The sequence below is a fragment of the Rhinolophus ferrumequinum genome, chromosome 23, assembly GCF_004115265.2.
Source record: "Rhinolophus ferrumequinum isolate MPI-CBG mRhiFer1 chromosome 23, mRhiFer1_v1.p, whole genome shotgun sequence".
Taxonomy (NCBI): Eukaryota; Metazoa; Chordata; class Mammalia; order Chiroptera; family Rhinolophidae; genus Rhinolophus; species Rhinolophus ferrumequinum.
Genome location: NC_046306.1, coordinates 15,948,022 through 16,019,910, shown reverse-complemented (window position 1 = coordinate 16,019,910; position 71,889 = coordinate 15,948,022). Strand labels below are relative to the sequence as shown.

The 71,889-nt window shown below is 47.7% G+C and overlaps 1 protein-coding gene and 1 pseudogene across 1 annotated transcript; one reads left to right on the top strand and one right to left on the bottom strand.

Annotated features, from left to right (window-relative positions):
* Positions 1 to 2,185: 2,185 nt before the first annotated feature.
* On the bottom strand, positions 2,186 to 5,686 carry MAFB (MAF bZIP transcription factor B). The gene has a single exon (XM_033095028.1). The coding sequence runs from the start codon at positions 5,038 to 5,040 to the stop codon at positions 4,069 to 4,071; it is 972 nt and encodes a 323-aa protein (XP_032950919.1). The 5' UTR covers positions 5,041 to 5,686; the 3' UTR covers positions 2,186 to 4,068.
* Positions 5,687 to 37,257: 31,571 nt separating this feature from the next.
* On the top strand, positions 37,258 to 37,771 carry LOC117016271 (60S ribosomal protein L23a-like; annotated as a pseudogene).
* The last annotated feature ends 34,118 nt before the right edge of the window (positions 37,772 to 71,889 follow it).

The following is a 71,889-nucleotide window of genomic DNA, read 5'->3' as shown; positions in this document are numbered from 1 at the left end:
ACTTGCCTCCTGTTGGAGCCCGGTCTGGAAGGTCCGGAGGGCTCGGCCTCCTGTCGAACGCTGCCACTTATACTTTTGCCTGCGCGAATCCGGGCCGGTTGGTGCTCAAATGGTGGGTCGGTGCAGAGACTCACAGTGCCTATGAGGGCATCAGTGTGGGTGCAGTGTATGGGTGTCTGTGTATCTGTGTGTCAGTGTGTCACTAGGACTGTTTTGTGGCATTGTCAGCTTCTCAAGACGCAATTGGTCTCTCCGAACCCGCCTCAGCCACCCTGTCGTGGATGCAGCCTGAGACTGTCCGTCACTGGGCCAGTGTGTGAGCCTTTCTGCTCCCAGGATGGAAAACCAACCTTTGGAGTTTGCAACCCTCCCTGGCACAGAAGACTTCTTGGCACAGAGTCCAAGTTAATCTAGAGGTAGAGACTGCCAGTCCCCTTGAGACGATTCCAAAGGCAGCCAAGTCCCCACTCCATGGAGTGTGGTCCTCAACCTTACTCTCCTGACCAGTGCAGCAGCCAGGTTTCTCCCCGTGCCCCCACCCCGCCGAAACCTCTTTCGCCCCAAAGGGGAGACACTTATACATGTGGATATATTCTTATCAAGTTCTGTGCACAATGACCCAACTAATCACACACCCTTGCTCCTTCATCAGTGCACGCAGGCAGTTACTCCACAGCCAGACTCAGTCTCCATCCATCTCCCAGATCACAGGCAAAGCCTTCCCTGCCAGATACCTATTTGGGTTGGTGAAATGAACTTGGAATTTAATTCAAGCTGGCATCTCTGACTTCTCTCCTACTAAACAACACCAAATCACCATATAAATGTAAACCACTGGTATTATTTGCATCATTTCTTTTTGGATTGTTCCCCTTGTCTTTGCAAAACCGGACCACCACCCCAGGTCTCCAGGGACCCAGGCCAAAATCTGTTCTCTGCTAGTTTTGCCTCGCCCTCCCCTTCCTTCTCCCTGGCTCTGGCTCCTGGCTGGGGTGCTGCTGCTTGGGTCTCCTGCACCTCCCCCTTTGTGTCTTGAAACTCTACGTTAAGAACTCCAGGCCAGAGAACCACAGGGCTGGAAGTCTGAGACTCCCAGAATGCAGATATTGTAGGTCCTAAGAGACTAGAAGCCCCTCAGACCCAGCCATCATAAAAGGAACAGAGAACTATTCTGGGATTTGGGGGAGGGGAGTCCTCCTCCGACTCTCAGAGGTGTCTGAGGCCCATCCTGAGTTATAGACAGGATTCTGAGAAGGAAAAGAGGGGTTTGGGGCCACCTGGAAAGGCACCGCTCTTTTCAGATTCTGGAAAAGGAAAGGTTCTCAGGCCACCAGGCTACCGTTCAAGCTGCTACACCAGAACTATGATACCCCCGAGTTGGGGAGTCACTGACATCCTGGTTGAGCCATGCAGAGCTCTTCTGGGAGGCTGAGGGCTCCAGGACGGACTGGCAGGTGCACCCTGGGCACAGAGGGGCTTCCTGTCTGAAGGGTCTTACACCCCAAGACCTGACTGGATTCCACCTGCTTCCACATGCCCTGGGTATAGGCCACATGCCCATGGATATAGGCCTCCCCTGGGAGTGGGCACTCTAGCTCTGGGCAGCTCAGGTTGCTCCCACGGAAAGGCACTGGGCAGGGAAAAACTGAGAACCTTCAGCCCACGTAGGATAGCCCAAATGGCAGAGTCAGCTGAGCATGATGTCCAGAAAGATCCTGCTTCCCTATCAGGGTGGCAGCTCTCAGAGTCCTGGGCTCTACCAGTCTCTACCTCAGAGGCGGCAGGCTAACAGGAGGCCAGCCCTGAGGCCCAAGACTGAAAGCCTCACAAAAGTGGCCTGTGTCCTCTTTCCACTCACAAACAGACTCCTGACTGGGATCAAGGTCTACCTAGGGTGAGAAGCAGAAAACACGTTTGAAGCTCATGTACACACACACACACACACACACACACACACATACACACTCACACATTCAAAGGAGAGATTTGCTGGGGACTTGGTCTGTTTCTCCATTGGCCGGGGGGTTGAGAGTACCCCTCAAATTGGTGTGACTCTTGAAGAGGCAAGAGAAGAAAGTCAAAGTCGGGCGAACGCGGAGTCCCTCTAAATAAACACCATTTTCGTGGTTTTAATAAGCAAAATAGGAAACCATTTTAATAACCAAAAAACAGAAACCAGTCTGAATAAAACTACAATAGACTAGGTTTTAATATTTTCATATCATAAGCAGGGTTTGAAATTGATCCCTTATTTTACATGAAATAAAAACAATTTCTGTTGCAGCAAATTTGATTTCAACACAGTTGAATCCGTAAAAACCAAAGCTCGTTTCTGATGCATGACGAATATCCACAATATTTAAAACTGCAAGCACCATGCGGTTCATACAATCTTGTTATTACTGTTAATTTATCAACTAATACAAACTCAAAAATGCATCCGGCCAGCAGCGCCAGCAATTTCAAACGGGAACTAAAAAATACGCTTTCATTTTGGTATTTTTGTCAGTGCAACTTAAATCCTTTTACTGACCTGCAGGAAAAAAAAAATGTAATGATAAAGAAAAACACCCAGCTCTTCCCTATAACTACTATACAACTGAAGGGGAGGGGGTCAAAACACCACCAATAACTGGCCTGATATCTCAAAATCAAGGAAAGAAACACACGGAACGTGTTGGTCTAAAGAACGCACTTGAAAGTTGCAAAATTACTTGCCAATGTTTGGGTTTCCAGTACTTTCTGAGTGTGGCGGTTGGTTCAACCCAAGTTCAGGTCACCACTGGGCAGTATCCGAGCTGGCCAAGCTGCGCACCGCACCGTAAGAGGCACCGGGACCCCGGCAATTAGTGCGAACTTGAAAGGTTGCCAAGGGATCCTGGGGTGATTCTGATTGCAATAAAAAGCAAACTAGATCTGTTTTCCTTTCCTTTCTTGTTAGGGGCATCAATTTAGCCATAAGACAAGGTGGGAGCAAGGACTTTCTGGCCCTTCCAGGTTTGGAAATCCACAGCTGCCCTGGCACTTGGGAGCTGGGACCCAGTCCCCTTTCTCTCAAAACCAACAAGATGGAAAACTAAAGCGGGAGGGGAGAAAACATGCAACTTCCAAAGGTACCCCAAGACTAAGTTGTTTTCTGATGCAAAATGCCCAGAACGGCTTTTTTTTAGTTACAAAAAAGAAAAATGCCATAATAATAAACCCAAACAAAGACACTCAGCTTGCTTCCACGTTCTCTAGGCGGTTTGGCGGGCGGGTATTTACAAGCCGGCAGCCGGGACTGAAACCGGCAAGCAGCCCCCATAGTTTACTAACTGCGTTCCCTTCCCACTCAAAGAAACAGGGGTTATGATCCATGATCAACAACATGCTAAAGTTAAACAAGAAAATGGTACAAAATAGAAATTATTACCATACATGTCCAGCATGCAGGATTAATATTTTTAATGCAGATTTTCGTATTTTTTTCTATATAATCGAGCAGGCAATAAAATTGATGAGATTTGCGCAGAACGTCCTAACTGAGGCCCGCGTCTCTGGGCTGAGAGCCAGTGTTTTCCGGACCCTGGACAGACAGGTCCCTCTGTCCTTCCTTCCTTCGCTCAGCCTCGCCTCACGCCTGCCAGGACGCCAGGGTCCCTCTCCTCTCCTCGCTGCTCTCTTCCTGGGCTGGACTGCGCTCCAGGCAGCGGCCCCGGCTTAACGCACAAAGTTCAGAAAGCCAGGAGTCTCTAGGCGGCCTTGGCGATTCCTCGGGACTATGCCTCGCCGCCCTCCAGCCTGGAGAAAAGTTGCTCCGGGACTTCCCACCCCCTCGTCTCTCTTTGGCTCTGCTCGAGTCTAGGAGGCGGCGCTGGCGCGCGCCGCTCTTGCCTTAGCCAAGGTCCCCTGCCTGCCCGCGCGCCCTCCCGTCGCCCGCGTCCCGCGCGCCCTTTCTCCCTCTCTCTCAAGTCAAACAGGTCAAGGCTGGGGCTGTGGCAGGGACAGGGTCCAGGGGAGTCCGGGGCTGGGAACATGGGACGGGGAGTCCGGGCCCGGGCAAGGGCGGGGGGCCGGACCCGCCACGACTCACAGAAAGAACTCAGGAGAGGAGGGGCTGTCGCTGGTGGAGCCCGCCTCCCTGAAGCCGGAGTTGGCGAGTTTCTCGCACTTGACCTTGTAGGCGTCTCTTTCGCGGGCCAGCCGGGACACCTCCTGCTTAAGCTGCTCCACCTGCTGAATGAGCTGTGTCTTCTCATTCTCCAGGTGGTGTTTCTGCTGGACGCGTTTATACCTGCACGACTGGGCGTAGCCCCGGTTCTTCAGGGTCCGCCGCTTCTGCTTCAGGCGGATCACCTCATCCTTGGTGAAGCCCCGCAGGTGGCGGTTCAGCTCGCGCACGGACATGGACACAAGCTGGTCGTCGGAGAAGCGGTCCTCCACGCTGCCGCTACCGCCAGCCGCTGTCGCCGCGGCCGCTGCGTGCGGCCCAGGCCCGGGGTGGCTGGTGGGCAGCTGCTGCGCGGGGCTGGCCGCGCTGGAGGGCGGCGGAGACGCTTGGTGATGGTGGTGATGGTGCGGGTGAGCGTGCGGACCCAGCTCGTCATGGGCCACGCCGGCGCCCGGGTACGCGTGGTGTGGGTGTGGGTGGTGGTGGTGATGGTGATGGTGCGCGCCTCGGAAGCCGTCGAAGCCCTGCAACGGCTGTGGCACTGGGTGCGAGCCGATGAGTGCCTCCACCGCGTCCTCGGGAGTCAGGTTGAGCGCCTCTGGGTTCATCTGCTGGTAGTTGCTCGCCATCCAGTACAGGTCCTCCAGGTGGGTCTTCTGTTCAGTCGGGCTGAAACTGGGCGACGAGGGTACCGAGCTACACGGCGTGCTGAGCGGTGTGGACGACACCGAGCCGGCGGGCTGCAGGCGCGTGCAGGGCCGGCCCGGGCGCTCCGCGCGCCCCAGCGGCTCCTTCTTTACGTCGAACTTGAGCAGGTCGAAGTCGTTGACATACTCCATGGCCAGCGGGCTGGTGGGCAGCTCAGGCCCCATGCTCAGCTCCGCGGCCATCGCTGACGCGAGGCGCAGCCGCCGCCGCCGCCGGGAAACTTTGCGGCCGGCCGGGGCGCGCCGAGCCGGGAGCGGGGACGAAGAGCGGCGAGCCCGGGAGGCGGGGAGCCGAGGACGCAGCGGGCCGGGGCCGCTGGCCAAGCCTTTGTCTGGGGACGCGGCGGCGCGCCGGAGAGTCCCGAGGCTGCCTGCGTCGCCCCAGAGCTCGGGGCTGTGGCTGCGCCGGGGCCGGGACGAGCCGGAGGGGTGAAGAGGCGAGCGGGGCGCGCGGCTGTGCGGAGGGGAGGCGCCGGGCAAGCGCCCGCCGCTCGCTCTCGAGCTCTCTTGCTCTTGGGCTCTCGATCGCAGCCGCTCGCAACCCGGCGGTGCAGCTGTGCTGGATCCGGCGCCGCTGCTCCCTTTTATCGCCTTCCTGATGTCACTAGAGCACGGGGGCCCAGGCGGCCCAGTGCGCTGGCCAATGGCTGCTCGGCCCCCGCGGCCCCGCGGCGCAGGGCGGGGCGCGCCTGACAGCTCCTCCGCCCCCCGCGTCAGCTGACTGGAGGCCTGAGCAGCCCTGGAGCCGCGGAGGCCTGGCGAAGGGCTGGAGCCCAGTGGGACGGCCGGCCGGGGCCCAGCCCCCCACACCCTCCAGGTCCGGGCCTCTGTCTGCTCGCTTTCGGTGCCAGTCCCCCCTCTAGGCCAGGCCGCCGCTTCCTTTCTTTCGCGGGCGCTCTTCTCCATCTTTCCCCTTTGCTCCCCCACCCCTAGGCCGTGTCATCCCCCAAAGAGGCTCAGAATGTACGCCGGGACGACACCTCTCGGGCCTTTTGTTCCTAAGCCTCCCCCGCCCAGTGGGGGACGCTCCGTGCGCCTCGCGGCTGCGGGCCTTGTGTGTGCAGTGCATGCCTGGGTTTCTGCAGGGTTGCGTATATTTGTGTTAGGGAGTGAGATGGGTTGGGGCTCCAAGAGTTGTGTTCAAATCCAACTCCCAGCCTCAAGGACCCTCCTCGGACCAAGCAGCGGCGGTTCCCCTTCTGGTGGGTGCGAAGGCTCGGCCCTTGAGATAGGACTCCGCTGGCCCTGCCGCTCCCCGCGCTCACCCCACCCACAATGCACGAAAGAAGGGAGCGGGTTAAGATTCTGCCAAAAGGCGCTGAATCCCTTTCCCCAGTCAGGCTCATGGAACCCTGAGTTCCCTGAGGCTTGGGGCTGAAGCCAGCCCAGGACGGTGCTCCGGGAGGCTCTCGGCTGCTGGGGAACCGGCCCTGTTATTGTTTGAACGTTTTGTAACGATTAAACAGATCCCGGCCTCAGCCCGCCGCTGAGAGGCTCAAACAGGCATAAAGTGCGACCCCAAGTGGCCACTGTGAGCAAAGGCGCGCGGAACAGCGGGGTCCGCAGCGAGAAGACTTGGACGTCGCCTCGGACCCAGCTGGGTCCTCCTAACTGGGCCAACCCAAGTCAGCCCACGACGTAGGCTGAATGCGCAACGGAGCCCAGGTTCGGTTTCCCAGTACCATGCACAGGTTCTCTGTTCCAGTCCTCGGACTTCCGCGTTGAGTCCCCTCCATGAAACTACGCACCCCAGCTCTTGGGACGAGGCGGGTCCCCCTTGGCAGCTCTCAGCGAGGGAAGGTCATAGGTCGAGTTAGGCCGGTGGCCAAAAGCGGGAACTCGCCTGCAAGGGGCCCAGGGCTGTCCGGTGAGAAACCTCCCCAAGCGCAGACGGGGAGCGGGGCCGGAGGGCACCGCACTAAGCATCCAGACAGGTCTCAGGCACAGCGCACCCTCCCTACTTGGGTTCAGGTTGGCCTAAAATCAGAGGTTCTTCTCGCGACCCCGGCGGGGGCGCAGAAACCGGATAGATCGCAAATTCGCTGTACGCGGAGACCCGACCCGCCTGCCGCGTCGCCTTCTGCGCTTCAGCCCTGGGCGCGCGCAGCGAAAGGCAGGAGAAGCGCGCGCTGGGTGAGTGTGTCCCGGCCGCTGCTTGTGCAGGACCAGCAAGACTCCACCGCGCGCAGGGTTCAGGTGGACCTCACCAATGCGGGCGCAGCCAGACTTTTTTTTTTTTTTTTAAGGAAGGTATAATATTTGCCTGCAATTAATCTGAAAACTATTCTCTTGCGCCCTCGGTGATGCTGGGGGGAATGTGGTCTTAGGTCGCCTATTTTAAATAAAATGAAAATATTTTAACTAAAACTTGGACTAAAAGGTTTGGATCGTCAAATGTAATACTGAGAGAGCCCGTCTTCAACCCTCTGCAAGAAGCGTGCTCTCCGCAGAAACGATTAAGCTGACTCCAGGGAGAGAGTCTGGCCCAAGCCGCTGCCTGCCCCTGCCCGAAGCTGGGCGCTGGGGAAACGCAGCCTCCCTCTCCCCGTCGCCTTGGCACGCAGGGAGAGCACATTCCGACCGCGGCTCAGTGGGGGCACGTTTCGAGGGCGTGCTGGGTCGGCCATCTCCGTCTGTGCAGACGATGGCTCTGGTTTGAGGGGGCCCGGGCTGGATAAACGCGCTGTGCTCTCTCCGTGCCACTGAACGCCCTCCTTACGGGCCATAAGAGACCCGCGGCTCCGAGAGCACGCCTGGCTCTGTGGACTTCTGCGAACGCACCCAGGCAGCCGGACGGATTTGTGCTTTCCCTGTGTCCCCTTAGGTCGTCCTGACCCCCACTATCGAGGACCGGGACCCAAGCCTCAGGAGTGAGGCCCATCGAGGCTCTATGGTTTCCTTCTGCCCCAGCTCTGCGGTGCCAAACCACCCGCTCTCCTGCAGGCGTCCTGCGCCGTTTCAGGGTCTCTAGAACTCGGGCTTTGTCTGGGCAGGCGCGCTCTCCTTTGTCCCCGTACCTCTCTCTCCGTTGCGGTCAGTTCCATCCCCCGGGCTCTGACTGAGGTATCTCTGTCCATCCCTAAGGCCACCTTCCCCCGCAAAACCCGTTCCTTTGCCGCTGTCGCAGCCTAGGCAGTCCCTCCTCTCCCCAACCCCACCAACAACCTCGACCAAAAAATGTTGGAAACTAGTGACAGAGACACCAGTTTGATCCGGAGTGAAGGCCGCTGCAGGGTAGCAGACCTCATTTGGAGGCCCGGCCTCCCCCACGCGGCTCTACCACAGGGTCGAGGTATCCCAAACCTTACGGACCCCACTCGTGACAGCCACCGCCAGCCACCGCCTCTCAGCGCCTGGGAACTGGGGATCAGAGGGCCTGGCTCCCCATCAATGGGTATACAGCAGCATCCAGAGGCTGCACCCCATCCCTAAAAGACAAGCGGGGTGGGTGGGGGAAGAAGGAAAAAAAAGAGAAGGAATGGTGGGAGAAATGGAGAATCGAAGAGAAGCAAAGGGTAGGAGACCAGGAGACACCGAAGCAGTGCGTGCAGTTTCAAGCCTCTTTTGAAGGGAACCCGAACTAGACTGGCGGCGGCCAGAGCCCTCTACGGAAGTTTGTTGTCTCCAGCACCCAAAACTCCAATTTTAAGTTTTCTTCCTAAAGCAACCACCTCTCCCTACCCACCCCAGGTTGGGCCAGAGGCGAGGCTCCTGGGCGCATCACCTTGGCATTCTTCAGCTACAGATGGGGAGCGAGAAGGCTCTGCGCGGTTCGAGCCACCGCGGACGCTCGGGGCACTCGGGGTAGGAGTGGACCAAGAAGTTATTCCTTTGGGCTGCACCGGGTCCCCGCCAAACGCCGGATTTGAGGTTCGCCGCGCCGCTTCCGCCCGCCGCAGCTCCCCAGCCAACTAACCCGAGAGGGGCCCCGCCGCGCGCTCTCCCGAGCGCCTCCAGCCTAACGCTGTGCTCGGGGCAGGCGCGCTCAGCCCCAAGGAGCCGGTACACCCGTTGTTTCCCGAGGGCTGCAGGTGTTTGGTGTGCGAGTGGGCATCTGTGTGTGTGTGTGTGTAGGGGTGCGGTGGGAGGTGTGCGGGAGGGTGTGTGTGTGTGTGTGTGTGTGTGTGTGTGTGTGTGTGTGTGTGTGTGTTGGGTGGGAATGCAGGGCACACGGAACTCTTAGAATCGCAGAACCCACAACTCCTGGCCTCGGCGCTTGATGTGTTCCAAAGTTGGATTAACCCGGGTGGCCCAAACGGAGGCCGGGGGTCCCATGGGCCCCGGTGAGTCCTGCCAGAGAGGAGCTTGAGTCTGGGGATCCCCAGGAGCTTGCCTTCTGCATCTGTATCACCAGATGTCAGATCACTTGTCACCTCCACAGAGTGCTGGGGTCTCTGCCCGCTTTGGGGGGCGGGGAGTGAGGTATGGGAAGTGGGGAGGGGGCCGGGAGCATTCTGTTGCTCCCACTCCCTCTGAGCTTCCCAAGGTCTGTGGCCTCCAAAAAGAGGCACGAGACTTCTCCCTTCCTATCCTTCTTTCCCAAAGGCAGCTGTCACTTCCACTGTCCCTTGCCACACACAATGGCCATCAGATTCCAACCCAGTGCTTCCAAAAAGGTTTCCTTGGGCTTTTGGGTCCCGGTGGCCTTCAGCACCCACAGGACTCAGGGGGTCTTAGAAGGGAGCCAGAGTTACCCAAATCTGCAGAGCCTTTTCCCAGTTCCCTCCCCTGAGGAATCAAGGACCACCCCCTGCCACACACACACACACACACACACACACACACACACACACACATACACACGGGAATTTATTATTGAAACTATTTCACCTGCTTTTTAACTTTGTTTTAATGTGAATATTAGAAAATATTTGTTTATATATTGGTTTACATCCTATTGGAACCACTGGACAGTGTTGCCGCCAATAAAGACAGGATATTTTATAATAATCTTCACTCCTGTATGTATGGAGATTTGCAAAGCCTTTGTCTTTCACTTTTCCCTCCAATTCTCACAACTCTAACAGGTAGCAACTATTATTATCCTTATTTTACAGAGAGGTAGGCAGGCAGGCAGACGGGTAGGTAGGTAAATACAGACAGATAGCAATATCCTTAGAGTTTTATCAACTCAGTCATCACCAGTGCCCTTTGAGTGGGTAGAATTATCCTCATTTTACACAAAGGAGGACGATCTGAGAGGTTAAAAGATTTCTTTAGTTACACACTGGTGATGAGCTGGAGCTGCTGCCCCCAAGTCCAGTACTGTGAATGCTGTGAAGCCTGTGGTCTCTATCTTGACTGGGGGGTATCTGGGGACCCAGGTGTCAGCACAGTTCTCCAGCTGGTCTCCGGGTCAGGATTTCCAGCTCTCCACAGACGTAGTGGTTCCGGTCAGGTCACTGGCTGAGCCTCCACCAAGTGCCAAGTGTCTGATGAGGGCTCAATTATAATGGCAGTGATTAATGGGCCTCCTTGTTGATGGCAGGCAAACGTCCTGGGCTCCTCCTTCTCTTCCTCTTCCCTGACTGTGGGGCGGGAGCGGGAGAGAGAAACCAAGGCAGGATACAAGCCAAAGGAGAGAAAGTTTGCAGTCCTCTCATCCTGTCCTTTACCCTTGGCCTCAGCCTGATGTCTCATCTTGGCCTTGATCTTTGGTCCTGCCCCTGGCCTGAGTTTGACCTTCAGCCCCCATTCATCCAGCTCTTAAAAACCAGGGGAGAGGAGGGCAGGGGCAGGCGAGATGGCGAGATGGCGAGATGGCTCGATGCTGAAGAGAAGTTCACTGCCACTCAAAGCCAGTGAGGGATGACTAGCAGGGCTCCCTTCCCACCATCACCGCCCGTGACTCTAAAATCTGATGGGTGCTCCCCAGGGCTGAGGCCCTCAGCTTCGTCACCTGTCTACTCCTCAACCTCAGGATCTCAGCTTCTCCATCCATTGCCTTCACCCTCATCCACGCCACCCTCATCTTTTGCTTGGATGACTACAGAGGCCTTCGCTCGGCCCCTCTTCTCCTCCACAGGGCAGTGAAGCCAGTGTCTATGTCATATGACCCTCCTCATTCTACCTTCATCCCCTGCTCCCCGGCTTAACTACAGATTCCTTGGACCCTTGGACAAAGAACCAAAGTCCTGAGCAGGGCCTTTCCGTCCCTCTCACTGCATCCGCCTCGTGAAGCTCTCAGATACTGCCCTCTGTGAGTTTTCCCGCAGCCAAGCTGTGTTCTTCCGACACGCTTTGCACATGGCACTCCACCCCCCGCCTAGAATGCGTCAGTCTCTTGGTTCTGGAGGACTGACACAAAGGAGGTGGTCCGTGGCTCTTCCCAGGCCCAGAGGGACTTGGGGTGTATCTGGGGAGAAGAGCCCAGGAGCCAGTCACTCTAGGGACACCACATACACTGCAGTCGCATGGCACGGCTCACACCACTATCCCTTCCCTCTCCAAGTTGCATCAGAGTTGGGGGAAGCTTAGGAGATAATACAGGGAAGGTCAAGGACGGGCTTTGGTCAGCTAGTCCAACTGTTTTCTATTTACGAAAATGTGTTACAAATACAGCTTCTTGAGCTACAGTCTGACTTGGTAAGTCTAAGCAGAGCCCAATAACTTATATTTTAGTAAGCTCCCCCAGGTTAACTTGATGTCTGGGGTCCAAAAAACATACTTTGTGAAACTAGATGGAACTTGACCATGAGCTCCCGGAGGAAGACACTGTGATGGAGTTGTCCCTGTGTCCCTAGCGGCCAGGAGGAACTCCGTTACAGTTGTGGAAGAATGAATGAATGAATGAACAAATGAATGAAGTCAGCAACTAGGCAAACACTGGTGCTTCCTTGCAAGATGATGTCTTGGAACCCTCAAGCCTTTCCTGCATGCCCTCCAGCCCTCTCCTCTCTCTCAGTTGTCATACCTGAACCAATCTCTATTCCTTCCTCCTCAGACCAAGGACCAGCTCAGAGGAAATCAAGATGATTTATCTGAGTGATCCTGTCACACTGGCCTCCCCTCTTTCCTCCTTCTTTATCTGGATGCTCTTCAGGGGCCTAGGGATCCAGTTTCCCACCATATGCTCATCACAGCTTTGGGAGTAAGCCTCTGGGTACAGGGTAAGTGGGTGGCACCGTCCCACTGCTGGGACCTATTGCCTGGACTGATGGAGAGGATAATGTTGTTTTGCCGCTGTGCCCAAGCCTAAGCTCATTTCAGCCAGGAGCTGCTATGGTCACTCTGTCTCTTTCTTCCCTTTCTTCTTTTAAAAATGAATTATACAGGCCTACTTTCTCATTGTAAAAAATGCAACAACATAGTTTTAACATCTATGTCTAGAGCTACAGCTTGCTTTTTATTTTTACTCAGCAACTTCTGTGTCAATATGTCCCGATCTTTTTTTTTTCTTTTTTTTTTTAACGAATGCATGGCAATTCATCCAATGGATGCGCTGTAGTTTTTTATCCAGTCTTGTATTTATGGACATTTAAGCTACTTCCAATCTTTCACTATTGCAAACAATGCTGCAACAAATAGCTTTTTACATGCTCTTTTATTTTTTGGCACGTGTGCAAGTATTTCTCTAGACTAGATAGCAAGAAATGAAATCGCTCAATTGAAAGATGAACACATTTGTAATGTTAATACTGTCAAATTAGCCTCTAAGAAGATTGTCCCTATTTAATTTCCCATCAGAAATATATGAAAGTAACCTGTTTCGCCACAGCCACACAATGGATTTTATCACGGTTTCTCAGTTTTGTATCCATGCTATTTATGTCCATTCTACGACCCATCCAGGGAGAGGAGGGCACAGAGATAGGCACAGCTTTGGTCCTCCCATCCAGGGAACTGCAGACCTTCCCACTGCAGATGGAGAAGTGGTGTGATGATGATGCACCCCCAGCAAACGAGCCCTTGAGCCCTTGGTTCTACTGAGGTGGGAGGAGGTGGGGGGGAGTTGGCCACTAAGGTTTCCGAGTGGAGGTGACATTTAACTAGGCCTCTGAACGCTGAGCAGAAATTTATCAAACAGAGAAGTACATGAAAACCTGGCAGTCGGCCCAGCCCTAACAAAAGCACAGAGCAGAGACACCATCTCTAGCTCCCAGGGAGTGTTTTAAAGAGGCTAGAGACAGAGCTTCAAGCTCCTGAAGGAGCCAACACCTGAAGGGCCTGGGATGTCATGCTAAAGAATCAGACCCCTGTCTTGAGAGCGGGAAGATCGTCTCCACGTGGGCAGGCATCTTGTTTGGTTCACTGTCCAGCACATAGCAGGGGCTTAGTAAATATGTGCAGAAATGAAAGGGAGCATCCGGAAGGTATTGAAGCAACATGCTTAATTCTCTTTCACCTCTCACAGACACAAGGTATATTCAGTGCTCGGAACTGTGATGGCTGGAGATTCTGGACGCTGGAGATCCAGTGTGGACAAGCTGGGCTCAGGAATCTGTTCCTGGGTCCCAGCCCCGCATCCGGCCTCGTGCCAGGTCCCTTTCACCTCTGCCCGTTAGAGATTGCTTTTGGTTTCTGTTGACAACCCCTGTTTCTGTGTTTGGAGCGGCTGTTCAGTGCCATTTCCTGATTTAATATCAGAGCAGCACAGAGCAAGGATGCACAGTTAGCAATTTTTGCTCCAAGTATTTTTCAAGTTCCTTTTTGATGTAAGGGTTGGGTTTGCAGCTTCCCTGATCCTGCCGAGCAGGGAGGGAGCGATTGAGGGAGAAGCTGGAGGTGGGAGGAAGGGAGGGGACCCAGAGATTCATCCAGTCCAGCTGAGCTGAGAGACTCCAAGCTCCTTTCTAGAAAGGGAATGGCGGAGGGCTCAGCAGAAATGGGAGCACGCTAAAAAGTCTGCTGGCAGGTGTGGCCTCTAGGAAGCAAAACTGCTGTCACCCTTCTGTGTGGGTGTAGATTTACACATCTGTCTATGTGCGTATGTCTGTCATAAAAACAAAGGACTAGAAAGCTTAAGTAAGCTAACGTGATGCAATTCACAATACCAGAAAATGAAAACAAAATTGGTTCAAAGAAAAACTGAAGATAGATGCAGGCCCCAGGGGCACTCAGGTATTTTGACTGAGCGTCTACTAAGCACGAGGCCTTCTGCAGGGCCAAGTTCTGGGAACAGACTGAGCAGCTCAACTTCTTGTGATGGAAACAGATTTGTTTCATTGCCCTAAGGACAACGCAGGGATGGAGACATGCATGGGGGCTGTGGGCATACACAGACACACATGCGCACACACACACGCACCGTGTACACACCTACTTGAAGACAGGACATGCAGAGTCTTTGAAGGCCGATACCCCATCTATAGGCACCTGTGTGACCTGCTGCTGGATCTCATTTCTATCTCCACTGCCACCACCTCTGGGACTCTTCCTCTTAGCCTCTGTCATTTTGGGTCTTCTGAGAAGCAAATGCCACAACGAGATTAGACATGCAAGGGGCTTACTGGGGAAACACCTGTGAAGGATAAAGGAGGAGGGAGCAAGAGGGAGCAGGGACAGCCTTCAAGACCAGGACGCAGGCTTGGCATCTATGAGAGGAGAGGGGGAAAGAAGGAGGGTGGGAGGGAAGACTCTCAGACTACAGCGCTGTCCTAGGAACGTTTCGGGGCACCTGGGCCAGTCACCTGTTGGGAGCCCCACATCTTGTAGGGAGGGGCCAGCACTGGCAGCACCCTCCCACCCCCTGCTCAGTCACTATCTGAGAGCAACTGCAAGGAAATGGAGCCTCCGATCGAGCACACTGAGAGTGAGAGGGGTGGCAGCTGCAGCTGTCCGTCCATTCTGCTCCCCGCAGCAATTTCTCTTGAAGGAGACTTAAGTCGTGCATTTCCACGGCCACCACCCTTCTTCCACCCCATCGTGGCAGACTTCCCGAGGTAGTGAAATTAACAGCAGCAGACATCTTACTGAGCGTTTTCTACATGCGAGGGACTGTGCCTCCTTTCGCTTGCAGCATCTCACTGAGTCCTCCAATATATCTTATGAGGTAGGAACCCTTATCATCACCCCCATTTTATAGACAACGAGGCTGAGGCTCAAATAATTAAGCCACTTGCCAGAGGCCCCAGTTAGCGAGTGGCAGATGGAGGATTTAAAGCCTGTTTGGCTCAAACGATTGCACTAGACTGTTTGGGCGAGAAGGAGGCTTGGAAAGGGTAATGTCTCTCTTTGCACCCATCTCTCCTGCTGCTGATCCCTGCAATTCACAGCACAGCCCCCAAGAAGACCCCTCAGGTCTCATCAGGGCCGACGCCAGCCCATTCCAGGCTGGCCTTGGGGTACCCAGAGCCTGACAGTCAGAGCCAAACAAAGGGTTCACCTGAAGTAGACAGTATCCGGCAGCCTCACATCTGTCTTTTTCTCAGGCATCACCTCTTTCAGGAAACCCCCCTGGCTGGTCCAGTTTCCATAGCACCTTATACTGACCTCCACCAGTGTATTTATTACACTGCTCACTAAACCGGGTCCCTCCAAGACCAAAACCAGTTCTGAGTCATGTTGGGGTCCCTAGCACCCAGCACATGGAGCCTAGCACTGAGAGGGTGGTAATAAGTAGAAGGGGTACTCGAACAAATGAAGGCTGGTCCAGGGTATCAGGAAGATACCCTTGGACGGCTTGGAATCCGGTGTGGAAACTGTAGCTGTAGCCTTCTGAAGTGCAGCCTGCACTCCCCAGCCTGGCCACCAGGGGCCTCATCAACCCCCAGGCAGTGCTAACACCCAGCTTCTCGCTTCTCTGAGCCAATCAAAGCCTCTCACCTCCACCCCAGCATCTGTGAGGGGGCCAGGCCCTGGCTTTCCAAGGCCTCAGCACTGCTCAGCTGCCACTGGCCCAGGGGGTAGCCCCAGCCAAGGAGAAGAGTTATTTTTATTTATTTCTTCTTAATCATGAACTTAATTTAGCTGCTAATCAGGTTACCATGGTGATTTACACTGGATTTATAGCAGTTTCCTAAAGTGCCTTTTTCACATTCTTTGGGTAAATGAATAAAATTTGGGTGATGAGCAAAGTGCATACATATTGGGTGTCCCAGAAAAAGGTCAGATGTTTCCGTTGTGTCTTTGCCTTTGACTCTGCCGAATGTGTTTTAGAAAGATCCGTGACTCTGGACAGACAGTGGATTCCTCTCTTCTGCCCTCCCTTTGAAGCCTTCGGTGGCTCCCTACTGCCATCTATGCCAAGTCGGAGATTTCTGCGCTGCTTTCAAGGCCTGCCCCTCCAGCCTCACCTTCCTCGTGCTCTCCCTTTCGGTTCCCCCGTGCTGTCCCTGCCTGCTGGTACGCGCCATGCCTTTGCCGGCACTGTGCCTGGGACTGGAAAGTAAGGGTCCCCTCAGAGGTCTCCTGAAGGGTTCATTTCTCCCTCCTCTATCTTGGGAGTGATGGTGGCTGACAAGTCAGTGTCGGGATCCTACCCCAGCCCAATGTGGTATTTGAGGAGATCTTGGAGCACTCTTATCGGTCCCACCACCACTGTGATGGGGTGGAGAGTATCGTGCCAGCCATCCCAGGAGAGCGGGGCAGGGAGGCGGCAGGGAGGACGTGGGCAGTCGGGATGTTGACAGATGTCTGTGTTTTACAGTCTGGAAGGCTCATCTAGTGTTCTGTCTCGGCTGTTGTAGGGGACACAGTTCAGCGGCCCTCACTCCATGGCTCAGAGGCATTCCTGCCTTCGGCCAACTAGAAGCCCCCCACACCCCACCCCCGTGCCTCCCAGAAGGGACAGTGTCTCCAGGCTGGAGGCCACAATTTGCAGGTTTCCCCTGAGGACCTTGGGGCTGGCTGCCAATCGGTCCCAGGATCAGCCACAGTCCATTAGCGAGTGCCCAGGGCTGAAGGCGCCAACAGACCCACCAGCGCTGGCGCCGGATCCTGCCCAGGGAACCCAAAGCCACCTTCAATTATTGTCTTGGCCTTCGTAATCAGATGAACTGGGCCCACAGACTGTGGGCTGGCTCACTCGGCTCAGGAGCCCTCTCAGCCAGCAGCCCTGACCCCCTGAGGTTCACCCTGTGAACCTCCCCAGTCACAGGAAGCACAGCCCATCCCACACTGCAGCCCACGAGGCTGTGTGAGCTCGCCGAGTGGCTGCCTTTCTCTGACCCTCACTTCCCTTATCTGGAAGCAGGGCTATAGTCACGGCAGATAGGCTGGCATTACTTCTAGCCCTTTTGAACTGGAAGTCAGAAGAACTGGGTTCGCATCCTGGCTCTGCACCTCTATTTGCTTTTGCTTTAAGACTGAGGCCAAGGGAAGGAAAGTCCTGTTCCCAGGACGCCTTTGGGAGGGTGAGGTTAGCGGGCCTGGACCACAACAGTAGTGACAAGGGAGGGAATACCTATGATAGCCCAGGTAATCCCTAAATGGCCACAGTGACTTTGGAAGGCATGTTTGCCCATTTTCACCCCTGTTGGTGTTCTTTCCCAAATGAACATGACTCATGGGGCCTGGGGGTGGGGAGTAGAGGGACAGTCCCTTCAACCTGAGCATGGAAAGACCCAGGGCTATAGACACAACAGCCCAAGGCTTGAGAGAATCTAGAATTCTAATCCTAGCTTAGTGGTATATTTTCTGTGTGACCTTATTCAAGTCACACAACCTCTCTGGTGTTCAAAAATGTTTTTCTAGGAAGGTCAAATCCCACCCAAATGAGAGTGTGGCTTTCTATCTCCAAACCCCTCTCCCGTAGGTGAGTTTGTCGAGCTGGTTCTGGCCCATCTCACAGCATTATGACTTTATAAAGCTCAAAGAACAAACCCTCTCTGGCCACTGGGGGCTGCCTTACTCCACTCCACCCTCACGCTTACCTTAGTGCTAGAGCTAACAGGTGCCAGTTCCCTGCAGTGACTCACAAGCATCTTCAGGGAGGAAAGGAGGGAATTTCCCACTGACTTGTGTGTTACACAACATTGTGTTGAACAGCACAGGCTCTGGAGCCCAACTGCCTGGGTTCACATCCCAGCTCTGTCACTTACTAGCTGTGCAGTCCTTGGGCCAGTTCCCTAACCACTCTGTGTCTCTTCTCCGCCACTCGTCTAACGGGGCTAATAGTACATATACTTCATAGGGATGTTGGGAGGGTTAAGTGAGCCGATACACAGGGAGCACGTAGTGTTGTCTGTTGACGCTATGTACCAAACATTCCCCCATGGATTAGTTCGCAAAGCTCCTATTATTAGTCCCACCTCACAGTCAAGGAAACTGAGATGCAGAGAAACGAAACCCCCGATCTGGGCCCAGTGCTCTAAATCAGTACATTTGCCATCAGACCTTGCTGTTCGATAAGATCAATGTTCTCAACTGACTGGTTGTGCAAAACAAGTTCTGAGAGCAATGGAAACAGATGGGGGTAGGAAGTTCATTAAGAGGGGCAGGGCAAGCCACTGATCAATCCTAACATCTTTAAAAGAGAGACGGCCAGACGTTGGGACGTGATGCAGTAGGGCGTGCGCACCGCCCTCCACGACGGCGGCTAGCCAAAAATCCAATGTGTCTCTGATCAGGCCTCTTGATCTAACTGTCAGTTTCCAGGAAACACAGGGGACAGAGGGACACGTTAGATGACACCACAGGGAGGCAATCAGCCAGAACGTGAAACAGTCTGCAGGATAAATGACCCAGATTCATCAAGAAACAAATGGAACTTTAAAAAGAGCGAAATGAGGTTTTCAAATGTGGGAAGGACGGGGAGAGCTGTTATAAATTTAAAAAAAACTTAAGAGACATATCAACCAAAAGCAATGCTTGTGGCCTCATTTTGAACAACCTAAAAATAAAAATACATTTTCGAGACAGTCAAGAATATTTGAAAATCAACCAAATATTAGATATTAAGGGAACTGGGTATTTTTTGTTGTTGTTGTTAGGTGTGATAACAGTATCGCGGTTATGTTTTAAAAATGTTTAAGTCCTTATCTGTTAGCAATACCCCCTAAAATATTTATGTATGAGATGATGTCTGGGATTTATTTTAAATACTCCAGTGAGGGGGTCGGGCAAGGAGTGCACCAGAGTTTTTATTATAATTCTCTGTACTTTTAAGTATGTTTGGAAATTTTCATAATAAAAAGTTTCAACGAAAAAGAAGGGCAGAGGATGGAGGCAGATTACTGTGTAGAAAGAGTTACAAGTACAGGTTTCAGACACGTTGGTTGTGAGAGAGGTTTGGCCCCATGGAGACGAGAGGGACTCGCGATAGCCCCAACCCCTCTGCCATCGAAAGTGGCGTGTCCCTTACCCTTTTTCACGTCACTCAAGGGAAAACAAGCTTTGCACACCTCCCTGGAATTCACTCATTCACTGACTCATTCACACTACAGTTCATTCATTCACTTGTTCCCTCATTCATTCACTCATTCACTCACTCACTCTACAATTCATCCATCATGAAAAGTCTGAGGAATGAAGTGGATTGTGTGCCACCAAGGAGCTTAACATGGGGGGACATGACTTGGTCTGGGATGAAGGATACTCAGGGAAGGACTCTCTGTAACATTTCAGTGGAGACTTGAACGATGCGGAGATGGCATCATGTAAAGATGGTCATGGGAAGGGCATTCAGGCTGCAAGAACAGCAAGAGCAAATGTCCTGGGGCAGGAAGGAGCCTCCTGGGGCAGGAGGCATTGTCAGGCAGGGTAAATCCGGAAGGGCTACTACAGCAGAGTGAGGGAGCAAGGAGACTCATATAAGATGAGGGCCTGGAAACTGGGGAATGTCTGGGGTTGCTAACGGCTGCTCTTGAAACAAGGAAAACTTCTTCCCCATAAACAGAACTTGTCATGTAGAGACAGGGGCTTTGGGCCAGTGGACAAATGCTCCTGTGAGTTATCAAGGCAAATGTTGGGAAAGTCTGTGTACGTGTTGTCTGGTGAAAATGCTCTACTTCAAGAATGTTAACCTGGAAGCAGGATGGAGAGGAAGGGAGGGCCCCTGCCCCAGGGCAGAGAAGAGGCCACTACAAAGGGAATCCCTGGAATCGCTGAGTAAGGAAGACTCCCAATTAGAGATTTTGAAACCAACAGTGAAAAGCAGGCCTGTGCCCCACTCAGCCCCTCCCTCCCTCAGCCGGCCCAGCCAAGGGAAGGAAGTCCCAGCCAACCCTGGGGATAGTCGCCCAGTGATTTATGGCCCCGAGACAAAAGCTCCCAAGGAAAGGCCCTGTGAAACTCAGACATGTTGTTGGAACAATTAGAGCCCATCCATCTATTTGAGTCAGCATGGTATCCGGAAAATGGGCTTGGGGCAGGGCTGGCATGGGCTGAGCACCGGCTTTTCACATGCAACTGTCCATGTGGCGAAAGGGCACAAAAGCCCGGGAGCAGAAGGCTGTAAGTCCCATTTCTCAGACAAGGAAAACGAAGCTCGGGGGGAAGATGACTTGTCCAAGATCACTAGCTAGGAGATTCAAACTCAGGTTCCTTCGCTCGAAAGCCACACTCTTTTTTGTCATATCTTACTGTCTTCCTGGTAGTTCCTGCAGCTGCCTGGGGTGGCTGATCCCTTAACGGCTAGATTGGGCTACTAGAGCCCATTCAGAAAGATGTGGCTACCAGCTCCCAACTCACCCTAAAACACCAGGCTGGAGTATCCAAAGCCACGAGCGGCCTCCTCTCCTGCAGAAGCAGGAGCTCACTTCCTCCCCGGGAGCTATGATTCTGCAGGGAGACAGTCTGCTGCCTCCAAAGCATCTACAGTTTTCTGGGCCACTGTGAGGGACACTAGTGAAGCAGTTCCCCGCAGGGCACAAGCACATCCCTGTGAGCTGATCCCAGCACCCCCACTTCAGGACCACCATGTCTGACTCAGCTCTGCAATACTGGCACAGGCTCTGGTCCACAGGAGGCGCGCAGCAAATGTTCGCTGAATAAAAGAATGGACCTTTGGCACTGGAAACACTGCCACAAACCCAACTTGAGAAAGAAAAAAACATGGCTTATAAAATGATGACGCAATGGGGAAACGCTTATGGTATAATGTTCATTGTGAAAAGCAGAACACAAAACCATATAAGAACAACAACAAAAAAAACCCCACATAAATTTTAATCATGCAAAAGAACACACATAGCAAAAATCCTGGATGAAAATGTAAACCAAAATATTAACCGTCATATCACTGTGACTTGGCTTACACATGGTTTGATTTGCTTTAATTAGTTTCCCAAAATGTATTAAAGGAATATGTGCGATTTTTCAAATAATAAGGAAAGGCCGTAAATAATTTTTTTTTTTTTTGGTAACATAGTTTTAAATAATAAAGTTTAGGGCACGGCCTGCCTCTCTGATCCCAGAGCCAGAGAGCAACTGGGTACCAGACAGGGCTTTGCTATCCTGGGAGCTCAAGGAGAGCCCCCCAGGGCCTGCAGGAGCCACACCATGGCACCTGCCCAGGGCCCTAGGGTGGAAAGCGTGGATGCCAGGCCTAACCGCCATCTGCCAAATCCTCACCACGACCAAGTACATTTCCACGACTACTCTCCTCCTAAGCAAGTCAGTAAATCAAAGCACATCTTGTACGAAAGGTGGGCCCTTTCTGGTAAAACACAAAAAAACTTAATCTTTGGTCCAGAAGCGGTAGATTGCGGCGGCAAGTCAGCAGCCAAAACCATTAATCTTTGCCGCGTTCCCCAACTGGCCCGAGTAGTAAAGAAGATAATACCCCAGCAGAATCAGTGACCCACTACAAATTGGTCCTGAAAGGTCCACCAGCATAAATAGACTTTTGCTGATCCAACACTTGTTAGGAACCCCAACAAAGAGACTATTGGCTCCTCTGACGAGCCGCTTGCAATGGGCCCTTGCAATGGCTGGTGATGGATGACCACCCTCCCTTGGAGGGGAAGATGCAGCTCCTGGTATGGGGCCCTTTCTCATCTTAAATTTGTCCTCAATAAATCACAGGTGCAGAGGAGCCGGCATCAGTTTCATTACACCTACATGCTCCAGTATCAATCACGCCACCATGGCGGCCTGTCTGGGCGCAGTTCATTTCAAGTGGCTTTTTCTGTCCTGATTCCGTTTCCACCACGATGCACGCCTTCAAGGGGCTGGGGGCCCAGAGGGCGGGAGGAAGGAGCTTTGCTCTGAAGGCCTATGCGTCCTTGGCCTCAGGACCGATCCCCTCCTCCTTCTCCATTAACTATTCCTCAGATGAGAGCCATTCTGAGCTCTGCACCCAGGGGCTGTGCAAAGACTTAGAATCAGAAAGCCTTGTTTTCGGGTAATGGCTCTGACATTTTGCAAACTTGGAGCAAGTCACCTTACTTTGCTGAGGTTCAGTTTCCTCATCTGGAAAACGGGGCTCATAACACCTACCCGCGGAGACAGAACACAGCACTGTGTATAAAGAGCCCAGCATGGTACTGGGTACAAAATAGACCGTGAATTGACACTAGTCCTAGGCCATGCTCACTCTGGCTTGGATGCCAGCTAGAGAGGAAGTATTCAGGGCTGGCTGGCTTTACCTTCCTTTGGAACCCAGGCCCACGAGCAAACAGAAACGCCACAGTTTCTCTTCCTTGTGTCCACCTTCCTGGACCACTCCTGGTGCCAGCAGAGGTATGTCAATTACAGCTCAGAATTTATGAAGATGCTGCCACAGCTCGTTTTTTGTCTTGTTCCTTTCATTGTAGGCAGTTAAAATACACTTAAAAGTAAGGACACCCGAGAGCTCTCAGACCTCTTCTTAATGCACATAATCAAATACTGTAATGTCATCAAATGCATGTACAAGCCTCCTCATAAAAGCTATGAACTCCTTTTTTAAAGAATCATAAGTGAGAATAAATGGTTTCTTTTTAGGCAGGCACTGGGCCAGTCTGCCCACAGCCACCAAGACCAAAGCACTCCTCGAACCCCGCCATAGAGGGCACAGCCCAGCTGCCTCTGCTGGGAGGTGGAGCGCTCGGGGCCCAGTGGCAGTCCTGTAAATCGTTAACCAAATGAGCTGATCTTTGAGCGGAAGAGAGGGGAGTGCAAAGGATTCTGCTCCTTGAGCTGGTCAGGGATGTCAGATAGAACAAGCTTTTCAAAAAGACACTTCCCTTCACTCTAAACCTACAAGAGAGCTGGAGTGATAGGACCCTTTATTTGCAGACGAGCTGGTGAGGGGGTGGAAAGGAGAGGCAGGGAGAAGAAGGAGGAGGAGAGAAAGGGGAGACGAGGGAGTGGCAGAAGGTTCCGAAAGCAGGTAGAGAGAGAAAGAGACAGAAAGGGAAATGGGACAGGCTTTACCCAAGCACACTGTCGGACGTCGGCACTGCACGTTGGCTCCGAGTCTGGAGGAGAATTCCAGGGAACCACATATATATGCAACACTTCTCCAGGAGCAGAATATAATAGCAATGAGGATGGCGCTGACGTGATAATATTGGGCACGGACCGTGCGTCCAGTCCTGTGTTTAAGTACTTTACAAGCACAACCTCATCGAATTCTCCTAACAACCCCATAAGGTAGCTACTACATTTCATTGATTCCGAAATGTACACTTTCTTTTCCCCATTTTAACTCTCTAAAATTGAGATGCTTTTTACACTCGCTATCAGCCTGACAGCCGTCTTGACGTCATTGTCATATCTTGGAATACACATCAAAACTGGCAGAACAGGGCTGGGGGGTGGCCAGTTGGCTCATAGGTCACCGGTTCGATTCCCACATGGGCCAGTGAGCTGCGCCTGCCACAACTAGATTGAAAAACAAACAAACAAAAAAACGACGACTTGACTTGGAACTGATGGGTACTGGAAAAACACACTGTTCCCCAATATTCCCCAATAAAAAAAAAAATTTTGCAGAATGGGTATCTGTGGCTTAAGATCCTGAGAAAAAGACCAGAGTGGTTTTTAAAGAAATGCTGCCATTAATGTTTGTTCTGTTACAGAAGATGTTAGTGTGTAGAGAAACATGGACATCAACAATTCTGAGTCAATCTCTGAATACGGAAAAGTTTACCTTAAAGGAATACCTTAAGCAAATTATTTCGCTTCAATTTTCCTTTCTGTGTATCTACAAAGGCCGTATGATAAAAATCTATATCTAAATAAACCCTAGTTCTTTCCATAAGTATAAAATCAAAATTCTAAGGGATGAGAAAGTCTTATTTTGTAGTTTAATTATCAATGATTCTATTTTTCTTAGCATTACATAAAATAATGCTGCAACTTACAACCACTGGCTTCTTGGACTAATTGAGATGTAGCACTGTCCCATCTTGCAGATGAGCAAACTGAGGATTAGGCACCTTCATTACTTATTTGAAGCCACACAGGAAGTCAAAATCCCCCGAATTTTCAGATTCTAGAGCCTATGTTCTCAGCCAAAATTGCCATTCTTCTCAAACATCTGTGGAGCCAGATCAACATAGATTCAAATTCCAGCTTTGCCATTTACTGGCTTTGTGATGCAGGAGAGTGACTTCTAGTCTCTGAGCCGTAAAGCAGAGATACTAATGAAAACTGCTTCTCAACACTGTCGGGAGAAAATCCTTACGTGAAAAGGTTCAGCACAGTGCCTGGCCCCAAGAAAGTGCCCAGGAAGTGGGGGTTGAATGAGGGTCTGCATTTAGGTCCCTGGCCCATCCAAGAGTACCCCCTTAGCCTCTGCAGCAGCAGACTAAAGACTCGGGCAGCACCAGAAGTCCAGATGTAGGACTGGAATGGCGGATACCAATAAAGGATGCTTTTAGCCCTCTCTCAGGACAAGCCAGTCTACCCACACTTTCAAATACCTGCCAGATGCTCAGCTCTTCCTTCCACCTATCGTTCATGTATTGCTATTACTACTTCTATTTATCAAGTGCCCACACTGTGCCAGCCCTGTTAAGACCCTTACACATATTTTATCCTCGCAGCAACCCCTTCCGTGGGTAGGTTACAGATGGCACGGAGACTCAGAGAGTTGAAGCTCACACAGTGTTGCTAGAAGATGTCCCAGGCTTACAGAGGGAGCGATGCACCCAGTGTCTTAGGTAACTTTTATTCTGGGGTCCAGAGATTCATCCCCATGAGGTCTGAGATTTAAGTTAAGAAGTTGACTTTCAAAAGTCATACAGGATGTTTTCCACCCCTGATGACAAGGAAAACAGGTTTCCTACAGAAAATTTGGAAAATACTTAATTAAAAACAGGTATGACAATGCAAGATTCCATTGCACAGAGAACACCCCTGATTCACATTCTGTTTCCTACCCTTCTTATTTCTATCCGTATTTTATACGATTGACATTATACATGCATTATATACCCTGCTTTCTTTTGCACTCGGTGTAAGCATTTCCACTGTCATTAGAAACACTCTGACATCATTTCGGTTGTTTGCAATATTTCATTGAATGGGTGGGCCATAATCTACCTAACCATTCCCCTAATGTGGGGCATTTAGCCCATTTCCTGTGTGCTAGGGCAGATGTGTGCCTCACGCTTCGCTTACATTTTTTATTTTCTTGGGATAAATTATTTACAATAGCATTGCTGGGTCCAATGACCTGTATATGTTTAGTACTCTTGATAGAGACTGTCAAATTGCAATTCAAATTTGAGAATGTCTGTTTCAACCCATCCTTGCCAGCAATGAATATTCACATTTTAAAAATTCCCTGTTAATTTGATAAATGAAATTTTTCTCCATTTTAGTTAACATATTTGTGTTTACTAGTAAACAAGAACTTTTTTTTTTTCAACTTCATTACCTGATGGTATCTGTGAATCTGTGGGATTACTGCAGAGTAGTTAGGAATACCTGCTAAACCAAACTGTCTGCTTGAACCCTGGCTCCCTACTTATAATCTCTGTGATTGCGGGCGGACTATTTAACATTTCAAAGCTTTACTTTCCCTCATCTTTTAATATGGATAAGTGTAATAACACCGACCCCATAGGATCTTTGTAAAGAAAGCGTAAGAGCTCCCATGTATATTATACCTGGTGTGGAGTCAACATTCAGTAAATATTAGCTACCTGAATTTCTTCTTTTTTAAAGTTCTTTTTCCTACACTGTCTTCATTTTTCCCTTAGAATTTAATATCTTTCTTATCAATTTGAAAGGGCTCTTTTTTTATATGAAGAACATTAGTCCTTTGCCACATTTGTTGTGAATAATTTTTAAGTGGCTTTTAAAAGTATATTCTTTCTCCTTTGAGGGTCTGCATGCCATTATTTTAGTGCCACCCACATCTAGTAAAGCTGCAGGCCCAAGTTAATTTCTATTAAGTAAAGGTTCCGAAATATGAAGGGGGTTTGATTTCCACTGATGCACCTCCGAAAATATGACTTCCGTTCACAGTGCTGCACTTCTAATAGATGAGGTAGGAATAGATGGGGTTTATTGTACCCACACAACAGAGCCAGAGCGGGGATGCACAGAGAATGTCACTACAGTTCCGACATGTTGATGCTTGGCATTTCATGCTTGGGAAGGAAATAATGGAGCTTTCTGGAGCCGAGTCTTTCTCAGTTCTGAAGAGGCCCTCACATTGACAAGGATATTTTGGTTAAAAAAACAAAAACAAAAACAAAAACAAACCCTTCTACTCCAGAATCTCCATCTGTAGATTGCCACTTCCGTGCACTTAGTATTTTTCTATCAACGAGGGTCGGAGGACTGAGAAAGCCTCTGTTTTCATTTTTTATGTCTATTAAAAATAAACATGCTGAGAAGCTGCCTTTTAGTCTCTTTATCAAGCCCCAAATGACGTGTAGCCTGTGTCAACTCAGCATTGACGAAAGCAGCCAGCACGATTTATAAGGCGTCAGGAACAAACTTAGTTAAGGGCAGGTTCCCCCTCCATTGATCAAAACGGGTTTTAGCACCGTGGTGGGCAGCCAGTCTCTGAAGTCAGCTCTGAGCGCGCAGGTAAGCAGGATGCTGTCCCCAGCCCACCCACCTGGGCCCAGCTCACAGGCACCTGGTACGCTCTTCTGCCAGGAAAGATGGGAAGCCACCTCTTTATGTGTTGGCACAAATGAGACGCATTTCATACTGGGTCAATTTAATCAATACTTTCCTTGCTTTGGAAACTCGGGGCATTTCAAGAGAGCAAAGCTATGATACACAGTGAAGCAGCTTTAAATTCTAATGAGCTTCTCTGTGCTAATTAGTGACTTTGCTAACGGGAAGCTTTCTTTGTTCGAAAGCTTACCCTTGCCTTGGAGTGACGCAAAGTACCAGCTTTGCCTCTCCCAAATGTACCTGCCTTCGTTTTTTATTATCAAGCCAGACAGGGAAGTACTTTGTTCCTCTCACTTCATTAGAACTAACAAAACAAAACAAAAAAAAATTTTTTAAGCGACTAGCATTGCAGTTCTGCCTCGTAAAAACTATAAAGTGCAAGAGACCAATGTCTTCTAAATCCCAACTGTCACTCGCTGGGCAGGTAATGGTTTGGGGAACTCTGGAGGGTAAGCATGCACTGCCCCGCAGCTTCTGGAAGAGAAACAATCCTATGGCCCCTCCGTTCCGCTCCCATTTCATGGTGAGATTTGGTCATTTGCAAATTGAGCGGCCATCATTATTTCCCCCAGAGCAGGCAGGGTCTCTAGCCCTCACGAGGAGAATGTGACCTGATCATCCGTCTCAGCAACGCACAGCCTCTAGAGCACTTGAGAATTCTTAGCCATAACGCTGATTACTAACACAGGAACGCTGGGAGAGAAAACATCTTTTTAATCTGGGAAGGCAGGGAGGGGAGGATGAAAGCAAGAAGGAAAAGAGTAGAGCTCCTGAGTGTGGTTATCAGCCCCAATCAGAGCTTTTTGTGAATCGGAATTAGAACTTGGATGTGTGAATGGGATTTCTCTCCCTCTCACTTTTCTGCCTGGTTTTCGTCGCCATCCGTCTGGGTCTCTGTGTCACTATCTCCATCTCTACTCTTCTTCCTGAGTACTTGATGAAGATACCCTGCCTGGAAATAATTGCATTCAGACCCCTGAGTCCCACTTAAAAGTCTTTGGGACTGATCGAGATAAACCCCATCAGGCTTTTGTTTCCACGCAAAGTGCCCCCGTCATTTATTAGACGAATTAAAGTATCAATTTCTGTTTAAACATTAACAGGGTGATGCCAAATATTAGTCAGTTCCTAATAATTTTGAGGGATTAAAAAGATAATAAAAGTAATAGTCCATTACATTACCTACTTCAGCAGGATTGTAATGAACGTAATAAATTCTGGATCAGGGTTATAACAACTTCCATCTATTTAAAATGAATTTGTAGGGCTACTTTCATTAACTATGTATATGGGGAAAATGATCTGACATATTACTTTAAAAGAGCTGTAAAACCGATTAGGAGAAAATATGCTTTCCAGACAGGGACACGGGCCGCCGGGGACAACGGTATCTGTGGGAAGAGGGGATGGAACTGCCAAGACAGTCCGATTTCGTCCTTCTTGCCTTGCCCCATTGCCTGCTTGCTACTCTGAAGAAATGGTGACAGAACCCAGAGTCGGTGAATGAGGGTGGAGGAACCTTTACTTCCCCTTTTCTCTTTTATTTTTTCTCCCCAGGTATATTCCCACTAATGAACCGGGGCTCGCTCTGGGAAGTTCTGCAAGGAAATAAACCTAGGCCTGCAGCCCAGCCTGGCCTTTGGGCCCCTAGGGGAAAGCTGCCGTATTAAAGGGGCCCATGCCCTCATCGCTGGAGGAGACAAGGGAGCGAGCACTTGACTGAGCCACAGAAATTACTGCTGTACCTCGAATGCCCGCTTCATTTATCAATTTCATAGCAGAAAAACCCATATGACTGCCTTGTTCACTCGCACGCTAAATCTCGTCGCAGAAAGCTCCCCACCGCCAGTCAAGTGTGTTATGCGTGGGCCTAGATAGAGGAACTTGAAATACCACTAATGATTTATACTTAATTGAACCTCTAAGTGATTAAAGTGGCAGTAATGAATGAATAACACCCTTCTGGTTCCCTCGCCCACTCGGCCCAGCGGCTCCAGGCAGAGCGGGCCTCGCCTTGGGAAGTCAGCTAGGACAACTGGCTTGAGCCCTTCTCTCACTTCCCCCAAGCCACTCATCTGGGTCCTGGCTAAATTGCTCTCACTTGCAGTAAATGATTCCATAAGCACCGTATCAGACCATTGATCCTTTTTATTAGATTACCCAATTGTAAGGTTAATGCATTTGCATTTGGCAAATGAAGACGGTCAGCCCGAATCCCGTGCGGGGATCGGTGTTTAAATGGACACACGAGGAGAGAGGCTCTGTCAACATATTGATTTGTTGGGAGCAGTTACCAGATGTTGATGCCTCTCACACCCCCCCCAACGGAGGTGCCAAGAGAATACACTTCTGGGCTGTGTCTTCCTTAGCACAAGCCTCCCCGACAGCCAGGAGGCCGAACTGCTAGCCACCCTTCACTCCCAGCACTTCTGTTTCGAGAAGAAGGAGGGGTCCTACAAAGGTTTTCAGTCACCTCAGACAGGGACAAAGGTTCACAGTTCACGTTGGGCCAGGAACCCGGCTGCTTTCTCTAAAAGAGGGGGGCCCAGGACTTAAATCAGTGACAAGGACACAGGCTTCCAAGGCCAAAACTTCTTCTTTCCTGAATATCATAGCATCAGACTGGGGCAGCCATTTCTACCTAGGCTTTTACATACAACGCGAATTTATTCTTGGGTGAGTGTATTCTTTTCCAAATGCATTAACCAAATGCCATTTAAGTGGTCCGCCTCGATAAGGATTTTCTAGTAAGTAAATTCACAAGTTGGAAAAACATACTTTGTTGAACTACCCCGGAGACTATAGCTGTGAATGGGGAGAATTAGAAGTTGCCCAGAGAAACCACTACAGAAAAAAAAACATGTTCTTTTAAAGATGGGGAAACAGAGGCCCAGAGAGAGAATGAAACTGGCCTGAGGCTTCCCAGTGAGTTCATGGGACAAACGTCCTCACTGTTCCACCTTCCAAATCACCCTCGGTAAGAAGGCAGTGCTCCCATGAGAGGTGTGGCTTTGGGGCTGCGACAGCAAAGAAATAGTCTTTTTATATAAATGTTCTAAGACACGAACCATATTTCACATTCAGCTGCATAAACTAGGTCTTTGTCTGAACTGTCCTGTGGAGGGACATTCACTGTAAGTGCTACTTACAGGATGGATCTGTTCAGCATTTTGACTCTGAAGACAGAGAGCTGCTTTCATCATTGCAATTCAGTTCGCTTTTTCTGCTGGTCATGTTCCAAGACGCCGGGAGACTGGGGAGCAGCCCCTCAGATGCAGTCAGTAATCAAGGGCGAACGTCACTGAGGGACCATGTTATCCTTCTAAGCTCAGTGTCTTCATTTATAATAATCCCTCCCTAGACAATTGGTTTCTGATTAAATGGGATAATATGTGTGACAATGTCCAGCACAGTTATGGCCCTTAGCCATGTAAGACTCCGTATCTGTGAGTTCCCCTTTCCTGGTTTCATAGGAAAAGGGTGACCCCCTGGGCCTTACAGGAATAACTGATCGATGACAGGTAGCTGGGGACAGCCCACACCAGTGAAGGGAACTGCTTACCTACCCAGTTCTCTCCTGCTTTGTAAGAGAGGCCCAGACCCCTGTCCAGCCTGCTGCAGGCTGAGCATTCTTTGAATCTCCACTCAGACCCTGCCTAAGTCTCAGAGGGACCTAAGAGGCCTGAGGATGGGGTAATGTCACTGTTAAAACAACAATCTTATTTATTAACATTTTTAGAGCACTCATTTATCAAGTGCTTTTTACCTGTGTTTAACCTCAACTAATCCTCTCAACAACCTGTGAAGTTCAAATGGCTATGCCCACTTTATAGAAGCAGAAACTGAGGCTTGCACAGGCCATAGTGACACAGCTGAAAAGGGGCAGAGCTGGGGTTTAAGGCTGAGTCCATAGACTCCAGGATCCTGTTCTATCACTGTGTCCCCCCCCCCCACCCCTCAGGACTTGTGGTATCCGTAGCAGGGGACAAACCAGAGTTCAGCAGAGACCCTGGCTTCTGTTTCCCTTCCTCACCTGCGATTCCCTTAAGCCAACAGCCCAGGGGCAGGCAAGGAAAAGGAAGGTATTTGTCCAGAGGGAAAACAGAGCCTCAGATGTGAAGGGGGGGGGGAAAAATCACTGAGTGAGCAACAGTTGACCTTGGTGAGTTATTGAGAAAATGCTGAGGTGGCAAGGCCAAGTGGTGACAGAGCCCCAGGGGCCCACAGGAAAGACGCTATCTGATTAGGAGTATGCTGCGGGCAGATGCTACCTGGAGATAGTTGAGGCTGGTCTATCTGGGAAAGACCACAAAGAGAGGCTCCAGCTACAATAGGCTATTTTTCCAGAAAGTTCCCAGCATTAAAGCTGGCCGCCCAACAAGCATCACGCTTGAACAGGTGAAATTTCGAATCCCCATAGGCCAGTCAGCTACAGTCTCTATTCTAGGGAAGACACACAGACTAGCAGGGGTAGGGGAAATGATTGTGCTGGAAGTAGTGGTCTGTACAGACACAGACTGACTCTTTGTCTCTAAGCAGCCTGCTCTAAGCAGGGAGAGTGTGTGTGTGTGTGTGTGTGTGTGTGTGAGAGAGAGAGAGAGAGAGAGAGCGCACACGACAGTGCGTCTGAATGTGATGTGTGAAACAGTATTTCTGTGTGTGGAACAGTATTATCTTCAGGAAAGGAAGAGGCTGGGTGGGCATGTGGCTGGCACACTCACTGTGTGCACACTGTCTGGGCACACGCTGTCCATGGGACTACCTACGGGCACGTGAAGGGGTCACGGCCTCCAGGAGAGTGTTCATGGCCGCCACTCACTGCAGTGAAGGACGGCAGAACAGTTGGCCCTATCAGTAGGAATGTGCCATTCAGAGAAGAATTTGCTATGGGATCTAGGAGTGTGGGTCTGTTTTATCTTGAAGAAACAGGGAAGGCTGCCTGGAGGTGGCGGGGGCAAGGGGCAGCGGCATTTGATTGACACCATCTTCCTGAGTCTCTAATCCAGGGGTGTCCAAACTACGGCCCGTGGGCCAACTGAGGCTCGTAATCCATCGTTAATTGGCCCGAAGCAAATTCCAAAAACATATTTAGTTTACATAAATAAACCAGGTGAGGTAATACGTACTTCACCTCGAGTGAGTGGCCCGGCTGTTTGTGTATTTTACCGCAGATGGCCCTTGGTGAAAACCGTTGAAAAAAGTTTGGACAGCCCTGCTCTAATCAGATGGGCCTGAACCCGAATTTGTGGAAGCCTCTATTACCAATCAGAGTCATATTGGTTTACTGTTCCCAGAGCAGACTGAGATGAGGACCCTGCCCAGGCCACATAGCGTATCGAGCTTAGGTAGTTAACCAGCCTCTGGAAATAGAAACATGTGCTACCAGCCAGGCCCCGTGTGTAGCTGAGGAACAGGGGTCATCGGGGGAGCCCCTTGGCTGCCTTGCACTCCTGGACTTGGGGTTTTCAAGTACAAAACAGAAGGACAGACACCTGCCCGGAGGTAGCACTGTCCCTGTGGCCTGGGCTAGTGTGGACAGCAGAGCGCGGCTTTGCATCTCTGGCCGGGACACTAGAAAGCCTGAATCCCACTTCCAGTGCCACCCCTCATGACGATATGATTTGATACAAGCCCTTCCAGCGACCTGAACCTCTGTTTCCTCATCTACCAAATGGGGCTATGATTCCCCCCATACCTGAGTCACGCATGTAGAGACTGCCGTCCTGACCCTTAGCAGCTGTGCGACCTCCAGCAAATCACCAAGTCCTCTGAGGTTCGGTTTGCTCATCTGTAAAACAGGGATAATAACAGCAAATGAGATAAAGTAGAGGAAAGCACTTTACATTTTTTGTTTTAAATAACATTTGAGAGAAGTCACCTGTGAGACAGAAAAGCTCAGCCGGTTCTCAGTTCTCGACCCCATCTGCTTCCCCTGGCTGGGCATTTCTCAGAGGAGCTGGGCCTCTAGGTCTTGCCTTCAGGGAGCCAGGAGACCCAGACAGGGGCTCCAGGACCCCAAGGACAGGCGGGCCCGGAAACGGAGTCTGCTGGCCCGAAGGCACTGGCCCGTAGCTCCATTGCTACACAGCAATGATTCAGGAAAAGGCTGACAAGGATATTAGCAGTGTGGATTTTTTTTTTTTTTAATCCTGAGCCCAGAGAAAATGCACGGTCAGGAATAAAGGCACCCAAGAGAGCAGGAGAAAGAGAAATAATCAGAATTAGCCAGCGGGCGGGCAGCAGGAGCAGGGGCAACCCAGCCCCACACAGGGTAGGAAGCCCCTCCAGGACCCCAGGCCGGGGAGGTGTCCAGGGAGTGGGAAGGCCTGGCTAGGCGCATGAGGGGTGCTGGCCGCCCGAGCCAGGACCTGGGCCGCCTGCAGACCGGCGAACAGGCACAGTGGAAGACAAAGGAGCCGTCACCAGGTGAGTCCAGCACCCCCTCGGGCTGCCATGCACCCCTTGGGCTCCTCCAGCCACAACATGGTGGAAAAGGGTCCTGGCAAAGGGCTGGAGTCGCCTGCTCCCCATTGTTCACAGGGTTCTGGATGTGGGCATTGAGGTTGTGGGGGTTCCAAGAGGCTGCTCAGATACTGCAGAAAGGCTGCGGAAGCCTGAGCCGGCAGGAGGCCTTCATGCCCCGTCCCTAAAGGCTGCAATAAGATGACGATGACAGACACCATAGCCCAAGAAAGTCACTGGGGAGCTTTCCCTGGCAGCGGACTGGCTGTACCAAGGTCTTCCAGAAAGGGGTCCCAGCGCCTGCTTTGAGAGCAGAAAGCAATGGATTTTGATGAGCTGGGGCAGAGAAATCCACTTTCATGGGCAATGGAACTCACGTTCTTCCTCATTGAAACCCACTTTTCACAAATCACGTTAGACTATCAGAATGCTTAAGAAAAAAAACCCTGTCCAGAGAGAGAAAGAGAGAGAGAGAGACAGAGAGAGTGTGAGTTGAGGGAGAGCAGAATTAACGCATCAGCCCGATTCTACTTCAGATTCCAAATTAATGGGAGCATAACTTAATGACAAACGTGTGATGTCCGGAAGTCAGATGCTTCTCAGCACTCCCTTATTCTGTCCTTGGGCAAAGTGCTTCCCCTCCCTAAGCTGCTTTTCTATGAATGTGATAGAGAGGAATGGGACTGCATGTCCCCAAGGCACTCTCGCCATGGGGGGCACCCGTCCAGCCTGGCCTTTATTCTGTGAAGGGCCTCAAATTGAAGTTTTTGACAGTGTTTGTGGTAATGACACCCTTCTACGGAATTAACTTGTGTGTGTGTTAAAAGCGTTCATTTGCTGAATGTAACATTTATATCCCTACAATTTTGGTGACACCATTTTGGCCTTTCTCCCCCCACCCCAATATTTTAATATACCAGCAGTCCCAGGAAATGGAAGCACCAGGGCCTCTGTCCCCCTCGATCTCTAAACCCCATTATCAGGGTTCCTATAATGTTGATTCCCTTCTGCCAATTCGAGGTGAATCAGGATCTTATCGTTCAGGTGAAGTATAGAAGGAGAAGAGGGATGTGATTTCCTGGAGCCTTGCCAATTGTCAAAATCTCTCTGTGCAAAGCTCTCAACTACACTTAACTGACGAGGAGAGCCCAGTAGACGTTCCCGAGAACCACCGCAAGCTCACCACAGTCCTGCCTCCCTCAGAGCTGCCTGGGGGGTCAGTACCTGAGCAAACGCCCTCTGGCTTTGGTCCTTCTCTCCGGGGTGCCAGGGCAGTGCACCTCCCCAGCCCACTCTCTGTGGGTCACCTCAAACCCATGTGAACGTCAGACCCAAAAACAGCCCCACAAATTTAATTTATTTCTACCTAAACAAGTTCTTTTATCATAAAGCAATAAATTTGTCTTGGTGCTAGCAATTTGTTGCGGGTGACATAACATTGCAAATTGATTAATCGCTACTGTACGCGGCAAAATGAGAAAAGCAAGGAATTATTATGAATAGCGTCCGTCTTTTACGGGAGGGATTCATTATTCAAAAGTGCTCACTGGTGCTTACACGTGCCCTCCGTGCAGATTACATCCATTTGCAGACTTCCCACATCATGCTTACACAAATCAACAAACGCACATTTATTAAGACATAGAATGAAAGCTATTTAAAAGTGAAAAATGGCCTTTTGCGTTACTTTTCTTCAGGGAAGGCAAATCGAGGTGGGATGGTCCTGGAAAGTGGCCCCATAGCTGTCACGTGAGTGTCTCCGGGTTCTGTGCATGCTGGCTCATGCAGGCACTACCAAATCTGCCTGCTCTGCCTTCGGCAGCCCCAGGATCTGAGATACCCCACCTGTGGTTCTGGAAGCCTCGCTCTGGCTCATGAGACTTCAGCAATCCATTTTCACTGCCTGCTGGGGAAGTGCAACAGATAGGAAGTTCGGTTCTATGAAAACCAGCCTCCTTACTGCACCCGCCTCCCCGGAAGGGCAAGGGAATAAGTATTAGTTGAGCACCTGCTCTGTAGCAGACACTATCCTCAATGCTTTATTTGCATTTAATACAGCAAGTCCCGCTCCTTCCTTGAACTTCATAGGGTGGTTGTAAGACCAACTGAAATAATGCATGCACATAAAGCTCACAGTAAATAAATGCTCCATACAAGGTAGCTATTAGTGCTATTATAATGCCATTTGATCATTGTCAAGGTCAGTATTATTATCACCATTTTACAGATGGGGAAAATGAGACTTAGAAAGGTTGCAAGAGCAGAACCGAGCTTCAGTTTAGGGTCTGGCTCCAAACACTCATGCTGTTTTACACTAAGCTCTCTGCCCTCGACAGTCAAAATAAGGTGTATTTGCTCCCTCTAATCGAATGGAAGAGGCCACACACCGTGCACACTGCAGCCACCCACTCTGGTGTCTGATGGGGCATTTCAGAGGGTCTGGCCATTTCATGACCTTCCCCATCTCTTCCCCTAACTGTTCTCCGCATCAGTAGAGCCCCGTCTGTCCCTATTTCTCATCCCCTCCTTCTCCTTCCACTCATCCCATAATCATCCCTTTCTTCCCCAAGGAAGCTGGTTGCCTCCCCCAGTGAAGGCTAACAGGCAGCTCGCAGCTCCAATATTGATTACCCCTGCTGAACTCATGCTTTCTTTAAAAATAGACCGAGATCTCAACTTTCCTATTCTAATTAGATTTCAAAGCAACTTTTATAAAATGAGAAAGCCTTCATTCTTTCTCTGTTGCTTATAGTGCCATTAGCTACTCCCCAGCCAGGCCAAAGGGCCATCGAATCCCTACCACCACCCATCAGAGAACAGTGACTCATGCTCTTCCACAAACCTGCACCCAATCAGAAACCTGTCTCCAGGTGCCCAGAAGCCGGGGATGGTTGGATTATAAGTCTAGGCATGTGACTAGAGCTCAGAGCTAGCCCCTGTGAGCAAGCACATCTCACAATAATAAAGTCTTTCTCAAACCCCTTGCACTGAGATTACCCCAGAGGCTTGTGAAATATTCAAATTTTGGGCCTCGCCCAGACCTGCCACAGAATCATCTGGAGGTATGGCCTAGCAATCTGAATGGATGATAAAAATCCCTGTATGATTTTTATTTTTTTGCATGCTAAAATTTGTGAACTATGGTCCCGAACACTTCCCAAACTCTGTGTCCAGTTTTCTATGCCACCACATTGAATCATTGATTGCTGCAAATTCTGGTTGACCCACGGGCCTCCCTTAAATTATGAAGGAGAGACATAACCTAATAAGGTGTTCACTACCTGGAGGCCCAGGTGGCTCTCTTCCCATCAACCTCCCCCACCCAAGGTCCCACAGGGCATCCCTGATTCTCCCAGCAGGACCAGTGTGCTCAGGCTGAACTGTGTCATGGGTCATTTGCTAGATACTCCATAAGGCTGCTGCATCTGGGGGCAAGGAGAGACCAGACTTCCAGATAGGATATCTGTGAAATGGCATCTCTATGCCATCCTAGGCTCTGTTTACAGTGGTCAGAGCCCCGAAGTTATCTAGTCCCTTGGTCCCTGGCTGCTGTGATCACAGACTGTCATTATTTCATGTACCCTAGAGTACAGTTCTCAAACTTTAGTATACATTACATTCACCGTGAGGGTTTGCTAAGACAGACTGCTCAGCCTTCTGACTCAGCAGGTTTGGGGTAGGGCCCGAGAGTTTGCATTTCTAACAAGTTCCCAGGTAATACTGCTGATCCAGGGGCCAGATTTTGAGACTCTAGACTCTAAGTCCCATGTTATCTCCCCAGTGTCTAGTACATAGTAGGTGCACCATTTCTGTTTGCAGGATGAAAGAAATGAATAAATAAACGAATGAGCAAGCGTATTGTTGAGTAAACTATACGAACTGCCTTCTCAAGCCCTCTAACTGGGGCTCCTCACTCTACTACACTTTGTCTGTGATTACCCCGTATCTGCTAGACAGCTATAAGAGAGCCCAGCAAGACATTTCACCAAGATGGTGCCAAACGCGAAGGACGCCCCTGCCCCTCCCAAAGCCGAAGCCAAAGCAAAGGCTTTGGAGGCAAAGAAAGCCGCGCCGAAAGGCGTCCACAGCCACAAGCAAAAGAAGATCCGCACGGCACCCACCTTCTGAAGGCCCAGGACACTGTGGCTCCAAAGGCAGCCCAAATATCCTGGGAAGAGCGCCCCCAGGAGGAAGAAGCTTGACCACTGTGCCACCATCAAGGTCCCCTAACTGCCGAGTCAGCATGAGGAAGCTAGACGACAACAATACACATGTGTTCATTGTGGGTGTCAAGGCCACCAAGCACCAGATCACACAGGCTGGGAAGAGGCTCCGTGACACTGACGGGGCCAAGGTCAGCACCCCGATCAGGCCTGATGGAGAGAAGAGGGCACAGGTTCCACTGGCTCCTGACTATGGTGCTTCGGATATTGCCAGCAAAACTGGGACCATCCACTCGAAGTCCAGCTGGCTAATCCTAAACATAAAAGTGTTTCATTGTTAAAAAAAAAAAAAAAAAAAGAGTGCCCAGCAAGAGAACACAGCATGGGACCAGCATGAGGGCTCCCAACTGCAAAACAGGGTCAGTGGCTTCCCACACCCACAGAAACAGACCTGGCTCACCTACTGTGTTTCCCGAAAATAAGACCTAGCCGGACCATCAGCTCTAATGCGTGTTTTGGAGCAAAAATTAATAGAAGACCTGATCTTATAGTAAAATAAGACCGGGTCTTATTTTAATATAAGACTGGGTATAATATAATATAATACCGGGTCTTATATTAATTTTTGCTCCAAAAGACGCATTAGAGCTGATGGTCCCGCTAGGTCTTATTTTCGGGGAGACACGCAGTAGGTCAGGAAGCTATGCAGGGAGTGGGTAGCCCATTCTTGATGATGATGCTGAGTCTTCCCCCCTCAAAACAATTGGCCCATCACTTCCTTGCTGGGTGGCCTCAGGCTTGGCCCTCAGGCTCCCAGAGTCCCAGTGTCCTCATTTGTGAAGTCAGGCACTGGTAATTATCTCAGGGTATCGGAGGATTTAATGGGTCTGTGCGTGGAAAACGCCTGATAGCGTCCGACAGGTTTGGGGGGCTTGGTCGATATCTGTTCCCTCGTTCATTCCCCACAATCCCTAACCCCTGTGAAACGAGTCCCAGAGACATTTCGGGGAGTAATGAATTCCCTCATTTCAGCTAAACCACCCGTGATCCTGCTTTTGTGGAGATGTACGATGGAACATGATAAATTATTGCTTTAAGCAGAAGCTTCATTCAAATATCCATTTCCCTGTCAGGTGAATTTTGTTTCGATGTATTTTCTAGCGGGATTTGACTGGGAGCATAGGTAATACATAAACAGAAGCACATTCTCTGAGTGATAGGGAGCTGACGGCGTGGGGGAGGGAAGACCTGGGGACTGGGATGGCCCAGAACCCCCATTTCCCAGTCAGGCGGGTGATGTAGCTCTGAGGGCAAATTCTAGACAGCTCATGTCCATCCACAGAGCATGGCAGCGCAAGTCACATGACACCAGTCACATGACTGAGTTCCTCCAGCCAGGAGAATGTCTCCTGGGAACACCCAAGAAAAGAGCTTTGTATCCAGCCTCCACTTCTGCCTGGAGCCAAGGCCTCCAACACATTATCTCACTTCCCCCTGTTTCCCGAAGACTTCAAGGGTGTATTTCCTAAGAACAAGGACATTCTCTGACATAACCACAGCACAACGGCCAAGATCAGGAAATTAATAGATGCAATACTATTATCTAGTTTCTGGTCCATATTCAAATTTTGCCAGTTCTCCCATTAATGCCCTTGACAGTCATTTATTTTCTTTATTTCAGAGTCCGGTTCAGGATCACACACATCTCGTATTTACTTGTCATGTCTCTCCAAACTCCTTCAATTTAGGATCGCCTCTCTTTGTCTCTCACGACCTTGAAATTTTTTGAAGCGGTCAGGCCAGTTATTTTGTAGAAGGGCTCTCAGTCTGTTGCCTCATGGTTAGATTCAGGTTGTGAATTTGGGGCTGAAATAACACAGAAGTGATGTGTCCTTCTCCTTGTGTCGTATGGTCAACGTGGTGACCGAGGGTTTCTCCACTGTACAGATATTATTTTCCCTTTGTTATCTGTAAGTCATGTGTGGAGAGATACTTTGAGATATGTAAATACCCCTGCACTCACGTGGCTTACTCTCTATCAACGATTCTTGCCTAAATCAGTTATTACTGGGATGATGGGTAAATGGTGTTTTTCTAAATCCATCATGTCTTGTACATTTCCCAGGTAGCATTCTACTGTAAGAACACCATGAAAAGAGCTTTCCCTTCTCCCCATCTGTTTATGTATTCATTTATTTTTTTCCGACCTTGTGGACTCAGAGATTCTTCTTCTATTCAACGTGTTCTAATCCATTGCTGCTGTTACTTGATGCTCAAACAGCATGATCTCATTTCATCCTTATGAGAATTGGGTGATGTCATCAGAGATGTCCAGATTTTCACCTGTGGCCCTGCGGCTACATCTACAGGACTCTGCTTCCTGACTCTTAGCCCCAGGCTCTGTCCCTGGACACAATGCTGTCCCTGCAGCCCCCTGTTGGTTCAATGGCCCTGCTTGGGAGACAGGAGTCCACATACAGTTTCTCCAAGCCCTGATTTTCCCACCTCCCTTCCAAGCCCCATGTGAATGGGCCTCCCTTCCAGGGTAGAAGGAAGACTAACTTCCTCCTTCTGAGGCAGCTCAGTCGGGAGGCAAGGAGGCTTGTTACCTAATCTGTGAAATGGGTCAATTTACTGGAATGTCTGTGGACATGATACCCCAGGAACTCTTGGTGCAGACCACTTTTTAAATCGCTGAGTGTGACTACATGAGCTTGGCCACTACTGAGTTCATCATTCAGCAAATGTTTGCTGCACACCTATTATGTGCCAGATGCTGGGGTAACCTGGACTTACGGCAATGAGCAAGTTAGACAACGTTCTTATTCCACAGAGCCCATATTCCAGTGCAGTAGTTCAAATCATCTCACAAATAAATATGCAATGATACTTACAAGGGATGAGGCTTACAGGGAAGGGACCATTATTTTGTGAACGTCTCTAACAGGAGACTTTGACCTTGTTTTGGGTGTCAGAAAGAACTAGACAACTTAAAAATCAATGGTTTACAACACACTTTATCTGAAACCATTTCTCAAAGCAGAGGGGAGGAAGGGGAGGCTCAGTTTGGTAAGTAACTTCCCCAGGTTTGTACAGCGGTGGAATCCAGACTCCAATTCAGGTCCACTGACTCCTTGGCCCATGTTGGTGCAGCTGTTCTGCCAAAGTGGTTCCCTAAGGGTGTCTGGGGATTCTGAGCAAAGGGTCTATGTCCCTCTGTTCAACCTGGCACACTTTGTCTACACTGTAGGGCCTTGATAAAGTGACATCAAGGAGGAAATGGCTTTCTGATAGCCCCAAACATTCTCTAAATCAGTGTGTTTCTTTTTAAAAGACTAAAGCAAGAAAAATGACCAAGACCTGAGTATTGAAATAAAGGAGTAGATTCATTCGACATCTGATTCGACATCTGAGATCTGTAATTGTGCACCAGGCCGTGAGCGAAGCATAGCGCAGGCTAAGAGTCACCCCGATGGGTCCAAGGCCAGAGCCCATGCTCTGTACCCCAGCACTGAGCTACCTCCCTGGGATGTCCATCTGTCTGTCTGAGAAGGTGCAGGCAAGACCTCAACCCTCGGGGCAGCCGGGCAAATTCCAGGAGGGAGGAAGGATGCCTGCACCTGCCCTCACTGCTCAAGGCATCAGAGAGAGTCAAGGTGGGGGCAACTCGAGCTTATGCCCGCACCTGCTACACACCCGCATGACACCCCTCGCCTCCAGGTCTCCTCTGGCTGGCCTTGGCCAGTCCTGGCTTGATACCTGATCCCCGTGGAAGCTGACACCTCAGCATGAGAGAGATCAGGACAGACACAGCTGCCGCCATGGAGCCTCAGCCAACTTCAGAGAGAGACTCTGAGGACACTGGCCTGCAAGCTGTCCCCCAGCTCTCTCTTCTAGCTCTACACCTGGAGAGATGTGTGTATATAAATTCTTGTAAGGGCAGGAAAAGAAAAAAACTTCAACCTAACTGATTTGGCTAAGTTTACACAACTGGGAAACTGGGCTCGAGATCCAGGCCATCTATCTTCAGAGCTGATACATGTAACTTCTTCCTCAATAAACCTTCTCCCTATACAATCAGGCATAAGGTACACACGGCCAGCGCCTGGCATGTACAGGCTCCCCATAAGTGTTTATTTAATGCCCAGTGCAAATGTGTGGGTGTTTGAGCCTGGATGTGAGTGAAAGTATCTGTGCATGTTAGTGTCACGCAGAATTGCACATAATGCAGATGTGCGGAGTCCTAATGTTATTGTAGAAGATTCAGTAAGACCAGGAATGAGCACGCATGTTTACTTCCTGTATCTCAGCCCTTCCTTCATCACATGCTTTTTTTTCTGGGGACAGGAGAAAGCATAAACACTGTTCCAATCAGTTTAGGACAGGGAAGTGACAGCCAAAAATCCACCCCGGGCATGGCCTGGTTGGGTCCGTTCTCCTAGTACACGTACCTTGATGACACTGAAAGCCCACAGGCTTTGGAGCCACAAAGACCTGCTTTATCTCCTGACCCCACCACTTCCTTGGGTTTAAGTGACACTGGGCAAGTCACTTTGCTCTGTGAGCTGCTGATTCCTCACCTGGAAATGGCGATACTAATACCTCACGGCATTGGTATGAAGTTTCAGTGTAAGGAAAGTTTCCTAGCACAGTGTCTGAAGCATAGTGGGCGCTCAGCTTATGTGAGGTCACTTCCTTCTCATTGCAGACAGCACCACAGCAGTGTTCATAGAATCCTTCTCAGGGGAGAGAAGGATGATGGTTCTCCACCTCTGCTGAACACTGGAGTCCCTAGGGAGCTTGAAAACTCCCTGAAGCCCAGGCTCCACCCCCAGAAGTTCTCATTCAATTGGCCTGGCAGGTGGCCTGGGAATCAGGGCTTTTAAAAGTTGCCTGGGTGATCCTAATGTGCAAGGTTGAGAACCTCTCTCTCAACCCTAGGTCCTCAAATGCCATTCATTTCAGTTCCTCAGGGGGCCAAACCTTGGGCAGCCTGCTTTGCAGCCACTCTGCCTCGTGTTTGCTTTGTCAGCTGAAGTCAAAGGCAGAGACCGGGAGGAAGTAGCTCATCCCATCTGAGGCTAAAACCGTCTCCCTTGAATCAGGGCCTTGATTTCCAAATCAAAACTCAAGATTCTTAGCCTGACCAAAAAAACTATTTTTTTTTATTTGTGACTGTATTGATAGGAAGGTGTTTTAAGATATCCACATGATGTCTTAGATGTATATTTAGCAAACTGAATTGCTAACAAAAAAAATAAAGTTAGACGACATAATATTTAGTATCTGCTATGGTCCAGACACTTTACTGCCCATGTTTTCTCAATAATCATTGCTCACAAACAACCTCTGAGCGTGCTGTGCCAGTAGGAATAGTTATGTAGAATGTGGGGATACTCCCACCTCCCAAGTTTAAACTCCTGGCCCTTTATACCTAGGCCTCTCCACAGACTTCTGAGTCATTTTGGAATTTGCATGTAAAATAAAAGCTTCCTACATAATTGAAATTATGGCCAATTGACCGTGAAATGGAAGTGGCCATGACCAATGAGGTGTTGGGTTGGGGGAGGCTGTTGTTCAGAAAAGGGGCTTCCAGAGCCCCAGGGCTGGTTCTCTGGCTCTGGGAGAGAAATCCTCCTGGAATCCGTATGGTTCCCAGCCAATCCATCAGCATTAACCTTGGCCCCTCTCTCTGGTAAGAAGCAGTTTGGTGCATCTCCAAAGCAAGACATTCAGTTATGATCTTTTCTCTCTTGGTTAAAATTCCTCCTACAGGAAGGCAGTTAGCAGGATGGCCCATATAGAAATAGCTCCTCTCTCAGGCCATGTCTTAACAAGCCAAGTAGGTTCTGAGCCAGACTGGGGTGTGGGAGGCCCCGAGGGAAAGAGTAGGAGATGATTCTGCAAAGGTACACACTGCCCAACTACAGATACAAAGTTTGAACTTTTGGGAGTCAGTGGGGAGCCATCAAAGGTACTGGAAGAGAAGTCATAGATAACCCATGTTTTACAAAGATTGCTCTGCAAAGAGGACTTGAGGGGGAACAGATGGAGGCATGGGGTCCAACAAGTCAGCTTCAGCAGCAGCTCAGCAAAGACATCATGGGGACAGTGGCCATGGGGTGAAGGGGAGAGGATACTGGGAGACTTAAGACATGATTACCTGGAACACAAAACGGCAAAAGAACAAGAGCTACGTACTACTATTAACAGCACTGTGAGAAACCACTGTTATTCCTGTCTTCTGAAAAGAGAAACTTTTCAGAGGCGCAAAGAGGTTATGTATCTTGCTAATAGAGGTAGAGCCAGGAATTAAATGCAGGTCCATCTGCATTCCAGAAAAGTTATTGAATATATAAGTAAAATATTAAGACAAGAAAGGGTACAATACTATACTCTGGTCAGACCATACTTAGGGTACTGCACTCAATTCTAGACCCACACTTTAAAGAGAGAGTTTGTTTGGCTAATGGACTATATGGAGAAGAATGCAAGTGGTCAAGGGACTGAAAACTATGTTATATAAGATGAATGTTTAGGGGTGTACAGGCTGAAGAAGAGCAAATCTGGATACCATGTGATATTGTATTCAAATATCCTGGTTGTCCTGAAGCCCAGAGAGCGACCAAGAATAAATGTGCATGGATCAGCAAGGGCCAGAGTGGGCATGTTACAGGCTTAGGTCTTTATCTCGAAGACAACAGGAAGCCATTGACAGTGTTAATCAATTAATAACATGTTTTCAATTTTAAAGGATCACTCTGGAAGTGGGTCCAAGAACACTCTCTTAAATAAAATCGTATGTTTCCTTCATAGGTATTCCAATACATACTATGGTGAGTTTATTACTCAAGATTTTCTATTATTGTTGTGACCGGAATGAAATATTTTCATGCATTATATTTTCTAACTGGTTGTTGTTGGAATTTTGGATCTTTTTTTTTTTTGTACATTTATTCCATATCCAGCCACCTTAATGAATACTTTTTTTTTTATTACTCCCAATAAATATTCTAGTTAATTCTCTTAAGTTTTCCTAAGTTTTCTTCTGCAAGTAATGACAATTCTCTTTCAATAGTTACCATTCATATTTAAAAATTACATTGTCTCATTGCATTTACTAGGACTTCTAAAACAATATTTTATATGACAATTTTTTCTTTAGTAGTTTTTTTCCCTCCTTCTTCCTTATCTTATTGCATTTACTAGAACTTCTAGAACAGTAATTCTCAACTGGAGATAATTTTGCCCCTTAGGCATATTTGGCAATGTCTGGAGACATTTATGATTGTCACAATTAGGGACATGTTTCTGGCTGTTACTGGTAGACATGCATTCTTATCTTAGTCTTGATTTCAATAAAAATGCCTTTTGTTTTTCACCATTATATATGGATTGACTTCATATGAGTTTAAGGCCAAAATTCTGTTGAATAAGGAGTCTTTAAACTGATGTTAACTAAGATATTTTTAAATTAGAAATAAGATATTGAATCTTACCAAATTATTCCATAATCTTCCTCAAGATAGTCCTATTGGTTTTTATGTTTTGTTTTGTTTTACATTTGACTGGTTCTTACATTATAATAATTGACTTCTTGGCTACACTGCCATTACTTTAGAAAATCACTGGCCATTGTTAAATAAGCAAGTCCCTGCTGCTTCTCCCCCTGCAGCACACTATAAGGAGTTGCCCTGTGAGAAGTAGTTTCATTGGCATAAATCAATGCCAATAATTTGGAATGTTTGTTTTTGTGGCTTTCAATGGGGACCCACATATGAAGCCACGGCTTCTTCTGTGTTATAACGGCTAAATACGAATACCATGCGCCTCTCATTGTGCTCAGCTCCCCTGAAGGATGACTGCTAACTTCTCTGTGGTTATCTCAGGATTCTCAGTCCCTGAGAACATGAAAGTGTATCTGTCATATACCACAGAGACAGACAATATTAGGGCAGACAATCTCAAACATACTCTTCACATTCAGGAAGAATGCACCCGGGTATTTTCACATAACACAGTAACAGACAGGTAGAAATTTAATTTGTTTAACATAGATTTCCTAATTTTAAGCTAAAATAAACCTTACATGATCACAGTGTATTATTTCTTAATATTAGACTTGGCATTTCATATTTTTTGATAACTACATTCAAAAGTAAGATTGGTCTTGAGCTTCCTGTCTTTATATGATTTTGGCATGAAAAAGCTAATTTTGCTTTTCTTGTTATGCTCTGAAACAATTTATTATGAAATTAAAAAATTATATTATAAATAAGAAAACATGTACCTATAAAACCACCTGTGTTTGGTTATTGGTTTATCAGTCTTAAAGACTATCTTTGTGATGTTAAATACCCTTTTTCACTTCTAATGCTTTATACCTATATTTTGAGTTTTTATTAGTTATGAAAGAGATTTTATTGACATCTATGGGACTTCTCTTGGGTTTAGTTGTCAATTTTACGGTATCTTTACTTTCTAAATTACTAGTTTCTGCTTTGGCCTTAAATAGTATTTTGTACCTATTTTCCCAAAATGCACATTCTCCCCTAATTTCTTTAATAAAATGCTTCTCAGATTTTTGTATTCTTTCTTATTTTAACAGTGAATTCACGTAAGGAAATACATTTACCTTTGAGTACAGCTTTAACCATATTCCTTAAGTTTGCTTTAAATAAAGTTCTCATTCTTTACATCTAAATATACCCAGACTGCTATTTTAGGTTCTCTCTAAGGTTTTGTTTTCCTTTCCATTAATTAAATATTTTCCTTCTAACCTCTTCTTTTCTTATTGTTTCCTACTTTTATTATATTGTATTCAGAGAATTTGACTTACGCAAATTTTATTTTAGGGAAATTATTGATGTTTTTCATTCAAATTACTGATATATGATCAATTTGTCTTACTGTATCAAGAGTTCTTGAAAAGAAACTTTTTCTCTAGCACATAGTCTCCCCGTTAGGATGTGCATCACAGAGGAGGACAGGATTATCTAAGGAAGAACATATTAGAACCCATATTTAGTATTTATTTTTATCTTGTCCCTTTTAACCTCTATTTTTATGTATGTTTCTATGTTATATTAGCATTGTAGAAAAATATTATTAACAATATGCACATATTGGCAGTATATGCTTGAAAAGGTTTTAAACATAGAGATGTATAAGTAAAAAGGATAGAGACTATTAGTCTAAAGAGCACAGAGTTCAATATTTTAGTACAGTGGTATGTCTACATAATTTAAAAATATATTTATATTGAAACCGTATGCTCAAAAATGTTTTACATAGAGGAATTCACATTTTAAAAATCTGAAGGCAATTACATTGTCAATAATAATAATTTTCTAAAGACATGAAAAGGTTTTATTTATCAGAATTCTAAGGAAGGTAAGGGAAGCAATTTGGATTCATAGGGGCTGCTGCTAGAGGGACCAGATCTATTTCCAAGGATCCTAACATTTATGGGGGTGTGAGCTTGTGGAAAAGAAAATGAAAGTAGCAGGTGGAGGGATGGGCAGAGCACTGAACCATGAGCCATGGGGCACACACCAAAATATTCTATAGAGTTACTAAACCCAGAAATATCGCTTACGTGGATTTTTCGTGGAAACCTGTGTAAAGATCACAGGAAAGAAAGGCAAGAGGAGCAGGAGGAGGTGAGGTTAGTAGCTTTTAGTTAGGGAACATCTGACAGTCCTACAACATGGAAGTAGGAACTGGAAATTTTTTATCTAAATCTCCAAGTATCAAGGAAACCCTTGATGTGATAGATATAGACAAAAAAGATACATATTGCTGAATTTATCAGGATCTTCACTTATATTTTATCTACATGATCTGTCAAAGACAGAGAGAGGTATATTAAATGTCTCTGCCACTAGTGACACTTTCCTTTGTATTGCTAACAGTGTTCATTTTATGAATTTTAATATTATGTTATTTGGCACATCAAGACTCATAACTATTACTTTTCTTATTATTGACTGCTTCCTTATTAAAATAAAATTATTTTAGTTTAATGTTTTTTACATTAAATTCTATCTTGTCTTTCTGTGTCATTTTGATTTAGTCTTAAATCTCGTACAAAATGTGCACTTGATTTCTGTTGTTTACTTGCTTGCTTTAATCCAATCTAAATGTCTTTATAGTTTGTATTAAAGTTTATTCGATTTAAAGACCCAGAAGTCTAGGTCTTACTTCATTGCTATTTTATACTTTCTGTTCTTTGTGGGGTTTTTTTTTTTTTTTTGCCATTAGTTATGTTTTCCATCAGCACTATGCCTAATTCCAAAATATTGAAAAACTTTTAAAATGTAAAAAAACACTAGTAATAATATACAAAAATATTCCCATAAAATCCGTACTTTACTTCTCCTCTGGTTAATTGAAGATTATAAAACTTTCTTATAGTCCTCTAAGTGATTATCTTTTCCTTATAAAAACTGTACTTGCAACTGTATTTGTTCATCAATGCAATAAATTAAATCATTTTTGTTGACTCCTTTTCTATGAGAGGAGTAAATAAGCATTTTAAAATTTACCCCCAATTCCTTCCTAACCCACTTTCATGTTTTTATTGATATAACCTGGAATTTTTAGACCCAGATTATTAATTTTATTTATATTATGCTCATCTTTTCCAATAATTGTTTTTAGATAATTGCATTGCTAAGTAACCATATTTATGGTTATTAAAATAACATAATAGACTCAGTTCTATGTTTAGCCTGTTTTAATATTCAGTACTCTGACTTTGTCTTGATTTACCCACTGCTGTGTCTCCAACTTTGATGTGGAGTATGCCTTCAAGGATTTTATTTGCTTTGTTTTTGTATTTCAGGATGGGCTTATAAATGGTACACTTTGCATATACATTTTTCTGTTGTCTTCAGAAATGAACAACTTGGCTGAGAATAGTGTGTTTTTGAGTCATACTTTTTCTCCTCTCAAAATTCCATAGATATTGTCCCATTGTCCTGTAGTTTTCAGAATTGTGGCAAAGTCTGAAAACAATCTAATCTTTGTCTTTTATAGGAAAGCTGTTTTTCTTCCTGTATGCCTGGGTTCACTCACTTCCTAATTAATGTATTCAACAAATATTTGTTGAGAACCTACTGTACGTAAAGCACACTGATCTAGACACAGCAGGGAATGGAACAGAAAAAAAAATTCTGCCTTCATGGAGCTGACATTCTAGTGAAGAGACAGATGATAAATAAAATGAATAAATAAAAAATAGAGGATTTCTGATGATGACACATGCTAGGTGGAGGATAAATCTGAGGAAGGGTATAGGGAGTTGGACATGACAATTTCAATGGGGTCACAGGGAACCTTTTAGTAAGGTGACATTTGAGTAAAAACCTGAAGGGAGTGAGGGAGCTGGTCACGTGGCTATCTGGCCAAGAGCATTCCAGACAGGGAACCACATATGGAGAGACCTAGAACTGAGAGCATGCATGGTATATCCAAGGAATAATAGGAAGGACACTGTGACTAGAGTAGGATGAGCAAGCGGACGAGAAGCAGCTGATGAGATTAAAATTGCAATGGAGAGCCAGATCAGCTAGGTTCTAGCAAACCTGGATATGTACAGGTCAGTCTTTACCAAGCTGGGGTTCCAAGGAAAATATGCACTGGGCATTTCTACTCTCCAAGGGGGAGATATAAGCAAAGTTTTCCAAATTAAATTGTCTATGGAATCCCATTAAAATGCTTAGATTTTTCTGAGGGTTGAGAAAAGTTTTCTTCTAGTTCATCTGCAATTGTTACTTCATCTGTTGTTCTCCTCTCTTCTAAAATTTTGTTTTTATTTTGGAAAATTTTTTGGAAATATTTTAAAGTATTTCCTATGTGTGAAAGAATATACCCAGGGATCTCTTCTTTGGGAAAAGCAATGATCTCTATGTTGAAGCACCATTTTCTGTCTTTTAGATATTTAATCTCTTTGCTTTTTTTCTCTTATATTTTGCTGGAGCTTTTCAAATTTATCCAAGATTTCTGATTTCAAGTCCAATGTCTGCCTCACCTGTTATTAGTTCAAATTCACAGTTAAAACCATTTATTTTGTGATCCTATTAGTTTTTTATATTAGGTATGTAATTGTAAAGATAATGGCTAATATTTATTAAAGACATGCCTCATCCCAGACATTATTCCAAGTGTTTTATATGTTTTTATTTCATTTACTGCTCAAATAAACTCCCTGAAGCAGGTGCTACCGTCAATCTCCATTGAACAGACAATAATAACACTGAGGCAAATAGAGATTAAGTGATGATTGACTCTATTTTCTCTGCATTGCCAGTTCAGCTCTGTGCTGCATCTAATGTTGATGTTAATTTTGTTTCTTTATATTTAGTCCTTTTGGAGTTTATCTTTTATTTCATTTCTAACTCCTCTCAACTTGCTCCCTTCAAATCTTCTATTGGTGTATCATCGGCTCATTTTTCATTTCCTGTATCATAAATTGCACGGTTTCCCTGAATTTTGCTGAAAAGACAAATTTAGATATGTTCTAAAATGTTCTTCAGTTTACTATAATCAGTCTTTTTCAAAAGTAAGTTTTCTGTGCATTGTGAGTACTACGTTCTTTGTTTTGTGATGAAGATTTTCTCAGGGCTTCTTTTTTTTTTTTTCTATTTACTCGCATTCATCCTTGATCAGAGAGGAAGGGAGGAAGGAGGGAAGTAAACTCTGTGTCAGTCATAAGATTTTTCTGGTAAACAAAATGAGATTTCTTTGATTCCTCTTCACTGTCCATCTGGCTGCTATTTGAATGCTTGGACCCAAAATGTATGCCAGAGAGATGGCTCATATGACATCCTCTAATTCTCTCTCCAACTTTCCAGTGTTTTTCAGTCTCAGATTTACTGTGAATCTGATGGCTTGTAGAGAGTGAGGCTATCTCATAAGCCAGCTACCAGGTCATGTTACAATGAAAAGGTCACATATTCCTGAAGAACCTGTGTAAAGTGTAAATTCAAACTCCAATCTCTGAACCCCTATGTCTGTCCCAGGGTCAATCCCTCCCAAAACAAACATCACATCCCATGATATCCATCATCTACCCTTTGGCACTTCCACCCCAGCGGCGTTACAGTTCTGGTGAGACAGTATTACTGGGTGGGTGAGGGAGAACTCTGAACTCCTCAGAACACAATTCCCACTGAATAGAGATGAGGAAATTGAGGCTGCCTCCTGCTTTTCCTCCCTGTGGCCCCACTTTCTGCCTCAAGACCTTATTTGAGATTTAACTGGTAGAAATTATGTACATATCACTGATTTAATAGTCCAGGATTCGAGTGCTGCTAAACACGGCGGTGTCTGTGTGTTTTCATAAGCATTTCAACGGAAAGGTGGAGAAGACAAAACAAGTGTGACCAACATAGAAACAGGAAAACAAGCTCAGCATGGGAGAAAGGCAGCTCTCTGCCCGGCCTCTCCAGACCTCTGGCCTTGCCTTATTCCCCACAATAACCCTGAGCAGAGCAAGGAGTCTCTTACCCCTGTTAGTGAGGGTAGCTGGAGTTAGCAGCAGAATGTAATGATTGAGAGTGGGGAGTCCAGAACCAGGCTGCTGAGGTTCAAATCTCAGCTCTACCACTTATTAAGTGAATGACATTGGGCAAGTTATAAGAAAGGGAGGAAGGGACGAAGAAAGGAAGGAAGAAAGATTCTGTGCCTCAATCTTCCCACCTGTAAAATGGAGGTAGTGACAGAATCTCCCTCTCTCATCGGAGTATTGTGAGGAGTAAGTGATATAATATTTGAAAAGCAGTTAACAACAGCCCCTGGCACATAAGAACATGCTATGTACTTGTTTGTTTGAAAGCGGCCAGCAGTGGTAACCGACGAGCCCCTCAGGTTATGCCTAGTCCATCCTCATGAGCTGCTTTCTTGATTTTCTTTGCTCCAATGGAAGCTCTGCTCAGGGGCACCTGCTTTGCCTGGCCCTGACCCCAGGTCAGGCTCTGTCCCTGAGGTCAGAGCCAACATCTTACCCCCAGGATCCCTCATGAATGGGCTTAATGAAAATTAATACCAAGTGGCAAAGGTTTCCTGTGTGCAGGCCTTCAGTACTTTACCTGCATAAATCATTTATTCCTCACAGCAGCCCCGTGAGGCTGGTGTTATTATAATATTACCCCATTGCACAGATGAAGCAACCGAGGCCGAGTGGTTTCACTGCTATTAAGCAGAGAAGCTGGATTCAAACCTGAAGAGCCTAGAAGGCAGAACCACCTCTCTGTCTGAAGAGGACAGAGACTTTGGGAGTTCATAGACAGGCCTCTCCGTTATCAAGAAAGAGCCAGAGCAGCGTAAAGGGCCCCAAACCCAGCACAAATATGGTGCTCTGTGAATATGTGCTAAATGTTTATAGAGTAGAAGTCTTGCCTTAGATCAATAACTCTCAACCGGGGGACGATTTGGCCTCCCAGGGGACATTTGGCAAAGCCTGGAGACATCTGTAGGGGATGCTACTAGCATCTAGAGAGCTGGAATGCTGCTAAAGATTCAGCGATGCAGAGAAACAGCACCCGCACAGCAACGAATTATCCAGCCCCACATGTCAAAAGTGCCGAGGCAGAGAAACAGAAAGCACTGGAATCAACTAGATCTATTCAGCTTCCCCTTGTACCTCTGACAAGACAAAGGAAACTAGATACCCCCAAATGCCATAATCGTCCAGAAAGACTCCGCCTTGTAACTGACCTCTGTAAATAAGGATCTCTCGCTGCACCTCTCAACCCTCTTCAGATCATCTCAGTGTTCCATGTTTTAGGGACAATCCCAGAATTGCACTGGAAGACAAGAAATTGTGCGTTTCGGAGAAGGGAGGGGAGAAGAGAAACCTGTCCTGTGGGAACATTGAGCGGCTATATGAAAAACTCAGCCAGCGTGCACCTCAGAACTGACAGAGGATAAAGCCTAGACTATTTCAGATTTCAGAGGCTGCCAGAGAGAAGTGACTCCCTGCTCCTTCCATTCAAGAGCTTTTGTTTTACATGTTAAATGACAAGGGAGCTGCTGGGGAGAAGCCTTGGCTGGGCTGTCCTCTGCAAGGAGCGGAGGGAAGTGGGTACCCCTCTGAAGTGGCTGTGTTAATGTCATGTCATTACACCGTATTGCTGCACAGGTTAATATAATTGGGTGACTATGTGTGAGCAATGATCCGTGCCGTGTTACAGCTCTGAAACAAATGACATTTAACCAGCCGGTCTGTAAGGCTCCTTGTTATCTGCATGGTGAGCAATTGGAACGGAGACGCAGACCTCTCGACGAGCAACTGATGAATTAGTTGTTGGGTTTCCTCGACAGCCCGGATTTATAAGAGCACAATTCTAACATAATTTATTAGATCTATAAACAGACAGATCCGATGTTTTTACTGAGATTACATCTTGTCACCCTCAGATATGGTGTCACTGACAGCCCTGTTATAATTTAATTTCATTATTCTGATAAGGTGTTGTTTCTGGGGGCTGGCTGGCTTGTTTATTTATTTATTTATTTTCCCCGGAAAAGGCATTTTCGTTTTTAGCTGGAAAGGAATCCGAAACTTTGGTGCTGACTGATGTATCTGGTGGACACCCAAACAGCTTTTCCCGGCCTTGACTATGAGGTCTTACGGGCAGGAAAGAAGTTTGAGCAAGAATTCGTGCGTGGACCCTGGCCGGGGTGTGGGGTGTGGTAGGAGAAGGCGGAGCAGGTATCAGAGCATCCGTAGGACGGAACTGGGCCTGTTTGAGGAGTCCATGAAGCCAGCGGTTGACTTCGTTCCCTAGCGTTTCTTGCCTTTGCAGGCTGCCGGCCCCTGCAATGAGCTCACCCTGAGGCTCGTCCCCACTTACCTAAGACTGAAGCTCTTGCTGTCTGGCCCACGGGTCATCCGCTGAGCTCTTCTAAGCCCACTCCCGTCCTGCCAGCCACACAAAAGGAAAGGGATGCATGCCCACTCTCAAAGGCCCTCCTAGCTAAACGGGCACTGTGCTGAGTGGCCAATGCCTACCAGTAAAGAGACAGTGGTTATCCCAAGAGTTGCAAGGGAGGAAGGATCTGAGAGTTGTGTGTCCAGTCCAAACAGTGTAACATGGTGGGAAAAGTCTCCACTTAGCGGCAATCCGATCAGGGTTTACGTCCCTCTGGGCAGCTGTGACCTCGGGCATTCCATTTCTCCTTTATGAGCCAGAGGAAACACAGGAGTAATGATACCTGCCTCCTAAATCTCGGTGAGAATAAAACCAGATAATGAACACAGAGAGGTATTTTCGAAGTTAAAGCACTGTACACATGAAGGATACCTTTATTAGCAATAACATGTCTAAGCTCTACTTTTTTTTCCATCTGGAAGGCATATATTTATTATTGTTATTATTTTATAATAATAATCTACACATAGCTTTCCATTTTACCAGGTGCTTACATATAATGTAATGTAATGCGAGCTCATTCTAACCCTCCTTATACTAGTGAGGGTTCGTGACTGCATTTTCCCCACTTTTTGGTGGAAGAAACTGGGGCTCACAGAGGCAGCCTGCAATCACTCAGTGAGTTACAGGATTCCAACTCACAACTGATCAACCCCACGCCCGTGACTTTGCACTTCTGATGAAATCAGGGCTTTCTCTGCTCTGAAAGCCAGCGCAGTCAGGATTCAAATGGAGCAGAGCACGGCTTTGAGGACAATCAGAATGAAAGTTTGTCACCAGCTCCCTGTTCTCTCGAGTTCAGCCACAGATTGCTCATTGAAGAGATGATTTGGGTCAATTCACCGAAAGCCTGGGGGTGGGGGCGCTTTAGGGTTTTAGGTCCATTTACTTTCAGGGCCAGCTTCTATCCCCAAAGCCAGAGGCAATTCTTGGAGTCTTTCATAAAGCCCTCCATGCCTCATGGGGAGAAAAGAAATTAATATCAGAAGTGGCAGCATCTGAGTGGCAGCTTCATAACAGGCTTGAACCTTGACCTCTCAGCTACAGCTGGGAACGGCTCAGTCAAGCACGTCATTGACTCCCAGGGTCCTGGAGTCTGAGATGTGCATGTGGGCTGGGAGGTCACCCAGTCCAGCCCCCTCATTTTACAGATGAGGAGGCTACATTCCAGGGAGAGCAAGGGGCTCGCCCAAGGTCACACAGTGGGTCAGGGGGCAAAATCAGAGCTGGAACCAGGGCTCCTGGGTCAGGACTCTTTCCAACATGGGGTGTCCCTTCAAGCACACTCCATCATTTGATACTTTTCCGAGATCCAGGGAAACATAAGGTCCATCAAAACACCAAGTACACAACGTGCACCTGCACATATCCACGCAGCCACTGCTGCGCAGCAGTGGGGGTCTTACACGGGAGGGAGGCGTCACCCTTTACCACCTTAACCTTGAACCTCTGGCCTCACCCCACCGTGGCTTCCAGTCCAGTCCCCCTCTCCCATTTGCAGCCTGGTCCACTCTTAAGACCTAATGCCGGGACTGCTGATGGTCTGGATCACTTCTTCTCATTAAAAATTTCCGTCCAGATAATTTGGCCTCAGGCCACACTGATACATGTTTTCCAGTCTTACCTGATCCTCAGGACCCTCTGTTGGAGCTGGAGCCCAGCTCTTTAATAGGAGCTGGATGAGGACAAAAGCAAAGCTCTCGAAATACAACTATTTCAGCTCAAATATTCCGTCCTCAGAGAAGCCTTCTCTGACCCTAGCTACCTCCACCAAAAACCAGATCTGTTTCTGGCATCCTTTGCCAAGTAGCTCTTAAGAGGTGTCCTCTGTGATTTCTTGATGAGCTCACCTCCCCTGCTAGAGTGAGCTCTGGGGGCCGCAGCGGTGAGTGCTTTTGTTTCCAACTATATCGCCAGCGCTCAGCATGGTGCCTGTCACAGCTGGTGCTCAATAAATATCTACTCAATGAGGGAGGAATACAGATGCAGCACAACCTCACCCACCCCCAAAACAAAGCCTGGGAAGACAGGGGATTTGAGCTGCCCTTGGCAGGGTCCAAAGAGGATGTATCTTTGAGCAAAGGGCTAAAGTGGCTTTGCTGAGTGGGCTTCAGGGTGGCCTTGGCTAAGAATCAGAGCAAAGAGATAGCATCCCCTCCCCACGTCCCCTATCCCTCAGGATAAGTATCTCCTGCTGCCCCAGCTGAAAAAGTGCCCTGTGTGGGATTGGGACTGAAGATGGAGTGACCGGGATAGAGGTGGCTACAACAAGATGTCCTGCCTGCTCCCCAAGGTTTCAGGGGCTCCTGCTTGGAGCTTGCCAGCCTGTCCAGGTAGAGAAGGTACAAGGCAGGAGAGGGCCTGGGTCTGTGGGTTAGCCAGGGACGAGCCCAGCCACCATAGAGAACAGGAAGAAAGGCCACTGGATGCCCCAAGAGGCCCCTCTGGAACCTGTCTTTGGGCCCAGAGGGAGAAACTACAAGCCTTAGGTCCTAGCACAGGAGCTGTGTCTAGATGCTGGCGGCAGCAAATCAGCAGAAACTGCTCGGAGTAACCAAAACAGCATCTGCAGCCACTGCTCTTCAGAAACAGCTGGTCTGGGTCCCTGAGGACCCAATTTGACTCACATTCTGGTCAAGAGAGGAAAAGATGGCTCATGCTTCCAGGACCTGGCGGTCCTCAGCAATAAGGGCTACTGGGCACATTTTGCTGGGGACAAGGCACAATGTCACTGAGAATGATTCTACAAGCCTGCCTCTAAGACAGTACTGTCCAAAAAAAATGGAATGTAAGTGCCATATACCATTTCCAATTTCCTAGTAGCCACATTTTTTTAAAAGTGAAAAGAAACAGGTAGAATTAATTTTAATAATACAGAAGATGCCACAAAAAATATGCACATTTTAAGAAAGGAAAACTGTATTAAAATTGTAATACTCAATATATACCGATAACAAAAGATGAATACAAGTCACGTTTGATTTCTGCAATTACAAGAGGTGCTCAAAGCGGTTATCATCAGCGTCCAGACACTTATGATTATGGAGAACTACTGCTTGAGCAACGTTGACCAAAGTGTCTATTTGTACACATTTTTTGACACCCCCCCGATATATCCTATTTAACCCAAGAAATCCAAAATAATTATTGCTTCAACACGTAACCAATATAAAAAATATTATTGAGATATTTTACACTCTTTTGACATGCAGCGGGTACTCTACACTTATGATGTATCTCTGTTTGGACTAGTCATATTTTTAGTGCTCAATAGCCACGTGTGGCTCGTGGCTACTCTGTATGAGGCAGCACAGTTCTAGAAGGTCAAGTGAGCCTTCTGCTTGACAGTCCCATCTGGCAAGTGGGCATATCTCAAGGTTATCAAGTGTCTGAAGGCACCAAAGGTGTAATGCAGAGCTACAAATGCAGGTGTAGAAGTAAGGAATTTCATGGCAGGGATGCCCATAATTCCCTGAGCCAACACAACCAGGCTTTGTGCACGGTTCCAGTAGAATGTACTCTGTCTGGGAGCACCCTGGGGCTGCTGGCTCCTCCGTGGCTGCCCTCCGGAAATGCTCTGCTTTCAGCCTGGGAAATGGAGCTATTTGAAACTGATCCAAGTTTTCAGCTGCCTGGTCCCCACACTCCATCTGCCAAGCACCAGGAACGAGGCAGATGCTGAAAACACATCTGTCAGCCTGCCCTGATGATTTCTGGCACTTCCCCCAGCCTTTTGGAGCCTCTACCCCCACACCCTGGAAGAAACATGCTCTCCCTGGGTTCACCAGTTCCTGGCCCCTTTGGTGGGCATCCTGGGGTGGCTGGTCAGTCTGCTCTGCTGCTTTGCCAATGTCCACCCCTCTGACCAGTCCCCCTCTGAAGTGGCAACATCCCCAGACACACTGGACAACTCTCAGAAGAGCCCCAACGGCTCCAGTCCTGCAAATCCCAACGTGGAACAGGACCAGTGCCTGCATGGCCAGGGACCACATCTGTTTCTGCCCCTGTTTTCTCTCCTAAAATATGACTTGTTTTGAGGATGAGATGAGAATATGTAAATAAAGTTCCTGACAATCAGTTTTCATCTGTTTCCGGGTAGAACAAGACAGAAAGCTCGCCGGGAAAGCAGAGCATCCGGTAGCCATGGTGAGAGCCAGGCTGTACTCCATCCAGATCAGGGTCCGTTACCCCTTCTCCTAGCCAGTCACCGTCACTGGAAGTTCCTAAATGATTTCAACATGATATACGTTACAGGGAAAAGTTGGTCAGAAGGGTTGTGCATGTCTGAGTGTATAGTAGACGCCTGCAAAATCTCCAAGGATTAGATCATCTTAGGAGGTCTGAGTCTCCTCTGCCATGCCAGCCCCCAAGTCAGGCTAGACTGGTGTAGGTGCTCAGCAAATGTGCTTAATCCACCAGGTGAAGGAAAGGGGGAAAGGGGAGGGAAGAAGGGAGATGTCAAGAAAATCTGCTCCCTGCCAAGATTGGGCAACAAAGACACAGAACCTTTTGGGGGCTGCTGCCCGAGCCCGGGATCTGTACATCTGATCTGCCTTCTCCCAGTAGCAACCGGTGGCCTGGCACACTGGGCTGGGCCCCCTGGCTGGAGCTAAAAAATCTTTTGCCAGCTCCCCGTTTTTCCTCTTGAACCATCAAGGAGTCTACACATCAGCTAAACGCAGCCGGACACCATATGTGGAAATATTCATTCTGATATCAACGTTTCCCTTACAAAAGCACGTTGTTTTATGTGTGGGCAGAAGAACTCATTGTAAACTGTTAAATATGATGTAAATGCTAATTTCCCTGCCTCGCCTTGTGAAGGAACTCCCTGGGAAATGCGCCCTGTGGAGGGCCATAAAAGAAAATGGTCAAAATAAATAGAGAGAAATGCGGGTAGCAGCATACGGTATCTGTTTTGCCAACACGCAGCCGTTGTGTCCCCTCTCCACACACTGGCCCCAGTGAGAGAGAAGATTTGCATAACTGCAGTGACAGATGCCACTACTTCCCAGCGGCCACCCGGCCTTGACAACTTTTGGGAAACAGTCTGCCAGGATTTGCTTCAAACAAAAACAATTTTTAAAAAAATCACCAAGCAATTCTCCCTTTTGCAATTCTTAATACAATTACGTTTTTGGGTTTTTTTGGGTTTTTTTAGTGCTTTGGACTTTAGTCCTGAAAAAAAGAGGCACAGATGAAATGAAATGGTCGAGGTGTGCCCTAAAAATGCTCCTAGGATCTAGGTGGCCCACCCACGCTTGCAGTTAACAACAACCTTCTCTACAAACCTCCCATACATCTCAGACACATTCGAAAGACAGAACTTGGTGTGATACATGGCAGGTAACTAGCAAGCACAAGTTCTTTGTCCATCAGTAACCTTGCCTGTCCTGGCGCTTCGTTAACCAAACCCAGCTCTGGATTTCAACCACAAGCCAGATTCCATCACACACAAAAGAATTAGAATTCTGAGGTCACATGGCTATTTGTGGAATGAATATTAGTACATTCTTTGCAAATGCATGATGTATGAACGGTATATATTTCTTTGATAAATTGTTTTTAAATATTTCCTCCTTTTTATTAATTGAAGAGGAGCCTCATGTATCAATGCCATTTTTTCCTGTTTTTCACATAAATTATTTTCTTGCAATGTTCGTTTGTATTATTATTGCCGATATTAAGGCAAAGACTTTTTTCTGCCTTGTAAACAAGATTTTGCTTACAGCTAAATGAAAAGAAGTGAAGTTAATCACATTGAAATAATAGGTTTAAAAAGGTAATTCAGTGGTATTGGAATGAAGTTTAATCTTGGGCGATAGAAGCCGTGCTGAGAGAAATGGCAGAAAAGCTTGTTCTATAATTAAATGGTATTTATCACTGGCAGGTCAGCTCTACTGGGCGAAAGGCTCCAGGACTCCACAGGGAAGGAGAAGGTAACTCAGGCCGACAAAAAGAGCCCAGAGCAGAGCCTGGAGATGCAAGAGTGGGCTGAGAGGAAGAGCTGGGTGTAGGTAGCGCCTCCTGGGAGCAGGCTGTCTGGTCCTGCACATGTGTGTCTCAGCTCACAGAGATGGATGAGTCTGGCAAAAATGCCAAGAGCTTCCTCCACATTCCCCCAGAAAGGACCGAACTCACAGCCTCCCTGGTCAGCTTTAAATACATGAGCCCGGAATTTAGACAGACCTGGGACCAAATCACTGTCTTTATCTACAACGTGAGAATAATGATGCAGTAACCTCCTGGAGTTGTCACATCTAGCAACCTGGATGTAATGGGCCATGTACCATGCCTGGCACTGGAGCAATCAATAATCAGTACTAATTGGAACCACACTGGTGAGCATTCAGACCGCAGGCGAAGCTCGTGCAGGTGGAGAATCTCCTGCGTGATGAGGAGAGGGCCGAGCTTCTGGAACAGATGGTTCTCAGGCAGCCTTCTGCAAATGTGGGCAAACCCATCTCTGAAGCATCAACCCCGGTGTAAGCTGAGAGCATCCAGCCTGCAGCAGAGAAGGCTGAGGGGTGATTTCAAGATGGTTCTCAAACAACTCTCGGAAAACATGGTCAAACCCACGACCAAAGCAAGTCACTAGATTGCACCTGACCCCCGATTTCTCTCTCCAGAATTCTGATGTCCTCCCGAGGCTGGAGGATCAGAGCCCCAGATGGCCTGGCTGGGCTAAGATCAGGCCGTGTATGCCTTCAGCCTGGATTCAAGTCCTGGTTCTGCCACTTGCCAAGGTGAGATTGTGGACCAGTGAGCATCCAAAAATGGGAGGAAGTGACAGTGGCTGGCGGTGACGAGGATGAAATTAGACAGTTCAGGGAGAGTCCTCAATTTTCCAGAGGCCAATCCCATAGCTTCCCATCCCACAGCTCCTTGCTAGTTGGTGGTGGCTCTTTCCTCCGGGCCTCTGGGCCTTTGACTCAAACACGAGCTCATCAATAAAATTCTCACACCACAGCCTTGAACCATGACAAAAAGATCTGGCGGAGGATGGTCTGGTTTGAGGAAGGACCCTCCCGTTTTTAACTCTGGTCTGTCTGTTTGTCAGGACATTTGCCAGCAGGAAATTCGAGCATTCCTGAAGCCCCTCTCCGTGAATTCCATTGCAGCAGAGCCTGTTTGATGTTTGTAGAACGGTGGGGCTCACATGCCATCAGAAGATGCCTTAAAATCAGCCTAGTCCTCAACTCGCCCGCGTGCAAAAACATACCAGGACATCCTTCCACATCGGGGCAGCTGCACCTGGGCACTGCGCCAGCCTTCCATCACACGAGAAGCTCGAATTCAGACCCTTTATGAGCTCTCCCCTCTTTATTAGTGTTCCGGAGCAAAGTGTCTGCGGCTGCAGTTATTGAATTTTCACTAAAACCTAAATACAGGCACGGCCCTTTTGTACTTTCATGTTCAAAAAGGTACAGACTTCCAACTGCCATCTCCTGCCTCTGCCCATATCTTTCCTCATTACAGGCTGCGGTCCAAAACCAATACGAATTAAATAAATGCCCCACGGACAGCTGCACTTGGGAAAATTGTCTCATTTCAGTACAGATGTGGGCTAGCTCCAAACAGCACTGACATCTTGTATTTTATTTTATATTTATTAAAAAAAAAAGAAATTAAAATCTGAATAGTATCCAGGAAGGAAGTGTTTGCACGGGTGAATGTTTGAATTCACTTTTCTCCCAGCACGCCCTCTTCTTTTATCCCATAATGGCTCTTCTCAGTTAATCTGTCTTGAAAACCTGCAGGTAGAGATGTTTATTGATACAAGCCCTGCATGCAACTCGGTGTATAGACACCATTGAAAGTGCATAAATAGTAAATTTCACTTGATGTCTACTTATTAATGCAATTCCACTCTCAACATTTCAACAGAAAGAGGTTTTGCCAGATGGGGGATAAGTCTTACGTTATGGATATATATGGAAGAAAGCATTTGGTTTCCATTCTAAATGACTGCTACGGGCTGTCCCAATCACTGCATTTTTCAGGGCAAATCACCAAATTCAACATCAATTATTTTGCTTTTTAGCAGAGGTTAGGGGGGAAAAAAAGTTGTGTTTTCTTTGAAAAGATCACTGAGGTTTCACAGGAACATTTCAGCCTTCCATTTCATATACAAACACAACACATAACTTTTGTAATTTTACAAAAGCAACTTTAACCATGGTTCACACTGAAACATCCTGTGCCCTGAAACCACAAATCCAACTTCCCAGCAGCTGCTAAGTTTGAATCCCTAACATAATGCCCACAGACATTTGTTCCCTGAGACCCACCCGGGATCCAATGTTGGTGGACAGGAAAGCAGAGCAGAGCAACTTACATTTCCTTTATGCAGATGGAGATGTGCACTCTATAGGCCTTTATGGTCCATCTATGGAACGGGAATAGGAAATCAATGGCTCAGTCCAGACTAGGGCGCTGAATTCTTCCAAGTAATCGTTTTTTCCTTCCTCCCGGCCCCAGCCCCTCCTCTGTTCAAGACTTCACATTGTCTTGCTCATTTAGAGCATAATTGAGACTCCACTTTTATTTCATCATCCTTCCCCTTTCATTGATCACTGCTAATTTTCTGGCTCAGTGCCATCCAGGGAATGGGTTTACCTAACCCCAGCAGAGGTGCCACTGGAATCATTGGGATAAAAATGAGTTTGTGCTTTCTCTCACAAACCCTCAGTGGTGTGAGCAGCCGACCAAAGATGCAGGGGTGCCCGCTCTGCTAGCTCACCCAGATTTAAGAAAACATACATCCCACCCCCGGAGTCTGCCTGGCACCTCCGAGAATGGACCTAAGCATCCTCCCTCATAAAGACAAAAACACCAGCACAATAAAGGAACTGATCCCTTCCCCCCACAAGTGCAAAAAGTGTTGGTGGCCAAGTGCAGCTATACCTCTAAGTAGCCAGATGTGAAAACAGTACATCTGTCTGCAGTTTCTCTCTTCAAACTGAATCACTGATTCTTCATTCATGCCTGAGAATATGTGCCAAGGAGAGATTTAGAACCAGAATCCCATCTCCACCAGGTTTACCAGGCTGGGGACAGGGAATATTTATAAGGTGTGTGTGGTGAAGCCTTAAATTTAGGCAAGTGTACACCCAGAAAGAGGAAGGTAGCTGGACAGAAAAATTCGGAGGAAAACACTTCCCAATACAGTGTCCCAACATGACACTCTGCCATCCCAGGAGAGGGGAAAAAATGGTGAGAAATGCGACAGAACTGTCAAAATTATGTGAAATCAGCTTCATAGATTGTGAACCACAAATCACACTTCTATTTATTCTATAACAGGGTAGAAATTACAACATTTTCATCAAGATACGAAACAGGAAAAGACCTATCAAATGAGATGTTCAAGTTATCTGCACACCCCTACCCACCATTTGTTTCATCATACACCCATGGCAATGGAAGCCTGTTTAATAATCCAAATTCCAAATTTAATAATCCAAATCTAGCAAAGAATTTAAAGACTCGAAAGCAACACTGTGTTGGAGTCAACTTGTACCAGCTCACAGGAGCCAAATGTTAAATTTTCAGGACATTTGCAAGTTGGTTAACATTATGTTGGTAACTTGAAAATGGGCATCATAAGAACATTTACACCATGGAAATGGGTCAAGGCTGTAATCAGGGCCATATTTTTTTTCCCCCAGAGAGCAGGTTGTTATCCATTTACTAACACCATCGTTTGGAGGACTCTTCCTCTGAAGAGGCTCAGTCAGCATGATGACTAGATATAGCTCAATCAAAATCTCTTTCAATGTCCCAAACTATTTAAGCCCCGATTTTATAACTGGCACCAGCAAGTATCTAGCATTCTCAGAAGTACCCAAGGCAGGGAAAGAGGACAGGGAAGAATGTATCTTCCAAATCCACACCCTAATTCAGCAGTCCACCTTGGCTTTGAGCAATTAAGAGTAGATTTCCACTTCAGTTCCCCTTTCATCAAAGGGCTCCACTGCCAAAAAGCTTTGCTCTATGCTTGGACAGCTTCTTTGGGTATCTGTCTGTTTCATTTTTCAGAGAGGAGTGACTTACGCAAGGTTACACAATGAGTCCAAGGCTATGGGGAAAGACCTGGGTCCTGGACCCCGCTTGCTCTGGACTCACTGTGTGACCTTAGAGAAGTCCATTTCCTGGGTTTGGTGAAGGGGCTGGACTTGGTGATCCGTCTCTAAGGGCACTGCTGGCTCTGACATTCTGACATTCAACACGGAGTCTTTGGTCTAATTGGACTCTTGAGGGAGTATGGAGAATGTAGGAAACTAAAAGACGAGAGATGGGCAAACATATAACCAAAGACATGGAAACAGAATCATTAATCCTGCACTCCTCCTAAGTCTGAAGATCTGCTTCATTTTTTTTTTTTTTTTTTTTTTGCACAATCCATGAGCCCTAGAGAAAGGAACACCAGGAATCCACACGAATTTGTAGGAAGAGCCCAGCCAGACCGTGAGTTGGGGCATCTGAGTTACACAGGTCAGGATTCAAATCTCAGCTCCTCTAACTACATGACAATTAGAAATTTACTTAACCTTTCTGACCTTTGTTTCCAAATCTGTAAACTGGGTCATAAAAACTGACTCTACAAGATTTTTGCAAGAATTAAATGAGAAAAACCATGTAAAGCACTTAGCATCATGCCAGCCCAGACTAAGCACTTAATAAATAGCAGCTGTTAATATTATTATTTTCTCAGATGGTGGAGCTAAATTGAGAGACCAGGGGAATGAAACAGACTTGGAATTTGCAGTCCCAGCATTGGCCTAAGTTGAGTCCACATGCAGGGTTGAGTTGGACCTGGGTTTCTAAGACTCCTGAGTAGACTAGGCTCATAATGCAAATTTTGGGGTAGACCAGCCAAGAGGTGATCTGTACAAGTCAATTTGGATTGGAATCAGTTAAGTCTTTTTGGTTTGGAATGAAAGGAGCAAAAACATACACTAGAGAGGCCATGATGGGCTGTTCAGGTCCCCGATCTAGACCAGGAAGTCATGCCCAAGTCCTCTAAGGAGAAGCTTCAGGAAGCAGCTGGTGAGGCTGCACTCAAAAGGGACTTGCTGAGACCTAGTACACCAGCAGCCCTACTGTGGGACCCATGTGACAAAGTGTGACCCCGAGAGGGAAAGTTTACACTTCTCACTTCATCAGTGGGGATGCCAAGGAATGGTGGCAATATCTGGAGAGTGCACACGGGATATGGGCATTTGCATTCTTGCAGGGAGTACGAGCAGAGGTGGAAGTAGCGACATGCCCTACGCTGGTTCGTGGGAAGCAAGTATCAGCAAGGAAGGAGGAGCAGAAGGGAAAGAAGTTAGCAAACCCTGTTACGTGGGGGGATTGAGACCTATTCCTAAACATAAAGGGACCACCCTCCCCCCAAAATTTGGGAGGCCTTTTCAGAGGACCACTGACGTGGGGCCAGAGCCAGTAAAACATGGGTGAGTTCTGTTAGTGCGATCCCAGACTTCACTTCAGCCTGGGGTGACATCGATCACTGTGGCTTCCACATCTCATGTCTGGAATGAAGCAGGCATCCCTTCGACAAATGCGTTTGAGCTGCCCTGGTGGACAAGAGGGAAAATACGAGCTGGTGTTAGTGGTGGAGGCACGGCTGACTGAATGTACCTAAAACGAGACTCTCACCCTGGTTGCGTAATTAGAATCACCCAGAGAACTTCAGGAGCCACACTGATGCCCTGCTTCTATGCTTGATGATTTGTAGTTAATGAATCTGGGATCAGGCCTGAGCCTTGGGGAGGTTATGCTTTTAAGCAGCCAGGGTGGAGAACCAGTGGCCTACAAGGAAGTCCCCAGCAGAGGTGGTAGGCCTCCGTCCTCAATTCTTTCCTGGTCAATATGAAGTCCGTGGCTTCGATGAGCCCGTCAACGTTGGAGGTTCATATCTTAGATGACCTGAAGTCAGAAGAGATCACCAGTGGGCTGGCTAATGGTATCCAGAACCAACCAGATCTCAACACCCTACTTTTCAAAGTAATGTGTTCCCCACACTGGACCTGTTTGAGTACATAGTCGATACGTAATCCTTACTCAGCTCCTGTCTACAAAGCATGATCACAACTCATCTTCACCATAACAGATGTACACACATGTACAAATAAGGTTCAGAGAAGGCAAATGGCTTGCCTCAAGTCACCTAAATACGTAGCATCCCAAAAGGCCAGCCCTTCAAGAAGTACTATGTCTTTACCCAAATCCTGTGATTCCTAGGTCAGTTCTTCTGCCTACACAGCCCCATGGCTGCCTCTCCTGTGTCATAAGATGCTCTAGAGAAGATACTTCTGTGGAAAATGGGCCACAGGACCTTGAAGGATGCTGCCCGTGCAGAATGCCTGTGCTGCTGTTTAGGCTGAAGCTGCCCCAGGAACCCACCCTCCCCAGGGCCTGACTCCCACCGAGGCACGCCCACTTCCTGAGGCCTTCTCTCAGGAAGGAAATCCCAGTCATCATAAAAGCAAAATAAGGAAATAAAATCTTAATAGGATTTCATAGATGATATAAAATCTCTACAACTCTGGGTGACAGACACTAAAAAAGATCATTTAGTGAGAAAAAGCTTTCGAAGACTTCCTGTGGAATTGGTTGTTTCAAGAAGCTTGGAGAGTGGTCATATATAAGGCTGTCAGTGCTAGCTCTTAGTGGGACGCAGTGCCAGCAGGGCCTGGGCTGAATGGGGTGAGGGATCTGGGGAAAGTCACTTGGAAGCTCACAGAGTTAGTAGAGAACCCCCAAAGCATATAGTCTCGTCTGCCTGACAACCTTCTACATATCCTTCAAGCCTTGGCTCAGCGGCTGCCTGTTTTGGAAGCCTTCCTTGAACCCCAACAGACTTAGGCCCTGCATGTCTTTCCCAGCACTCCTGGGAAAGGAGTATTTCTCAGAAAATGTGTCCAAGGAACATCAGCACTGATATCGACTGCAGACATCTTGTTAGAAACGGACTCCTGAGACCGACCGCTAGACCTGCCTTTGGAGAATCTCAGGGGGCGGAGCCCTGGGACCTGTATCTTTAAGAAGCCCCATAGGTGGAGGTGTCATTTCATCTGAGACCTGATGGCAAGAAGCAGCCTGTCACGTGAAGGTCTGGGAGCAGTGTGTTCCAGACAGAGTTGGGGCACCAGTCGTTCTGCCCTAGCCACGCAAAGTTTGAGGTGTCCATTAGACATCTAAAGAGAGATGTGAAGTCAAGAGTTGGATATATATGGTTTTCGGGCTCAGGGCATCAGTCAGGACTGGAGTTGTAAATGACTGAACCAACATTTGACCTTAGTGTGGCAGGCCTTTCCTCAGGCGGTTCCCTTTGCCGCCTCTTCACTGGCCACTGAGAACTTCAAGGTCACGCCCAAATTTCACCACCAGGCAGAGTGAGTTGTTCTCACCTCTGTTCTCCCAGAGGTCATTGTAAATATTGCACACGTTACAAAATAGCCTACCTCTCCCACTAGCCTGCAAAATCTTTGAGAATCTTGGTACTCCAGCACCTCACTGAATGCTTGGCACATGGAAGCTGCTGTACATCAGCTTTCTTCCTTCAAGGCCTTGGTTTGGCTACCTTTAAAAGCAACAGTCCATTTAAACTAAACAGCACAGCAGGTATGACTTCACTCCATTTTCAAGTTGATGAAACTGAGGCCCCGAGTGGGTCCTGCCCAAAGTTTCTGCAGGGGAAGAGCCTGGATCTGCCTGATTTCGCCACCCGGGCTCTGTGCGCCCTATTCCTGCCTCCCCGTCTCTTTCCTCCTCCCACTCCCTCACAGCCCTCCTCCTCCCTGGCAGGGCTCCCACGCTGCCTGCGCCTCCACACAGGATGTGCTTCCTGAAGTTCCTGGTCCAGATGGCCCGCGGAAGCTGCTCCTCATAAATCACCAGGCCTCGCAGAGCTGTGCTCAGCCACTTTCTCCTCTCAATCTCCCCAGGTCCCGGTGCGTGGGCCCCACCTGCCCAGTCAGCAGAACCGGCTCCTCCAGGCTGGGGAGCACGCCTGTGGCCCCCCTCCCCACCAAGGCCAGGAGCTGATGAGGGGACTCACAGAGAGAGCCTCTTTGTTAGGGACTTGGAGGTGAGTCAGTGGGATAGGCAGGGGACAGGAAGGGCAGTGCTTGCAGCTTTGTCACTGGGGAAGGTGCAGGTACAAAGGGCTACCTAATCCACCGGCCAGCCAGACCCTATCACCACTGGATACTCAGATCTCTTTGTTCCCTAAGCAAGAGGGCACCATGGCACAGGGCAAATGCATGCTTGACACCATAGAGTCCTCCCAAAATGACCAAATACAGATCAGCAGCTTCAGCGACAAAAAAGACCAACACACTTTGGACAAGTCACTTCCCTTCCATGAACTCGAATTTTTTAAATTTTTTAAATCACAGGGAATATTAATAATAATACCTGCTTCACAGCATCGCTAAGCTGTCAATAGGTACTATTTCAAAAGGGCATGTGGTGAGTCCTCAATACATCGTGGGAATATAAATGTAAGGCACCTCCACGTATTGTACCATTTAAAAAGGGGGCAGAAGTGGGTACAACAGGGACCTGGCTTGACTAAGGTTTTCACAAACCCTCCTCCTCCATTTCCAATTCACTACCACCTTCACATCATTTCACACCATCTCCTTCATGTCCCTGGAGCACAGATTGACCTAATGTGTCACTCCTGTACCTAAAACCCTTCAGTGGGCAGCAAATTTGGAGGATGTGGCAAGGCTGGCAAGCTGCCCACCAAAGTTGCATGCTCCCATTCCACCACGTGGAGCTGCTGGACCATGGCTGCCTAGCTAGGATGACATTTTCCAGTTCCTCTTACACTGAAATGGGACCACGTGACTACTTCACATGGAAGGGATGCACACCTCCCCTCCAGGCACAGGTGTTGAAGAAGCAGGTGCCTCCCCTTCACCTTCTCTTTTCCTATCTGCTAGCTGCAATAAAAGGCGAGGACACAAGGAGATGGTGAGTCACAGAATGGAAGGTGCTTCGATCCATGAATGACTCTGTGGAACAGAGCCTAGCACTGCCAATCAAGAACTCACACTCGGGACTTGAGGGAAAATTATTTCAAGCCAACAATATTTTAGAACTTCTCTGTTATAGCAGCGAGTATTACCCTAACTAACACAAGGAGGTGAAAAGACTCAAAATAGCATGAAACAGATCGATGATAATGAAGACATAATCACGGCTACAGTGTAACAATACTTCATAGAACCTACAAAGGCACATGCCACCCTCTGGCTGTTTGATGGGAGACTTGTCAGTACCACATATCACTTTGAACAGACTTAGTGCCCTGACTGTGCTTTCTTATACACTTCTGAAGCAACAGTCTTGACTATTGTACTAAAAATGCCCTTTTGCATCTTGTCACATGACCCATCCAACCACCAGCTGCATCAGCCCCTGATTTCCATCTGAGCAACCACCCTACCCCCCTTCTCAGTCTATGGGTTCTGACAGAGGTGGCATGTGACCTAGGTTTGGCCACAGTTCTACGTCTAGTGGTGGCAGTGATTGCTCTAGGAGTGGGCACATGCTCTACACGAGCGGAATCATCAATCAAAGTAAATATCAAGAATTTGTCTGGGTATGCTGGGACAAATACAGTTACTCTTTTCTGCTAGATTCAACCCTAGGAAAAGGCTGGTCACCATCTTGCCAGGGAGGATGTTGCCAATGTGACAGAAGATAGGACAAAAGAAAGAGCGCAAACAGGTCTTGATTATATCAGACCACGGTCTTTTTACTTATGTAAATTAATAAATTCCCTTTTCCCTAACTCCAACTTGCAATGGATTTTATGACCCTTACAACCAAAACGGGACTCAGATGGGCCACCACTTGAAGCTCACCTCTGAGGACTGGAAGCTCCCCAGGGGGAGAAACTCTGGCCCGCAGGACACAATTTGGACTCACAGTCCTGTACACCCAACGCCCTTTCCAGCACCTTCTCCCTCTCCATTCCATTCTTCTATCCCCCAGTCTCCACACCAGCAGTGTCAATTTCCCAGAGAGCGGTGAGCTTCCTGAAACTCCCTCATCTCTGATATTTCTGTTTCCACTGCCCTGTACCCACCATCTTTTCCCAACTACCCTTAATCATCTTTTCAGCCTCCCTCAAATCTCACCTCCTCTATGAACTCTTCCCTGAACAACTCGTTTTTAATTAATCAAATTCTCTTTCTCCCTTTTTCTTTTGTTCAAATTTGTGTTAGTTCTCTACCAAAATAAACCTGGCCTTTAAAAAAAAAAAAATGCCCAAAGAAGCATTGGCCCAGTTTCAGCATGAGGTCTCTCTGAAACCACTTCAGGAAGGATGACACCACCACAGACTTCCTGGGAAACGGAGATTTAAATCCATCTCAGAAGACCAGAGGAGTGAAGAAAACGGACATTACAAACTCTTTCCCAAGGTCTGGGCCTGAGAAACACTCAAGAGAGGCTAATCGCCGAAAAATATAATAATAACACCCACAGAGAGGAAACGTTTTCTTCAGGAGGATGACTGACTCAGGCCCTCTACCCATATCTCCTTCTGTTCTCCAACTTACACCTGCCACGCCAACTGCATCACCCACTTACTGTTCCTCGAGCAACCAGGCATGGTCCTACCTCAAGACCTGTAGTGGTTCTTTATTGCTGTGTAACAAATCAACCCAATTTGCAGCCATTTAAAACAGTAATCTTTTTTTTTTTTTAATCTCATAGAGTTCCTGTGGATCAGGAATCTGGGAGCAGCTTAGCTAGGTGGTTCTGCCTCAGCGTCTCTTATGAGATGGTAGTCAAGGTGACAACGGGGCCATAGTCCTCTAAGGTCTGGAGGGTCTACTTCCAATCACCTACTTACAGCTCGTCAAATTAGTTGTGGCTGCCAGCAGGAGACCTCAGTTCCTCCCCAGGTGGACCTCGCTGCAGGGCTGCTTGAGTGTCCTTAAAACACGGCGGCTGGCTTTCCATTAGACAAGTGATCTAAGGAAGAGCAAGGCCAAAACCGCAATCTCTTTCGTGACCCAACCATGGAAGTAGCATTTCTTTAAACTCTTATTAGTCACAAGGTCAGCCCTATTCGATGTGGGAAGGGACCACACACAGGTGTGAATACAGGGGTTACTGGGGGCTATCTTGGAGGCTGGCACCACAGAGACTTTGCACCTATCATCTTCTCTAACTGGTACATTTTTTCCCCAGATGCCCCCATGGCCTGTGGTTTGCTCTTTTTCCTCCTTCAAATCTTTGTACAAACGTCACTTTTTCAAAAAGACCGGAGTTTTAAAAACTGTAACTCTCCCTCCTGCCTCCGAGCATTCTCTAATTTCCTTTCCTGATTTACCATTCTTCATAGCACTTATCATGTAGTAATATACACATGTTGTTTATTGAGTTAATTTTAGATTTACAGAAAAGTAGCAAAGACAGTACAGAGACTTCTCATACATTGAACCCAGTTTCTCTCAAGTTTATTCTGGTTGGTTTCTTGTAGTGTGGATTTTTTTTTTCTCTCTTCTCTCATTAGAATGTAAGCTCCATGAGAGCAGGGGCTTTTGTCTGTTGTGTTCACTGATGTATCTCTAGTACCCAAAACATTGCCTCACTCACAGTAAACATCCAACAAATATTTGTCAGATGAGTGAAAGGACCATTCTAACTGCTCAAAGAAAAGCCAACACTGAACTTTTGACCTTGACGTTCTTAACAGAACCATAGATGTTTCACACTGGCGGATCCATGGGACTTAGATCATGTCAAACTCAGCTGGGAAAGGCTATGGGTGAGAAAGTGAAAACTTTATAAAATGACAAAGGAAAACAATAAACCTCATTTATTCATTCATTTTCCCTCTGCTCTTTTTGGTATGGTTTGCTTTATTGTTGATAAAGTGAATTAGCTTTAGATCTGTGTCAATAACCTAACTCCATTTATCCACAAAGTTGGTACCAGTGTCTCCCAGAAAGAAGCTTAATGGGACTAAGAAGGCTCCACAAGGAGGGGGAGTGACTTGTGAAGAGTCCACGAGAATCATGCACCCTGAGTGTCTCTAGCGGCGTCATCCCAGCTCCCTGCTGACCCTTCCTTTATAGGGCTTCCCACCTGGAAGGCTCCTCCTCTATCTCTTTATTCACTCAGACAATGATCCCAACAAAACCAGCGCAGAATGCACACCTTGCTCCCTTCTCTGAGTGTACCTCCAACTGTAGGAGCAAGGCTCCGTGAATTCTCACTGATGGACCAATGTCCACCCCTGGGCTCGGAGCCCCTCCAGGCCCTGCAAGCCCCATTCCCAGATCCGCAACAGCTCCTAACCCACCCGATGCTGGGGCAACGGGTGGGTGAGGGGGGCAGTGAGTGTTTATCGACCACCTGCGATGAGCCCAGCACTGTGCGAGGCACACGTTAGACACTCCATTTCACTTCAACTCAGCGTCACAGTTGAAAACAAGGGCAGAGGTGGTCCTGAGTGAGGCTTCCAGAGTCTGAAAATAATAGTT

What these genes read in the sequence shown, in the direction of transcription:
- MAFB (XM_033095028.1), bottom strand. Translation starts at nt 5,040, where the DNA reads ATGGCCGCGGAGCTGAGCATGGGGCCTGAGCTGCCCACCAGCCCGCTG.